At 46.3% G+C, this 65,431-nt stretch overlaps 2 protein-coding genes across 3 annotated transcripts in view; one reads left to right on the top strand and one right to left on the bottom strand.

The window, feature by feature from the left end:
- The window catches only part of snx30 (sorting nexin family member 30), a 101,157-nt gene extending 83,856 nt beyond the window's left edge, over positions 1 to 17,301 (bottom strand). The window contains exon 1 of the mRNA XM_067983606.1: positions 17,088 to 17,301. Within this exon, the coding sequence (XP_067839707.1) occupies positions 17,088 to 17,285 (198 nt within the window). The 5' untranslated portion in view covers positions 17,286 to 17,301. The remainder of the gene's footprint in view (positions 1 to 17,087) is intronic.
- Positions 17,302 to 30,251: 12,950 nt separating this feature from the next.
- On the top strand, positions 30,252 to 64,604 carry inip (ints3 and nabp interacting protein). Of its 2 annotated transcripts, none has more exons than XM_067983602.1 (5): positions 30,252 to 30,398; positions 33,837 to 33,881; positions 55,644 to 55,746; positions 58,478 to 58,568; positions 61,512 to 64,604. In XM_067983602.1, the coding sequence occupies exons 2-5, from the start codon at positions 33,857 to 33,859 to the stop codon at positions 61,605 to 61,607; spliced, it is 315 nt and encodes a 104-aa protein (XP_067839703.1). In that variant the 5' UTR covers positions 30,252 to 30,398; positions 33,837 to 33,856; the 3' UTR covers positions 61,608 to 64,604. The 2 variants fall into 2 exon arrangements, with proteins under 2 accessions (XP_067839703.1, XP_067839702.1); XM_067983601.1 differs by lacking the exon at positions 30,252 to 30,398 and adding an exon at positions 30,430 to 30,699.
- The last annotated feature ends 827 nt before the right edge of the window (positions 64,605 to 65,431 follow it).

The following is a 65,431-nucleotide window of genomic DNA, read 5'->3' as shown; positions in this document are numbered from 1 at the left end:
TAGGTTAGAGATAGGGAGGGGAGGAGGTTAGAGATAGGGAGGGGAGGAGGAGGGTTAGAGATAGGGAGGGGAGGAGGTTAGAGATCAGGGAGGGAGGAGGTTAGAGATAGGGAGGGGAGGAGGTTAGAGATAGGGAGGGGAGGAGGTTAGAGATAGGGAGGGGAGGAGGTTAGAGATAGGGAGAGGGGAAGAGGAGGTTAGAGATAGGGAGGGGAGGAGGTTAGAGATAGGGAGGGGAGGAGGTTAGAGATAGGGAGGGGAGGAGGTTAGAGATAGGGAGGGGAGGAGGTTAGAGATAGGGAGGGGAGGAGGTTAGAGATAGGGAGGGGAGGAGGTTAGAGATAGGGAGGGGAGGAGGTTAGAGATAGGGAGGGGAGGAGGTTAGAGATAGGGAGGGGAGGAGGTTAGAGATAGGGAGGGGAGGAGGTTAGAGATAGGGAGGGGGAGGAGGTTAGAGATAGGGAGGGGAGGAGGTTAGAGATAGGGAGGGGAGGAGGTTAGAGATAGGGAGGGGAGGAGGTTAGAGATAGGGAGGGGAGGAGGTTAGAGATAGGGAGGGGAGGAGGTTAGAGATAGGGAGGGGAGGAGGTTAGAGATAGGGAGGGGAGGAGGTTAGAGATAGGGAGGGGAGGAGGTTAGAGATAGGAGGGGAGGAGGTTAGAGATAGGGAGGGAGGAGGTTAGAGATAGGGAGGGGAGGAGGTTAGAGATAGGGGAGGGGAGGAGGTTAGAGATAGGGAGGGGAGGAGGTTAGAGATAGGGAGGGGAGGAGGTTAGAGATAGGGAGGGGAGGAGGTTAGAGATAGGGAGGGAGGAGGTTAGAGATAGGGAGGGGGAGGAGGTTAGAGATAGGGAGGGGAGGAGGTTAGAGATAGGGAGGGGAGGAGGTTAGAGATAGGGAGGGGAGGAGGTTAGAGATAGGGAGGGGAGGAGGTTAGAGATAGGGAGGGGAGGAGGTTAGAGATAGGGAGGGGAGGAGGTTAGAGATAGGGAGGGGAGGAGGTTAGAGATAGGGAGGGGAGGAGGTTAGAGATAGGGAGGGGAGGAGGTTAGAGATAGGGAGGGGAGGAGGTTAGAGATAGGGAGGGGAGGAGGTTAGAGATAGGGAGGGGAGGAGGTTAGAGATAGGGAGGGGAGGAGGTTAGAGATAGGGAGGGGAGGAGGTTAGAGATAGGGAGGGGAGGAGGTTAGAGATAGGGAGGGGAGGAGGTTAGAGATAGGGAGGGGAGGAGGTTAGAGATAGGGAGGGAGGAGGTTAGAGATAGGGAGGGGAGGAGGTTAGAGATAGGGAGGGGAGGAGGTTAGAGATAGGAGGGAGGAGGTTAGAGATAGGGAGGGGAGGAGGTTAGAGATAGGGAGGGGAGGAGGTTAGAGATAGGGAGGGGAGGAGGTTAGAGATAGGGAGGGGAGGAGGTTAGAGATAGGGAGGGGAGGAGGTTAGAGATAGGGAGGGGAGGAGGTTAGAGATAGGGAGGGGAGGAGGATAGAGATAGGGAGGGGAGGAGGTTAGAGATAGGGAGGGGAGGAGGTTAGAGATAGGGAGGGGAGGAGGTTAGAGATAGGGAGGGGAGGAGGTTAGAGATAGGGAGGGGAGGAGGTTAGAGATAGGGAGGGGAGGAGGTTAGAGATAGGGAGGGTGAGGAGGTTAGAGATAGGGAGGGGAGGAGGTTAGAGATAGGGAGGGGAGGAGGTTAGAGATAGGGAGGGGAGGAGGTTAGAGATAGGGAGGGGAGGAGGTTAGAGATAGGGAGGGGAGGAGGTTAGAGATAGGGAGGGGAGGAGGTTAGAGATAGGGAGGGGAGGAGGTTAGAGATAGGGAGGGGAGGAGGTTAGAGATAGGGAGGGGAGGAGGTTAGAGATAGGGAGGGAGGAGGTTAGAGATAGGGAGGGGAGGAGGTTAGAGATAGGGAGGGGAGGAGGTTAGAGATAGGGAGGGGAGGAGGTTAGAGATAGGGAGGGGAGGAGGTTAGAGATAGGGAGGGGAGGAGGTTAGAGATAGGGAGGGGAGGAGGTTAGAGATAGGGAGGGGAGGAGGTTAGAGATAGGGAGGGGAGGAGGTTAGAGATAGGGAGGGGAGGAGGTTAGAGATAGGGAGGGGAGGAGGTTAGAGATAGGGAGGGGAGGAGGTTAGAGATAGGGAGGGGAGGAGGTTAGAGATAGGGAGGGGAGGAGGTTAGAGATAGGGAGGGGAGGAGGTTAGAGATAGGGAGGGGAGGAGGTTAGAGATAGGGAGGGGAGGAGGTTAGAGATAGGGAGGGAGGAGGTTAGAGATAGGGAGGGGAGGAGGTTAGAGGTAGGGAGGGGAGGAGGTTAGAGGATAGGGAGGGGAGGAGGTTAGAGATAGGGAGGGGAGGAGGTTAGAGGTAGGGAGGGGAGGAGGTTAGAGATAGGGAGGGGAGGAGGTTAGAGATAGGGAGGGGAGGAGGTTAGAGAGTAGGGAGGGAGGAGGTTAGAGGTAGGGAGGGGAGGAGGTTAGAGGTAGGGAGGGGAGGAGGTTAGAGGTAGGGAGGGGAGGAGGTTAGAGGTAGGGAGGGAGGAGGTTAGAGATAGGGAGGGGAGGAGGTTAGAGGATAGGGAGGGGAGGAGGTTAGAGATAGGGAGGGGAGGAGGTTAGAGATAGGGAGGGAGGAGGTTAGAGGTAGGGAGGGGAGGAGGTTAGAGATAGGGAGGGGAGGAGGTTAGAGGTAGGGAGGGGAGGAGGTTAGAGGTAGGGAGGGGAGGAGGTTAGAGGTAGGGAGGGGAGGAGGTTAGAGGTAGGGAGGGGAGGAGGTTAGAGGTAGGGAGGGGAGGAGGTTAGAGGTAGGGAGGGGAGGAGGTTAGAGGTAGGGAGGGGAGGAGGTTAGAGGTAGGGAGGGGAGGAGGTTAGAGGTAGGGAGGGGAGGAGGTTAGAGGTAGGGAGGGGAGGAGGTTAGAGGTAGGGAGGGGAGGAGGTTAGAGGTAGGGAGGGGAGGAGGTTAGAGGTAGGGAGGGGAGGAGGTTAGAGGTAGGGAGGGGAGGAGGTTAGAGGTAGGGAGGGGAGGAGGTTAGAGGTAGGGAGGGGAGGAGGTTAGAGGTAGGAGGGAGGAGGTTAGAGGTAGGGAGGGGAGGAGGTTAGAGGTAGGGAGGGGAGGAGGTTAGAGGTAGGGAGGGGAGGAGGTTAGAGGTAGGGAGGGGAGGAGGTTAGAGGTAGGGAGGGGAGGAAGGTTAGAGGTAGGGAGGGGAGGAGGTTAGAGGTAGGGAGGGGAGGAGGTTAGAGGTAGGGAGGGGAGGAGGTTAGAGGTAGGGAGGGGAGGAGGTTAGAGGTAGGAGGGGAGGAGGTTAGAGGTAGGGAGGGGAGGAGGTTAAGAGGTAGGGAGGGGAGGAGGTTAGAGGTAGGGAGGGGAGGAGGTTAGAGGTAGGGAGGGGAGGAGGTTAGAGGTAGGGAGGGGAGGAGGTTAGAGGTAGGGAGGGGAGGAGGTTAGAGGTAGGAGGGAGGAGGTTAGAGGTAGGGAGGGAGGAGGTTAGAGGTAGGGAGGGGAGGAGGTTAGAGGTAGGGAGGGGAGGAGGTTAGAGGTAGGGAGGGGAGGAGGTTAGAGGTAGGGAGGGGAGGAGGTTAGAGGTAGGGAGGGAGGAGGTTAGAGGTAGGGAGGGGAGGAGGTTAGAGGTAGGGAGGGGAGGAGGTTAGAGGTAGGGAGGGGAGGAGGTTAGAGGTAGGGAGGGAGGAGGTTAGAGGTAGGGAGGGAGGAGGTTAGAGGTAGGGAGGGGAGGAGGTTAGAGGTAGGGAGGGGAGGAGGTTAGAGGTAGGGAGGGGAGGAGGTTAGAGGTAGGGAGGGGAGGAGGTTAGAGGTAGGGAGGGGAGGAGGTTAGAGGTAGGGAGGGGAGGAGGTTAGAGGTAGGGAGGGGAGGAGGTTAGAGGTAGGGAGGGGAGGAGGTTAGAGGTAGGGAGGGGAGGAGGTTAGAGGTAGGGAGGGGAGGAGGTTAGAGGTAGGGAGGGGAGGAGGTTAGAGGTAGGGAGGGGAGGAGGTTAGAGGTAGGGAGGGGAGGAGGTTAGAGGTAGGGAGGGGAGGAGGTTAGAGGTAGGGAGGGGAGGAGGTTAGAGGTAGGAGGGGAGGAGGTTAGAGGTAGGGAGGGAGAGGAGGTTAGAGGTAGGGAGGGGAGGAGGTTAGAGGTAGGGAGGGGAGGAGGTTAGAGGTAGGGAGGGGAGGAGGTTAGAGGTAGGGAGGGGAGGAGGTTAGAGGTAGGGAGGGGAGGAGGTTAGAGGTAGGGAGGGAGGAGGTTAGAGGTAGGGAGGGGAGGAGGTTAGAGGTAGGAGGGGAGGAGGTTAGAGGTAGGAGGGGAGGAGGTTAGAGGTAGGGAGGGGAGGAGGTTAGAGGTAGGGAGGGGAGGAGGTTAGAGGTAGGGAGGGAGGAGGTTAGAGGTAGGGAGGGGCGGAGGTTAGAGGTAGGGAGGGGAGGAGGTTAGAGGTAGGGAGGGGAGGAGGTTAGAGGTAGGGAGGGGAGGAGGTTAGAGGTAGGGAGGGGAGGAGGTTAGAGGTAGGGAGGGGAGGAGGTTAGAGGTAGGGAGGGGAGGAGGTTAGAGGTAGGGAGGGGAGGAGGTTAGAGGTAGGGAGGGGAGGAGGTTAGAGGTAGGGAGGGGAGGAGGTTAGAGGTAGGGAGGGGAGGAGGTTAGAGGTAGGGAGGGGAGGAGGTTAGAGGTAGGGAGGGAGGAGGTTAGAGGTAGGGAGGGGAGGAGGTTAGAGGTAGGGAGGGGAGGAGGTTAGAGGTAGGGAGGGGAGAGAGGTTAGAGGTAGGGAGGGGAGGAGGTTAGAGGCTAGGGAGGGGAGGAGGTTAGAGGTAGGGAGGGGAGGAGGTTAGAGGTAGGGAGGGGAGGAGGTTAGAGGATAGGGAGGGGAGGAGGTTAGAGGTAGGGAGGGGAGGAGGTTAGAGGTAGGGAGGGGAGGAGGTTAGAGGTAGGGAGGGGAGGAGGTTAGAGGTAGGGAGGGGAGGAGGTTAGAGGTAGGGAGGGGAGGAGGTTAGAGGTAGGGAGGGGAGGAGGTTAGAGGTAGGGAGGGAGGAGGTTAGAGGTAGGGAGGGGAGGAGGTTAGAGGTAGGGAGGGGAGGAGGTTAGAGGTAGGGAGGGGAGGAGGTTAGAGGTAGGGAGGGAGGAGGTTAGAGGTAGGGAGGGGAGGAGGTTAGAGGTAGGGAGGGGAGGAGGTTAGAGGTAGGGAGGGGAGGAGGTTAGAGGTAGGGAGGGGAGGAGGTTAGAGGTAGGGAGGGGAGGAGGTTAGAGGTAGGGAGGGGAGGAGGTTAGAGGTAGGGAGGGGAGGAGGTTAGAGGTAGGGAGGGGAGGAGGTTAGACGGTAGGGAGGGGAGGAGGTTAGAGGTAGGGAGGGGAGGAGGTTAGAGGTAGGGAGGGGAGGAGGTTAGAGGTAGGGAGGGGAGGAGGTTAGAGGTAGGGAGGGGAGGAGGTTAGAGGTAGGGAGGGGAGGAGGTTAGAGGTAGGGAGGGGAGGAGGTTAGAGGTAGGGAGGGGAGGAGGTTAGAGGTAGGGAGGGGAGGAGGTTAGAGGTAGGGAGGGGAGGAGGTTAGAGGTAGGGAGGGGAGGAGGTTAGAGGTAGGGAGGGGAGGAGGTTAGAGGTAGGGAGGGGAGGAGGTTAGAGGTAGGAGAGGAGGGAGGAGGTTAGAGTAGGGAGGGGAGGAGGTTAGAGGTAGGGAGGGGAGGAGGTTAGAGGTAGGGAGGGGAGGAGGTTAGAGGTAGGGAGGGGAGGAGGTTAGAGGTAGGGAGGGGAGGAGGTTAGAGGTAGGGAGGGAGGAGGTTAGAGGTAGGGAGGGGAGGAGGTTAGAGGTAGGGAGGGGAGGAGGTAGGAGAGGTTAGAGTAGGGAGGGAGGAGGTTAGAGGTAGGGAGGGGAGGAGGTAGAGAGGGAGGGGAGGAGGTTAGAGAGGGAGGGGAGGAGGTTAGAGGTAGGGAGGGGAGGAGGTTAGAGGTAGGGAGGGGAGGAGGTTAGAGGTAGGGAGGGGAGGAGGTTAGAGGTAGGGAGGGGAGGAGGTTAGAGGTAGGGAGGGGAGGAGGTTAGAGGTAGGGAGGGGAGGAGGTTAGAGGTAGGGAGGGGAGGAGGTTAGAGGTAGGGAGGGGAGGAGGTTAGAGGTAGGGAGGGGAGGAGGTTAGAGGTAGGGAGGGGAGGAGGTTAGAGGTAGGGAGGGGAGGAGGTTAGAGGTAGGGAGGGGAGGAGGTTAGAGGTAGGGAGGGAGGAGGTTAGAGTAGGGAGGGGAGAGGTTAGAGGTAGGGAGGGGAGGAGGTTAGAGGTAGGGAGGGGAGGAGGTTAGAGGTAGGGAGGGGAGGAGGTTAGAGGTAGGGAGGGGAGGAGGTTAGAGGTAGGGAGGGGAGGAGGTTAGAGGTAGGGAGGGGAGGAGGTTAGAGGTAGGGAGGGAGGAGGTTAGAGGTAGGGAGGGGAGGAGGTTAGAGGTAGGAGGGAGGAGGTAGAGGTAGGGAGGGGAGGAGGTTAGAGGTAGGGAGGGGAGGAGGTTAGAGGTAGGGAGGGGAGGAGGTTAGAGGTAGGGAGGGGAGGAGGTTAGAGGTAGGGAGGGGAGGAGGTTAGAGGTAGGGAGGGGAGGAGGTTAGAGGTAGGTGAGGGGAGGAAGGTTAGAGGTAGGAGGGGAGGAGGTTAGAGGTAGGGAGGGGAGGAGGTTAGAGGTAGGGAGGGGAGGAGGTTAGAGGTAGGGAGGGGAGGAGGTTAGAGGTAGGGAGGGAGGAGGTTAGAGGTAGGGAGGGAGGAGGTTAGAGGTAGGGAGGGGGAGGAGGTTAGAGGTAGGGAGGGGAGGAGGTTAGAGGTAGGGAGGGGAGGAGGTTAGAGGTAGGGAGGGGAGGAGGTTAGAGTAGGGAGGGGAGGAGGTTAGAGGTAGGGAGGGGAGGAGGTTAGAGGTAGGGAGGGAGGAGGTTAGAGGTAGGGAGGGGAGGAGGTTAGAGGTAGGGAGGGGAGGAGGTTAGAGGTAGGGAGGGGAGGAGGTTAGAGGTAGGGAGGGGAGGAGGTTAGAGGTAGGGAGGGGAGGAGGTTAGAGGTAGGGAGGGGAGGAGGTTAGAGGTAGGGAGGGGAGGAGGTTAGAGGTAGGGAGGGAGGAGGTTAGAGGTAGGGAGGGGAGGAGGTTAGAGGTAGGGAGGGGAGGAGGTTAGAGGTAGGGAGGGGAGGAGGTTAGAGGTAGGGAGGGAGGAGGTTAGAGGTAGGGAGGGAGGAGGTTAGAGGTAGGGAGGGGAGGAGGTTAGAGGTAGGGAGGGGAGGAGGTTAGAGGTAGGGAGGGGAGGAGGTTAGAGGTAGGGAGGGGAGGAGGTTAGAGGTAGGGAGGGGAGGAGGTTAGAGGTAGGGAGGGGAGGAGGTTAGAGGTAGGGAGGGGAGGAGGTTAGAGGTAGGGAGGGGAGGAGGTTAGAGGTAGGGAGGGAGGAGGTTAGAGGTAGGGAGGGGAGGAGGTTAGAGGTAGGGAGGGGAGGAGGTTAGAGGTAGGGAGGGAGGAGGTTAGAGGTAGGGAGGGGAGGAGGTTAGAGGTAGGAGGGGAGGAGGTTAGAGGTAGGGAGGGGAGGAGGTTAGAGGTAGGGAGGGGAGGAGGTTAGAGGTAGGGAGGGGAGGAGGTTAGAGGTAGGGAGGGGAGGAGGTTAGAGGTAGGGAGGGGAGGAGGTTAGAGGTAGGGAGGGGAGGAGGTTAGAGGTAGGGAGGGGAGGAGGTTAGAGGTAGGGAGGGGAGGAGGTTAGAGGTAGGGAGGGGAGGAGGTTAGAGGTAGGGAGGGAGGAGGTTAGAGGTAGGGAGGGAGGAGGTTAGAGGTAGGGAGGGGAGGAGGTTAGAGGTAGGGAGGGGAGGAGGTTAGAGGTAGGGAGGGGAGGAGGTTAGAGGTAGGGAGGGGAGGAGGTTAGAGGTAGGGAGGGGAGGAGGTTAGAGGTAGGGAGGGGAGGAGGTTAGAGGTAGGGAGGGGAGGAGGTTAGAGGTAGGGAGGGGAGGAGGTTAGAGGTAGGGAGGGGAGGAGGTTAGAGTAGGGAGGGGAGGAGGTTAGAGGTAGGGAGGGAGGAGGTTAGAGGTAGGGAGGGGAGGAGGTTAGAGGTAGGGAGGGGAGGAGGTTAGAGGTAGGGAGGGGAGGAGGTTAGAGGTAGGGAGGGGAGGAGGTTAGAGGTAGGGAGGGGAGGAGGTTAGAGGTAGGGAGGGGAGGAGGTTAGAGGTAGGGAGGGAGGAGGTTAGAGGTAGGGAGGGGAGGAGGTTAGAGGTAGGGAGGGGAGGAGGTTAGAGGTAGGGAGGGGAGAGAGGTTAGAGGTAGGGAGGGGAGGAGGTTAGAGGTAGGGAGGGAGGAGGTTAGAGGTAGGGAGGGGAGGAGGTTAGAGGTAGGGAGGGGAGGAGGTTAGAGGTAGGGAGGGGAGGAGGTTAGAGGTAGGGAGGGGAGGAGGTTAGAGGTAGGGAGGGGGAGGAGGTTAGAGGTAGGGAGGGGAGGAGGTAAGAGGTAGGGGGGAGGAGGTTAGAGGTAGGAGGGGAGGAGGTTAGAGGTAGGGAGGGGAGGAGGTTAGAGGTAGGGAGGGAGGAGGTTAGAGGTAGGGAGGGGGAGGTAAGTAGGAGGTTAGAGGTAGGGAGGGGAGGAGGTTAGAGGTAGGGAGGGGAGGAGGTTAGAGGTAGGGAGGGGAGGAGGTTAGAGGTAGGGAGGGGAGGAGGTTAGAGGTAGGGAGGGGAGGAGGTTAGAGGTAGGGAGGGGAGGAGGTTAGAGGTAGGGAGGGGAGGAGGTTAGAGGTAGGGAGGGGAGGAGGTTAGAGGTAGGGAGGGGAGGAGGTTAGAGGTAGGGAGGGGAGGAGGTTAGAGGTAGGGAGGGGAGGAGGTTAGAGGTAGGGAGGGGAGGAGGTTAGAGGTAGGGAGGGGAGGAGGTTAGAGGTAGGGAGGGGAGGAGGTTAGAGGTAGGGAGGGGAGGAGGTTAGAGGTAGGGAGGGGAGGAGGTTAGAGGTAGGGAGGGGAGGAGGTTAGAGGTAGGGAGGGGAGGAGGTTAGAGGTAGGGAGGGGAGGAGGTTAGAGGTAGGGAGGGGAGGAGGTTAGAGGTAGGGAGGGGAGGAGGTTAGAGGTAGGGAGGGGAGGAGGTTAGAGGTAGGGAGGGGAGGAGGTTAGAGGTAGGGAGGGGAGGAGGTTAGAGGTAGGGAGGGGAGGAGGTTAGAGGTAGGGAGGGGAGGAGGTTAGAGGTAGGGAGGGGAGGAGGTTAGAGGTAGGGAGGGGAGGAGGTTAGAGGTAGGGAGGGGAGGAGGTTAGAGGTAGGGAGGGGAGGAGGTTAGAGGTAGGGAGGGGAGGAGGTTAGAGGTAGGGAGGGGAGGAGGTTAGAGGTAGGGAGGGGAGGAGGTTAGAGGTAGGGAGGGGAGGAGGTTAGAGGTAGGGAGGGGAGGAGGTTAGAGGTAGGGAGGGGAGGAGGTTAGAGGTAGGGAGGGGAGGAGGTTAGAGGTAGGGAGGGGAGGAGGTTAGAGGTAGGGAGGGGAGGAGGTTAGAGGTAGGGAGGGGAGGAGGTTAGAGGTAGGGAGGGGAGGAGGTTAGAGGTAGGGAGGGGAGGAGGTTAGAGGTAGGGAGGGGAGGAGGTTAGAGGTAGGGAGGGGAGGAGGTTAGAGGTAGGGAGGGGAGGAGGTTAGAGGTAGGGAGGGGAGGAGGTTAGAGGTAGGGAGGGGAGGAGGTTAGAGGTAGGGAGGGGAGGAGGTTAGAGGTAGGGAGGGGAGGAGGTTAGAGGTAGGGAGGGGAGGAGGTTAGAGGTAGGGAGGGGAGGAGGTTAGAGGTAGGGAGGGGAGGAGGTTAGAGGTAGGGAGGGGAGGAGGTTAGAGGTAGGGAGGGGAGGAGGTTAGAGGTAGGGAGGGGAGGAGGTTAGAGGTAGGGAGGGGAGGAGGTTAGAGGTAGGGAGGGGAGGAGGTTAGAGGTAGGGAGGGGAGGAGGTTAGAGGTAGGGAGGGGAGGAGGTTAGAGGTAGGGAGGGGAGGAGGTTAGAGGTAGGGAGGGGAGGAGGTTAGAGGTAGGGAGGGGAGGAGGTTAGAGGTAGGGAGGGGAGGAGGTTAGAGATAGGGAGGGGAGGAGGTTAGAGATAGGGAGGGGAGGAGGTTAGAGATAGGGAGGGGAGGAGGTTAGAGATAGGGAGGGGAGGAGGTTAGAGATAGGGAGGGGAGGAGGTTAGAGATAGGGAGGGGAGGAGGTTAGAGATAGGGAGGGGAGGAGGTTAGAGATAGGGAGGGGAGGAGGTTAGAGATAGGGAGGGGAGGAGGTTAGAGATAGGGAGGGGAGGAGGTTAGAGATAGGGAGGGGAGGAGGTTAGAGATAGGGAGGGGAGGAGGTTAGAGATAGGGAGGGGAGGAGGTTAGAGATAGGGAGGGGAGGAGGTTAGAGATAGGGAGGGGAGGAGGTTAGAGATAGGGAGGGGAGGAGGTTAGAGATAGGGAGGGGAGGAGGTTAGAGATAGGGAGGGGAGGAGGTTAGAGATAGGGAGGGGAGGAGGTTAGAGATAGGGAGGGGAGGAGGTTAGAGATAGGGAGGGGAGGAGGTTAGAGATAGGGAGGGGAGGAGGTTAGAGATAGGGAGGGGAGGAGGTTAGAGATAGGGAGGGGAGGAGGTTAGAGATAGGGAGGGGAGGAGGTTAGAGATAGGGAGGGGAGGAGGTTAGAGATAGGGAGGGGAGGAGGTTAGAGATAGGGAGGGGAGGAGGTTAGAGATAGGGAGGGGAGGAGGTTAGAGATAGGGAGGGGAGGAGGTTAGAGATAGGGAGGGGAGGAGGTTAGAGATAGGGAGGGGAGGAGGTTAGAGATAGGGAGGGGAGGAGGTTAGAGATAGGGAGGGGAGGAGGTTAGAGATAGGGAGGGGAGGAGGTTAGAGATAGGGAGGGGAGGAGGTTAGAGATAGGGAGGGGAGGAGGTTAGAGATAGGGAGGGGAGGAGGTTAGAGATAGGGAGGGGAGGAGGTTAGAGATAGGGAGGGGAGGAGGTTAGAGATAGGGAGGGGAGGAGGTTAGAGATAGGGAGGGGAGGAGGTTAGAGATAGGGAGGGGAGGAGGTTAGAGATAGGGAGGGGAGGAGGTTAGAGATAGGGAGGGGAGGAGGTTAGAGATAGGGAGGGGAGGAGGTTAGAGATAGGGAGGGGAGGAGGTTAGAGATAGGGAGGGGAGGAGGTTAGAGATAGGGAGGGGAGGAGGTTAGAGATAGGGAGGGGAGGAGGTTAGAGATAGGGAGGGGAGGAGGTTAGAGATAGGGAGGGGAGGAGGTTAGAGATAGGGAGGGGAGGAGGTTAGAGATAGGGAGGGGAGGAGGTTAGAGATAGGGAGGGGAGGAGGTTAGAGATAGGGAGGGGAGGAGGTTAGAGATAGGGAGGGGAGGAGGTTAGAGATAGGGAGGGGAGGAGGTTAGAGATAGGGAGGGGAGGAGGTTAGAGATAGGGAGGGGAGGAGGTTAGAGATAGGGAGGGGAGGAGGTTAGAGATAGGGAGGGGAGGAGGTTAGAGATAGGGAGGGGAGGAGGTTAGAGATAGGGAGGGGAGGAGGTTAGAGATAGGGAGGGGAGGAGGTTAGAGATAGGGAGGGGAGGAGGTTAGAGATAGGGAGGGGAGGAGGTTAGAGATAGGGAGGGGAGGAGGTTAGAGATAGGGAGGGGAGGAGGTTAGAGATAGGGAGGGGAGGAGGTTAGAGATAGGGAGGGGAGGAGGTTAGAGATAGGGAGGGGAGGAGGTTAGAGATAGGGAGGGGAGGAGGTTAGAGATAGGGAGGGGAGGAGGTTAGAGATAGGGAGGGGAGGAGGTTAGAGATAGGGAGGGGAGGAGGTTAGAGATAGGGAGGGGAGGAGGTTAGAGATAGGGAGGGGAGGAGGTTAGAGATAGGGAGGGGAGGAGGTTAGAGATAGGGAGGGGAGGAGGTTAGAGATAGGGAGGGGAGGAGGTTAGAGATAGGGAGGGGAGGAGGTTAGAGATAGGGAGGGGAGGAGGTTAGAGATAGGGAGGGGAGGAGGTTAGAGATAGGGAGGGGAGGAGGTTAGAGATAGGGAGGGGAGGAGGTTAGAGATAGGGAGGGGAGGAGGTTAGAGATAGGGAGGGGAGGAGGTTAGAGATAGGGAGGGGAGGAGGTTAGAGATAGGGAGGGGAGGAGGTTAGAGATAGGGAGGGGAGGAGGTTAGAGATAGGGAGGGGAGGAGGTTAGAGATAGGGAGGGGAGGAGGTTAGAGATAGGGAGGGGAGGAGGTTAGAGATAGGGAGGGGAGGAGGTTAGAGATAGGGAGGGGAGGAGGTTAGAGATAGGGAGGGGAGGAGGTTAGAGATAGGGAGGGGAGGAGGTTAGAGATAGGGAGGGGAGGAGGTTAGAGATAGGGAGGGGAGGAGGTTAGAGATAGGGAGGGGAGGAGGTTAGAGATAGGGAGGGGAGGAGGTTAGAGATAGGGAGGGGAGGAGGTTAGAGATAGGGAGGGGAGGAGGTTAGAGATAGGGAGGGGAGGAGGTTAGAGATAGGGAGGGGAGGAGGTTAGAGATAGGGAGGGGAGGAGGTTAGAGATAGGGAGGGGAGGAGGTTAGAGATAGGGAGGGGAGGAGGTTAGAGATAGGGAGGGGAGGAGGTTAGAGATAGGGAGGGGAGGAGGTTAGAGATAGGGAGGGGAGGAGGTTAGAGATAGGGAGGGGAGGAGGTTAGAGATAGGGAGGGGAGGAGGTTAGAGATAGGGAGGGGAGGAGGTTAGAGATAGGGAGGGGAGGAGGTTAGAGATAGGGAGGGGAGGAGGTTAGAGATAGGGAGGGGAGGAGGTTAGAGATAGGGAGGGGAGGAGGTTAGAGATAGGGAGGGGAGGAGGTTAGAGATAGGGAGGGGAGGAGGTTAGAGATAGGGAGGGGAGGAGGTTAGAGATAGGGAGGGGAGGAGGTTAGAGATAGGGAGGGGAGGAGGTTAGAGATAGGGAGGGGAGGAGGTTAGAGATAGGGAGGGGAGGAGGTTAGAGATAGGGAGGGGAGGAGGTTAGAGATAGGGAGGGGAGGAGGTTAGAGATAGGGAGGGGAGGAGGTTAGAGATAGGGAGGGGAGGAGGTTAGAGATAGGGAGGGGAGGAGGTTAGAGATAGGGAGGGGAGGAGGTTAGAGATAGGGAGGGGAGGAGGTTAGAGATAGGGAGGGGAGGAGGTTAGAGATAGGGAGGGGAGGAGGTTAGAGATAGGGAGGGGAGGAGGTTAGAGATAGGGAGGGGAGGAGGTTAGAGATAGGGAGGGGAGGAGGTTAGAGATAGGGAGGGGAGGAGGTTAGAGATAGGGAGGGGAGGAGGTTAGAGATAGGGAGGGGAGGAGGTTAGAGATAGGGAGGGGAGGAGGTTAGAGATAGGGAGGGGAGGAGGTTAGAGATAGGGAGGGGAGGAGGTTAGAGATAGGGAGGGGAGGAGGTTAGAGATAGGGAGGGGAGGAGGTTAGAGATAGGGAGGGGAGGAGGTTAGAGATAGGGAGGGGAGGAGGTTAGAGATAGGGAGGGGAGGAGGTTAGAGATAGGGAGGGGAGGAGGTTAGAGATAGGGAGGGGAGGAGGTTAGAGATAGGGAGGGGAGGAGGTTAGAGATAGGGAGGGGAGGAGGTTAGAGATAGGGAGGGGAGGAGGTTAGAGATAGGGAGGGGAGGAGGTTAGAGATAGGGAGGGGAGGAGGTTAGAGATAGGGAGGGGAGGAGGTTAGAGATAGGGAGGGGAGGAGGTTAGAGATAGGGAGGGGAGGAGGTTAGAGATAGGGAGGGGAGGAGGTTAGAGATAGGGAGGGGAGGAGGTTAGAGATAGGGAGGGGAGGAGGTTAGAGATAGGGAGGGGAGGAGGTTAGAGATAGGGAGGGGAGGAGGTTAGAGATAGGGAGGGGAGGAGGTTAGAGATAGGGAGGGGAGGAGGTTAGAGATAGGGAGGGGAGGAGGTTAGAGATAGGGAGGGGAGGAGGTTAGAGATAGGGAGGGGAGGAGGTTAGAGATAGGGAGGGGAGGAGGTTAGAGATAGGGAGGGGAGGAGGTTAGAGATAGGGAGGGGAGGAGGTTAGAGATAGGGAGGGGAGGAGGTTAGAGATAGGGAGGGGAGGAGGTTAGAGATAGGGAGGGGAGGAGGTTAGAGATAGGGAGGGGAGGAGGTTAGAGATAGGGAGGGGAGGAGGTTAGAGATAGGGAGGGGAGGAGGTTAGAGATAGGGAGGGGAGGAGGTTAGAGATAGGGAGGGGAGGAGGTTAGAGATAGGGAGGGGAGGAGGTTAGAGATAGGGAGGGGAGGAGGTTAGAGATAGGGAGGGGAGGAGGTTAGAGATAGGGAGGGGAGGAGGTTAGAGATAGGGAGGGGAGGAGGTTAGAGATAGGGAGGGGAGGAGGTTAGAGATAGGGAGGGGAGGAGGTTAGAGATAGGGAGGGGAGGAGGTTAGAGATAGGGAGGGGAGGAGGTTAGAGATAGGGAGGGGAGGAGGTTAGAGATAGGGAGGGGAGGAGGTTAGAGATAGGGAGGGGAGGAGGTTAGAGATAGGGAGGGGAGGAGGTTAGAGATAGGGAGGGGAGGAGGTTAGAGATAGGGAGGGGAGGAGGTTAGAGATAGGGAGGGGAGGAGGTTAGAGATAGGGAGGGGAGGAGGTTAGAGATAGGGAGGGGAGGAGGTTAGAGATAGGGAGGGGAGGAGGTTAGAGATAGGGAGGGGAGGAGGTTAGAGATAGGGAGGGGAGGAGGTTAGAGATAGGGAGGGGAGGAGGTTAGAGATAGGGAGGGGAGGAGGTTAGAGATAGGGAGGGGAGGAGGTTAGAGATAGGGAGGGGAGGAGGTTAGAGATAGGGAGGGGAGGAGGTTAGAGATAGGGAGGGGAGGAGGTTAGAGATAGGGAGGGGAGGAGGTTAGAGATAGGGAGGGGAGGAGGTTAGAGATAGGGAGGGGAGGAGGTTAGAGATAGGGAGGGGAGGAGGTTAGAGATAGGGAGGGGAGGAGGTTAGAGATAGGGAGGGGAGGAGGTTAGAGATAGGGAGGGGAGGAGGTTAGAGATAGGGAGGGGAGGAGGTTAGAGATAGGGAGGGGAGGAGGTTAGAGATAGGGAGGGGAGGAGGTTAGAGATAGGGAGGGGAGGAGGTTAGAGATAGGGAGGGGAGGAGGTTAGAGATAGGGAGGGGAGGAGGTTAGAGATAGGGAGGGGAGGAGGTTAGAGATAGGGAGGGGAGGAGGTTAGAGATAGGGAGGGGAGGAGGTTAGAGATAGGGAGGGGAGGAGGTTAGAGATAGGGAGGGGAGGAGGTTAGAGATAGGGAGGGGAGGAGGTTAGAGATAGGGAGGGGAGGAGGTTAGAGATAGGGAGGGGAGGAGGTTAGAGATAGGGAGGGGAGGAGGTTAGAGATAGGGAGGGGAGGAGGTTAGAGATAGGGAGGGGAGGAGGTTAGAGATAGGGAGGGGAGGAGGTTAGAGATAGGGAGGGGAGGAGGTTAGAGATAGGGAGGGGAGGAGGTTAGAGATAGGGAGGGGAGGAGGTTAGAGATAGGGAGGGGAGGAGGTTAGAGATAGGGAGGGGAGGAGGTTAGAGATAGGGAGGGGAGGAGGTTAGAGATAGGGAGGGGAGGAGGTTAGAGATAGGGAGGGGAGGAGGTTAGAGATAGGGAGGGGAGGAGGTTAGAGATAGGGAGGGGAGGAGGTTAGAGATAGGGAGGGGAGGAGGTTAGAGATAGGGAGGGGAGGAGGTTAGAGATAGGGAGGGGAGGAGGTTAGAGATAGGGAGGGGAGGAGGTTAGAGATAGGGAGGGGAGGAGGCCATGCAGTAAATAGCTCAGTAGTGAATACAATTACAAAATGTGAATAGGAAGGAGGAAATAAAGTGATCAAAAGTAACCAGAACAGTTACTTTCAGAAAGGAATGGTGTACACCTTTGATACAGACAGGGTGTGTAAATTCAAACACCTGGAAAACAATATATGGGAAGTTACAAGAAAACAGACAAACAGAATTAGAAAGCAAGAAAAAACAAGTGTCACTTCTAGATTTATGAAATGCTTTGCCTTAAAAGCTGAAAGTTAACACTCCTCTTTCCAGTTCCAGGGTATTTTTCATAAAATTGCTACAAATACAAGCTAAAGAAAAACTATTTTTTTTTAAAAAAACAAACAGTAACTTAGCACCTACCTATGTAAACAGCAACTTCAACATAGCAAAACAGCCCAAGGCACTTCACGGGAGCATTATCAGACAAAATGGAATACCAAGCCACATAAGGTTAGGATAAGTGACCAAAAGCTTGGTCAAAGTTAGCTTTTAAGGAGCATCTTAAAAAAGGAGAGCAAGGCAGAGAGGTTTCCACATATTTAATTCTACATGCACACATCATAGAATTTAAAAGGCTACATGCATCACAGCACCCTGGTCTAGAATAACATTCATTTGCAGACCCATATTAACTTCACATAACAAACAGCACTCTGTGCAAACAGGCAAGAGGTGGAAGCAGCAACACATCAGCACAAGTGCAGGTAGCAGACCTCCCAACAAAAGCACTCAACACAAACCTCCCATTCGTGACAAAATAAAATTATATTCAGATAATTGGTTTTAATGGCAAATCAATCTATATTATTAACCTCTATTAATGTGAGGGGAGAGAGTAGCACAGAGGGAAGTACTGGACATTTAATGTTAGACAGCCATGGCTCAGTGGGTCACACTCACCTGAGTCAGAGGTCATGGGTTCAAGTTCCACTCCAGAGACTTGAGCACAAAAATTCAGGCTGACACTTCTCTGTCAGAGGTGCTGTCTTTTAGACAAAAAAGATCTGCGCCCTCAGGTGGATGTAAAAGATCCCATGGCACTATTCCAAAGAGTAGGGGAGTTTCCACCCCAGTCAACATTTATCCCTCAACCAACATCACCAAAACAGATTACCTGGTCATTTATCTCATTGCTGTTTGTGGGAGCTTACTGTGCACAATCTGGCTGCCGAGTTTCCGACAGCACAACACTTCAAAAAAGTACTTCATTGATTATAAAAGCACTTCGAGACGTCCAGAGGTGGTGAAAGGTGCTATATAAATGCAAGTCTCTCCTATAGGAAGATAAAGCAGTTCAACAATTCGAGAAATTTAGTCCCTTACACGACACTGAACCTATTTAACACCAAGCAGACTCGGTGCATGTCCCCAGGGTGAGTTACAGCCGCCGTCTCCCTTGGTTACCGGGCCCCCGCTCCTCACTCACCTTGTCCCCGCTGCTGGCTGCCGTGTCCGGGCCGGGCGACAGCAGCTCCTCGGTCGACAGCGGGTGCGAGATGTCGTGGATGGACTTGGGGCCCGAGGACAGCAGTGGCTTAAACAACGCCGCGCTCATCGTTACCGAGTCCCCGCCTCCCGTCACCGTCGCGTCGGCCTCTCCCCGAGTCTCGATCGCCGCTTCCATTGAAACCAACCCAACACCCCCCTCCCCCCACCCCGGGCCTGCGCTTTATGAGCGGCGCCGCCAAGCCAGCCAGCCACCGCGCATGACAGGAAGCGCCCCTGACGCCTCGGGGAGTCGCACTCCCTCCTCCCCGCTGACAGGGGGCGCTGCAGCAGGCCTTGCCTCTCCCGCGTCCGCACCGCAGTTGTTTCGGTCGCTGGGATTGTTTTCCCTCCTCCTTCCCCCTCCCCCTCCACCCGACTTTGTTTGTCTGTCTGTTCGGTCTTCCTGCACTTAGGTGGCGCTCTCTCGGCGGCACCATCGTTCTTCACGCGGTGATGTGGAGATGCCGGTGATGGACTGGGGTTGACAATTGTAAACAATTTTACAACACCAAGTTATAGTCCAACACATTTTATTTTAAAATCCACTAGCTTTCGGAGGCTTCCTCCTTCCTCAGGTGAATGTGGAACTGAAATCCTCGAACCTCTCGCATTTATAAATCACAGAACAATGCCTGGTGATTACAGAGAGTCTTTTCAACTGCCCGTTGCCAAGGCAACCGAAGTGTTCAGACAGATAGGTGTTACCTACAGGGCCACCGAATATACAAACGGCCAGAACTAAAAAAACAGATGATGTGGAGATGCCAATTAGAAAAACAGAGCGAGAGAGGTAGAAGCATAGAAACATCCGGAAGGAAAAGACAGCAATTGACCCGTTATATTAAAAACAGATAACATTTGTTCGCTGGTGGGGTAACGTGTAGCGTTCTGTCGCGTTCTTCACGCGATCTGTGAAGCTCTCGCTCTCCGCCGCCAGGGGGCGCTGTAACGAGAACCGCGCTGTCAATCAAAGCTGCTTCAGTGCAGGGAATAATGACAAAAAAATCACTAATATGTAATAGGAAAAAAGAAAACTATATGTACATCACCTTTCACAACCTCAGGACCTCCCAAAGCGCTTTACAGCCGATGAAGTACTTTTGAAGTGTGGTCAAACAAGACAGCCAATTTGTGCACAGCAAGATCCCACAAACAGCAATTTATGATAATGACCAGATCACCTGTTTTAGTGGTGTTGGTTGAGAGGTAAATATTGGCCAGGGCACCAGGGGACAATGCCCCTGCTCTTCCTCGAATATTATACGTCCGACTAAGAGGGCAGACAAGGCCTCGGTTTAGCGTCTCATCCGAAAGACGGCAGCTCCAGCAGTGCAGCACTCCATCAGCTGGAGTGTCAGCCTAGATTACGTGCTCAAGTTTCTGGAGTGGGACTTGAACCCATGACCTCTGACTCAGAGGCGAGAGTGCTCCCCTGAGCCATGACTGAAACCTGCCGTTGCACTTGTACAGCCAAATATAAATATATATAAAAATATAAGTAATACAAGTACTTTTTTTTAACCCAGTCCTGAGATGATGTGGGGCAAATAGTGAATAAGTTGCATGGCAGCTTAGGGCATATAATTTTGGTAAAGTGTTCTATGTATGTTCATCACTAACAAATGCCAGGTCAAGATGAGCATTGCATCTTGTGACTTTCCTGGTGCACTGCGTCATGAAGCAGTCATGCATCACATCAGCATAAGAAGGACAATTTAGAGGACAAGGAGGGCAATAGGATGGGGTGGGGTATGTGAGAATAGGAAAATTATTTTAATTGGAGACTTCAATCAATCTAATATATACTAGAAAAACTCAAGCGGTTTAAAGTCAGAGCTAGTAAGTGTGATGCATGATCGCTTCATAGCACCGGGCAAGAAAAAATAGACAACACACATTTTCTACGAATGGTGTTGAAATAGCTACGGATGAAGTTAAAAGAAACCTGGGAGCCTTAGCAGACTCAATGCCAAATACGTTCAATGCAGAGCAGCAATCAACAAAGCCAATAAGATGTTGAACTACAGCTGGGATTGTTCTCGCTCGAGCAGAGAAGGTTAAGGAAAGATGTGACAGAGGTGTTCAAAATTATGAGGGGTTTTGCCAGAGTAAATAGGGAGAAACTGTTTCCTGTGGCAAGTGGGACAGTAACCAGAAGTCATAGATTTAAAATAATTGGCAAAAGAACTAGAAAGGAAATGATGAGACATTTTTTTCACACAGAAGGTTGTTAAGATCTGGAACTCACGACCTGAAAGGGTGGTGGAAGCAGATTCCATAGGAACTTTCAAAAGGCAATTGGACATGAATTTGAAGAGGATTAATTTGCAGTTATGGGGGAAAAGCTGGGGTGTGGGATTAAATTGGACAGCTCTTTCGCAGAGCCAGCACAGGCATGATGGGCCGAATAGCCTCCATATAAGATTCTACGAGTCTATGATTCCATACATCGTCAAAACAGTAGAATGTAAGTCAGAGGACATAGTGATCAAATTTCATAGTTCCTAGTCAGATTGCACCTAAAGCACTGTGTCCAGATCTGAATGCAAAGAAACAAGGGAGACATTCAAGCACTGGAGGCAGTGCGGAGAAGAGCCACGAGGCTGATCCCTAGTGTCAGGGTCTAATCTATGAGGAAAGGCTGGAGACCATTGAGCTTTTCAGTCTAGTAACGAGGTGCCTGAGAGGGGGTGCTGTAGAGGTACATACAATACAACATTCCTACATTGCAACAGTGACTACACTTCAAAAGTGCTTTGGGATGTCCTGAGGTCGTGAAAGGCGCTATATAAATGCAAGTCATTCTTTCTTTCTTTAAGATAGTAAATGATATGGAAAAAGTTCATCTGGTATGCTGCTTTAAAATGAACTGTGGGAGTGGACATACAGGTTCAAACTGGTGTCAGGTAACTTTAGGACTAATATCAGGAAATTCTTCACACAAAAAGTGGTCAATGTACAAAATAGACTTCCAGATAAAGTTGTGGAGGTGGGAACCTTAGAATAACTTAAGAAACAATTGGATGCTGCAATGGGGAACGTTAAGATGCTTTTGAATGGGTGATTTAAGATGGCCTTCCTCTTCTGTAGTTATCTTGTGAACAAACTACACTGAACATAAATATACCCATAAAACAAATTTCACTGAACACACACATACTCAAATACAAATGTGCATACAGCAATTCAAGCATGCCATGCTGTAGAAGATTACAATCAAATTGCAGAGGAAATTTATGGATGACACACATTAAAACTGCTGGAGAGAACACTGTTCTTCACAAAACAAAATAATCTACACCCCCAAAACCCAGTCATGCAGGCTGTTGGTTCCATTCAGGATACAGTGCCCAGGAAGCACACAAACACAAATGAGTACCTCCAACTTAACAATCATGTTGCAAAGAGCAGCAAAATTTTGTCTGATTACACTCCTGTGAAGCGCCTTGGGATGTTTTACTACATCAAAGGTGCCATATAAATGCAAATTATTATTGTTATTGTTGAGTGAGAACAGGGTTGGGTTTGGCTGCTATGCCAACTTCGCTCCACCATTGGCGGCCTTGCCTTCAGCTGCCTAGGCCCTAAGCTCTGGAATTCCCTCCCTAAACCTCTCTGCCTTTCCAACTCTTTCTCCTCCTTTAAGACGTTCCTTAAAACCTACCTCTTTGACCAAGCTTTTGGTCACCTGTCCTAATATCTCCTTATGTGGCTCGGTATCAAATTTTGTCTGATAACGCTCCTCTGAAGCCCCTTGGGACATTTTTACTAGGTTAAAGGCGCTGTATAAATGCAAGCTGTTGATGTTGATGTCTTCCGCAGACTATTGCCCACCAACATTGGCTCACATTTGAGGAATTGTACCAGAGAGCCGCTGGCTTCAGGAAAGAAGGAGAGATAATTTGGAACCATGAAAAAAAAACTCAGCAAGGCAATTTTTAAAGAAACAAAACATTTTGGGTATTGCAGAATATGAAGGTTCTCGCCCTAGCACTGGAGATTCCCTTGGCTGAAATGGGTGGTGTTTGAACTGCCACCACTCTCGCATGGAAAAATGACCTCATCTTCCCCTGGCACGGGCAGTTGGAGTTTTTTAAACAGTGAGGCTGTGCAGAACATCGACAGTTTGCTCAGTGACTACATCAATAACAGAAGTTAACATTTTGGAAAGAAAATCTATTTACACACACTGAATTAAGAATGACTCACTTTATTGCTGCTATTCTCAGTAGGGAATGAATTATTCATTGTAATGAGGCTGCAAACCTAATGACTTCATGTTTATGTTATATCATCAGAAAAGTTATGGTAACATTTGGGCAAGAGCATGCATGGTTAATTATATAATCTTACAGTTCATGATTAATTGTTCAATAATTAACAGAATGTTGTTTCCAAAGTATTCATTGATAAAAACCTAATATTTATGATATTGCTTTTTCCCCCCAATTTTCTCCCCTCTCCTTTGTGCCTCTCCTGAAAGCATTGATTCCTTGCTATGAAAGGAAGAAAGAAAAAGAACTTGCATTTATATAGCACCTTCCATGACCTCAGGACGTCCCAAAGCGCTTTACAAGTACTCTTGAAGTGTAATCATTGTTGTAATGTCGAAACACAGCAGCCAATTTGCACTCAGCAAGGTCAATGATCAGATAATCTGTTTTTTAATGATGTTAGTTTAGGAATAAATATTGGCCAGGACACCTAGGAGAACTCCTCTGCTGTTCTTCGAAATAGTGCGATGGGATCTTTTACAACCACCTGAAAGGACAGACTCGATTTAACATCTCATCCGAAAGACGGCACCTCCAACAGTGCAGCACCGCGTCAGTGCTGCACTAGAATATCAGTCTAGATTTTGTGCTCAAGTCTCTGGAGTGGGACTTAATCCCACAGTCTTCTGACTCAGAGGTGAGACTGCTACCCACTGAAGCACAGCTGAGGACTTTGATCTGTAAATACACAGGTCATTTAAAGGTGCCAATTCAAGTAGATGAAGCCATTAAAAAAGGCAAATTGAATCCTTAATTTTGTACCTAGAGGTAGAATACAAGTCTCAGGAGCAGGACTTGAACCCACAACCTTCCAACTCAGAGGCAAGAGTGCTACCCACTGAGCATAGCTGACGCCATGGCCACTGACAGCCCTCTGTACCTCACCCCCAAGTGGCCACTCTTCATACACGAACACAGCCAGCGAGTGTTGGCGGTCTGCTTGATTTGAGGGAACATCACCGCCAAACCCAATCTTGCCAAGACACTTGTCAGCAGGGATCACTGGATACCAGAGTGCCAACCCTGCCTGATTTTTACTGCCACTAAACCCAGTTGTACTGAGGCCAATCATAGTACCTCAACTACTGATAGCCTTTTAACAACATTGAATGGAACCATTTTGTTTCTGATTTAGTATTCATGCCAGAGGTTTTTTTAAAAATGTTTGCTCTCGAGGGCGAGACTGGCAAAGCCGCATTTACTACCCATTCCCAGTAACCATGAGAGTGTATTGGTCAGCCTTCTCCTTGAACTACTGCAATCTTTGAGCTGATGGTATTCCCACAATGACATTAAGTAAGGAATTGCAAGATTTTGACACAGTAACAATGAACGACCGGTAGTGTACAGCCAAGTCAAGATAATGTGTGACTTGGAGGGGAAATTGGAGGTGATGGTATTTCCATGATCTTTCTGCTCTTGTCCTTCTTGGTAGTAGAGGTCACAGGGGAGGTCACAGGGGAGAGAGGTCATATCGAAGTAAGCTTGGCGATCTACTGCAGTGTATCCTGCAGATCGTACGTACTGCAGTCAATGTGCGCCAGTGGGGCAGGGGGTAGATATTGAGTTCAGTGGCAGGGGCTCCTCTCTCCTAGATGGTGTCAAGTTTCTTGAGTGTTGTTGTTGCTGCACCCTTCTGGGCAAGTGGTGAAAATTCCACCAAACTCCCGAATGGGACCTTGTAAGTTGCTGGAGAGACTTTGAGGGGTCAGGAGATGAACAACTCATCACAGAGGAGCCAGCCTCCAGCCCTGCTCTTGTAGCCACATTATTGATATGGCTACTGACCTCAGGATGTTGATGGTGGGGGATGCAGTGATGATGATGCCGTTGAAAGTCAGGGGGAGGTGGTTGAGCCTTTTTCTTGCTCAAGATGGTCATTACCTGCCACTTACGTGGCATGAACATTACCTGCCACCTACCAGCCTAAGCCTGGATGTTATCCAGGTCCTGCTGTAGGTCGGCTGGCCCTTCCTTATGATGGAAGGACGGTCATTGATGAAGCAGCTGAAAATGGTTGGAATGAGGACACTTCTCTGAGGAACTCCTGCAGCTGGGTCTGTCATGAGTGACCTCTGACAAACATGACCATCTCCCTTTGTGCCAGGTATGACTCCAGCCACTGGAAGGTTTTCCTCTTGACCCCAGTTTTGCTAGGACCATTGGTGCCATATTCAATCTAATACTGCCTTGATGTCAAGATAGGTTACTCTCATTTCTCTTGTGGTCAATGAGCTATTGCCTCCATGTCTGGAGCCAAGTGTTTTGTGGTGGAACCTGAACTGAGCATCAGTGAGCAGGGTTATTGGTGAGTAGGTGTTGCTTGCCGGCCCCTTCCAACACTTTGCTGATGATTGGGAGGAGACTGAAAGGGCAGTAGTTGGCCAGGTTAGATTTGTCCTGCTTTGTGTGGACAGGACATATCTGGGCAGTTTGCAACATTACTGGGTAGATATCAATGTCACAGTTGCACTGGAATAGCTTGACCAGGATGGGGACTGGTGGGTAGGGCTGCAGCACTGCAGTTATGTTGATGTTAACCCTTTTTTTTGCATCATTACTACACAGTCTTATTTTATATAATGTACATAATTGTTTTTTGAGCCTCAAATTGCCTCTTGTCCTTACAACGGCAGGAGTATTATATCACCTTTCACTAAAATATGAAGTTCTTGCTCACTGGCTCGTAACTTTGTGCGATTTTGTAGGACATTTTGCTTCAGTTGCTATACGCTGAAATCAAGTTGCACTTGTTCATAAAGGTCAAGTGGGTCATTTTCAGTTGTTAAGCATGATTTGCATGATTAAATCTGACACTTCATTGAAGGGACAAACTTATAATCAGCAGTAAATTACATGCAAAAAAAGTGACATCCCAATGGATGATTGATAACTATGGGTAATTATGGCACAGTTGTAAGTAGCCTTAATATCTACAAAGACGATAATTCTGGCCAATGCACTTCTATATTTAGATACTAAACTCTTTATAATTATAATAATTTTACTAATGGATTTTCCATGGTATCGTTCATGTTTCAGTTAGAGGATACACTGTTTTATAATGATGGGGGTAGTATATCATGTAACACATAAGTTATAATCATATGGTACATCTGATCGCCTGCACTGTTACTTGTAGAGAAATATAAACACAAGGTTGTCTCCCTCTTCCAGCAAATATCTCTCCTACTCTTTAATTCTTTGTGCTGCGCACTGAGTCTTTCTGTTTGTATTCCGCACTTGTTTTCTCTCTGTGTGGCTCTTGGATGCTTTTCTTGTTGTGAGGAAAGACCGAACAGGCTGGGGCTCTTTTCTCTAGAAAAGAGAAGGCTGAGAGGTGACCTGATAGAGATCTTTAAAATTATGAAGGAATTCGATAGGGTAGACATAGAGAAGATGTTCCCACTTGTGGGGAAGACCAAAACTAGGGGCCATAAATATAAGATAGACACTAATAAGTCCAATAAGGAATTCAGAGAGTGGTGAGAAGATGGAATTCACCACCACATGGAGTGGCTGAGGCAAATAGCATTTAAGGGGAAGCTAGAAAAGTACATGAGGTAGAAAGGAATAGAAGGATATGCTGATAGGGTTAGATGGAGTAGGGTGGGAGGAGGCTCGTGTGGAGCATAAACACCAGCACAGACCAGTTGGACCGAATGGCCTGTTCCTGTGCTGTAAAATCTATGTAATTCTATGTTATTTTTGTTTGAATTTCTTTCACTCTTCGTCTCTTTTTGTGTAGCTCTTTTCTTTGCTGTGTCTACCCTCTCTCTCTGCCAATCATTCTGTGTGGCTCTCTCACATGCCCCTTTATCTATGTAAAGAAAGAACTTGCATTTATATGTCGCTTTTGACATCCTCAGAATGTCCCAAAGAGCTTCACAGTTAAAGGATTATTTTGAAGAGCAGCCACTATTACTTCGTACATAAATGTGGCAGCTAATTTGCAACAGCAAGCGAATGAACGACCAGATAATGTTTTAGTGGCGTTTGTTACATAGAATTGCATAGAATTCACAATACAGAAACAGTCTTCTCTTTTCTAGAGAAAAGGACTCCAGCCTGTTCAGTCTTTCCTGATAGTTGTGCCGGTGTTTATGCTCTACACGAGCCTCCTCCCACTCTATTTACCTCATTTCACCCTGTCAGCATATCCTTCTATTCCTTTCTCCCTCATGTACTTGTTTAACTTCCCCTTAAATGCATCTATGGTATTCGCCTCAACCACTCCATATGGTAGCGAGTTGCACATTCTCACCACTCTCTGAGTAAAGAAGTTTCTCCTGGAAGGGCGTGAGCACATGTGGGACCATACCCCAAAAGGAGGAGAGAATAAAGTCATGATTCTTCACCAAATTATTAGCCAAGTGGAAACAGAAAATGCAGGGAACACTCTGCAGGTCAGACAGTATCTGTGGAGAGAGAAACAGAGTTAACGTTTCAGGTCAATGACCTTTCATCAGAACTGGAAGATGTTAAGAGATTTAACAGATTACGAGTAAGAACAGAGCCAGGGAAAGCGGTGGGGGGGGAGGGGCAGGAAAAGAACGAAGGGGAACGTCTGTGATAGACCCTTAGAGGGCAGGAGTGATTGAATGACAAAAGGAATGATGGTGCAAGACAAAACGGGTTAAAATGGGACAAGTGAAGAAACAAAAGATGGGTCCAGAGAAGGTGTAAATGTTTACAGCAGAATAGCAGAGAAAGAGGGAAGCCTGGAAAATGTGGCAATGAGGAGAAGGCTCCCGTGATCCGGGAATGTGGTGGAAGAAAGGTGGGTGGACCCCAGGGGTGTGTGCCAAATGGAAATATGTTACAATTTACAATCCAAACTTTGGAATTAAAATCCAAGGCAATTTACATCGAAACTACAGCACAGAAACAGGCCATTCGGCCCAATTGGTCTGTGCTGGTGTTTATGCTCCACAAGAGCCTCCTCCCTCCCTACTTCATCGAATCTTATCAGCATATCCTTCTATGCCTTTCTCCGTCATGTGCTTATCTAGCTTCCCCTTAAATGCATCTATGCTATTTGCCTCAACTACTCCATGTGGTAGCATATTCCATATTCTAACCACTCTTTGGGTAAAGACGTTTCTCCTGAATTCCCTATTGGAGTTATTAGCGACTATTTTATATTTATGACCTCTAGTTTTGGACTCCCCCACAAATGGAAACATTTTCTCTACATCTACCCTATCAAACCCTTTCATTATCTTAAAGACTTCTATCAGTTCACCCCTCAGCCTCGTCTTTTCTAGAGAAAAGAGCGCCAGCCTGTTCAGACTTTCCTGATAAGTATATGGCGATCATATAAATGACCTGATTCTACAGACTCCAGCAGGTTGGCAGGCTGTCTACATAGTGTGTTCATCAATCACTGGTAATCCTGTGTTTTTGCCAAAGCACATACATTTTTCAATGATTCAGAAAAAAAAGCTGAATCTCACGTGAATCTAACCCTTAGGAACGTTTTTCATAACACAGTTGCTTGCTGGTGAAAGTAACTGAAGGGCTGACACAGGCTGGAGAGACTGTCACATTTCACATTTTCTATGGATTGTAAAGTCTCTGTGTGAATTTAACAGGTGTTTGGCAGAAAGAATTTTTAGCACTCTCAGCAGCGTGCTTTATAATCTGTGACCAAGAAAGTCATTTGAAATTTAATTGTAGAATATTCTTGAAATGCATAAGCCTTTTTAAATATATTTTAAAACAATGAAGTTCCTTAAGAGTGATGCGTGAAATCATTTGCCATTGTATTAGCTGTTTGAGATTATTTAATCTCACTCTAAAATGTGATGGATTTTATTTGTTTACATGGATACTCCTGAGGTGTACCAATTTCAAACTGGATTTTTACAAAAATATTTTATTTTTTATTAAGTTAAAAGCTAGTGGACAGGTACAAAAAATAATTTATAAGACTAATGGAATGTTGGCTTTTATCTCAGGAGGGTTGGAATACAAAAGGACGGAAGTTAGTTACAGCTGTACAGAGCTCCGGTTAGACCCCATCTGGAGCACTGTATTCAGTTCTGGGCACCGCACCTCAGGAAGGATATACTGGCCTTGGAGGGGGTACAGCGCAGATTCATCATTATGATACAGGGACTAATAGGGTCAAATTATGAGGGCAAGTTGCATAGACTAGGCTTATATTCCCTTGAATATAGAAGATTAAGGGGTGATCTAACTGAGATGTTTAAGATGATTAAAGGAGTTGATAGGGTAGATAGAGAGAAATTATTTCCTCTGGTGGGAGAGTCCAGAACAAGAGGGCATAACCTTAAAATTAGAGCTGGGCCGTTCAGGGGTGATGTCAGGAAGTACGTCTTCACACAAAAGGGAAATCTAGAACTCTCTCCCCCAAAAAAGCTGTTGAGGCTGGGGGTCAATTGGAAAATTTCAAAACTGAGATTGATAGATTTTTGTTAGGCACGGGTATTAGGGGTTACAGAACCAATGTGGGTAGATGGAGTTAAGATACAGACCAGCCATGATCTAACTGAATGGCGGAATAGGCTTGAGGGACTGAACGGCCAACTCCTGTTATTATGTTCCTAAGTTTAGCTTTCCCTTGATACTCACAACCAGCGATGTGGTCGTGAATGGCACTATTTCAGTAGCTATGAATGATGGTATATTTAAAGCAACATCACAATGTGTGGGCAAGAAGGCACGTCAGACATTTTCCAGGGGTAATTGCTCTCACTTACTGCCCAGGCGGTGACAATGCATCCAAACTTACCATGGCAGTAAGCTAAGACACCCAATCTGCATGCACATGTAATTTTTTTTTTATTCGTTCATGGGATGTGGGCGTCATTGGCGAGGCCAGCATTTATTGCCCATCCCTAATTGCCCTTGAGAAGGTGGTGGTGAGCCGCCTTCTTGAACCGCAGCAGTTCGTGTGATGAAGGTTCTCCCACAGTGCTGTTAGGGAGCTCCAGGATTTTGACCCAGCGACGATGAAGAAACGGCGATATATTTCCAAGTCGGGATGGTGTGTGACTTGGAGGGGAACGTGCAGGTGTTGGTGTTCCCATGTGCCTGATGCTCTTGTCCTTCTAGGTGGTAGAGGTCGCGAGTTTGGGAGGTACTGTCGAAGAAGCCTTGGCGAGTTGCTGCAGTGCATCCTGTGGATGGTACACACTGCAGTCACTGTGCGCTGGTGGTGAAGGGAGTGAATGTTTAGGGTGGTGGATGGGGTGCCAATCAAGCGGGCTGCTTTGTCCTGGATGGTGTCGAGCTTCTTGAGTGTTGTTGGAGTTGCACTCATCCAGGCAAGTGGAGAGTATTCCATCACACTCCTGACTTATGCCTTGCAGATAGTGAAAAGGCTTTAGGGAGTCAGGAGGTGAGTCACTTGCCGCAGAATACCCAGCCTCTGACCTGCTCTTGTAGCCACAGTAATTATATGCCTGGTCCAGTTAAGTTTCTGGTCAATGGTGACCCCCAGGATGTTGATGGTGGGGGATTAGGCGATGGTAATGCCGTTGAATGTCATGGGGAGGTGGTTAGACTCTCTCTTGTTGGAGATGGTCATTGCCTGGCACATGTCTGGATGTTGTCCAGGTCTTGCTGCATGCGGGCTTGGACTGCTTCATTATTTGAGAGGTTGCGAATGGAACTGAACACTGCAATCATCAGCGAACATCCCCATTTCTGACCTTATGATAGAGGGAAGGTCATTGCTGAAGATGGTTGGGCCTCGGACACTGCCCTGAGGAACTCCTGCAGCAATGCCCTGGGGCTGAGATGATTGGCCTCCAACAACCACTACCATCTTCCTTTGTGCTAGGTATGACTCCAGCCACTGCAGAGTTTTCCCCAATTCCAATTGAATTCAATTTTACTAGGGCTCCTTGGTGCCACACTCGGTCAAATGCTGCCTTGATGTCAAGGGCAGTCACTCTCACCTCACCTCTGGAATTCAGCTTTTTTGTCCATGTTTGGACCAAGGCTGTAATGAGGTCTGGAGCCGAGTGGTCCTGGCGGAACCCAAACTGAGCATTGGTGAGCAGGTTATTGGTGAGTAAGTGCCGCTTGATAGCACTGTCGATGACAACTTCCATCACTTTGCTGATGATTGAGAGTAGACTGATGGGGCGGTAATTGGCCGGATTGGATTTGTCCTGCTTTTTGTGGACAGGACATACCTGGGCAATTTTCCACATTGTCATAATCATAGTTAAACAACTAAATACAGCAAGCAGGAATGAGGCTTTTGACTTGAGGAGTTGCTGTACTGCAACAACAACCTAGTAAACAACAGTCAACACAGCTTAAATCAGGGAAGATCCTGCCTGAACAAGCTCCCTTGATTTCCCCTTGAAGTCGATTAGTAATAAACCCTATGATGGTGTACACTTATAGACTTGCAAAATGCATTTGACAACGCAAAACATGAAAGAAAAGCATCAGCTGTGGCTCAGTGGGTAGCACTCTCCACCCTACATCAGAGAGTTGTGGGCTCAAGCCCCACTTCAGTGACTCGAGCACATAATCCAGGCCGACACTCCCAACGCAGTACTGAGGGAGTGCTGCACTGGCGGCAGGTGCCGTCTTTCGGATCAGAGGTCAAACCGAGGACCCGTCTGCCCTCGCAGGTGGGCGTAAAAGATCCCAAGGCAGCGGTGTCCGGGAGATTAATCTTCAATTCCTGGAGACTCCAGGGCAAATCCTGGAGGGTTGGCAACCCCACAAACATCATCTCCAAACATCTCCCTTCCCAACACCGCTTCGCGCCTGCGCGGGTGGGAAGCCCCGACGCGAATGACGTTTGTGCGCGACCAGCCGCAGGCCGCGACCGCGCATGCGTGGCGGTGTCAAGGCGGCTGCGCGACAATCGCAGCCTCTTCATTTTTTTAAAAAAAAACCTCATCTTTCGCCCGAATACAGGAGATTAAAATAATAAGAGAGCAGCGAGAGAGGTGGAGGAGGAGGAGGAGGAGAGGAGTCGCTCGGTAGGTCCATGAAAGAAAGGCGGTAGATGTAAATCGGAGCCAGGGCTTTATTGCTGCCGGTTAAATTGAGCCGTTATTGCCCCCCCTCCTCCTCCCGGGTCGGACGCAGGTCTCGTCTCGAGCGAGGAGCAAACTGCCGCCCCTCCCCCTCCCCCTCCTTTTCCCGCGCGCGCATTGTGACGTCAGCAGTCCCGGAACCGAAGAGCTCTCCCTGAGCAGCAGCTACTGTCCTGCCTCAGCTGAGTGAGAGGGCAAAAAAAATAAAGGAGGGCCAGACAGCATCGTCCCATCTCCAGAATGGGTCAGTTTTTGTTTTAAAGTTTATATTTACACAATGCATTCACTTCTGGGTGCTCTCGCTTTCTCTTCAGCGTCGCCGGTTGCAAAGGGACAATTTCTAAAGTTCGACTTGCAATTTAATTTCCTTCCGCCTTTTCATTACCTTTCTTTTCTTATTCTGCCACTCGTTGGTAGCAAAGTGGTGCAGTTTGTTTCTCTCTCTCTCTTGTTCGTTAAATTAATGAAGTAGGTGAATAGCATAGATGCATTTAAGGGGAAGCTAGATACGTAGATGAAGGAGAAAGGAAAGAAGGATAGATAATGCTGATAGGGTTAGATGAAGTAGAGTGGGAAAAGGCTAGTGTGGAGCATAAATACAGTTGGGCTGAATGGCCTGTTTCTGTGCTGTAAATTCTATGCAATTCCATGAAATTTTCTATGTACTTTTATGTGTTATGCAGGTTATGTTTGCTAGTAATCTGTATAAAAAATACCTTACATAGACACTTGGTGAGAGTATATATGACCACCTGTTGTTTCAGATCAGTCACTTCAGAAGAATGCACCTGGTTTCACAAAGTATCAGTCTGCTTGAAGCTGCCTGGTACCCTTTTAGTGCAAGAAATATAAATAAATAGATTTAAAGGAAGTACATTACATTGAATGTATCCTATTCCAAGGTCACCTCCTTTATAACTATGGAGGTAAATTCCTACCTTTTTACACCAGCTGCCTGGTCCATGTGGCCTGTCTACAAGCTCAATTTACAAACAATGGGTCTAGGAATTCAGGAACCAAAATCTTAGGATGTTATGGCTTGTATCCAGGTTCTGTAGAGATTAGGGTTGCCAACCCTCCAGGATTGGCCTGGAGTCTCCAGGAATTGAAGATTAATCTCTGCTGAGAGCAACCCTAGAAAAATCATGAGGGTATAAAAATAGTTTTGTTTTTTTTTCATTTCTTTGAACACTTCTGTTTATTAGTTGTAAAAATATTGGCGATAGGGGAAAAAAGGGTGTTTGACTGACCACCACCAAGAATCATCCGATTGGCTAATGAGATTTTTACGTTCCAATTGGCGTGGGAAGGTGGTGCGCCATGAGGATAGGTGTATTGGGCGACCAGTGGCGGGAGTCTGGGAGTTGGAGGAAGGAGGCCGTGTGATGAAATCTCCAGGAATACATTCAACCAGAGTTGGCAACCCTAGTAGATGCAAGTTTAGTTTCCCCTACAATTCAGACATTGCATCTGCTCAACTTTCTTCAAGTCCAGAGCTTCACAACTTAGATTTCCAGTGAAGCTTCAGTTTCTGGCCTTCCAGGTTGCATTCCTATGGTTCTTGGCTTTCCATATGGCACCCCACTTAACTTGGAAAATTGAGTGCTGTCTGCCTCTAGTAAAGCACCTTGCATCCTGTCAGCCATTTTCCAGTGCCCTAACTTGCATATTGAAGACATATGTCTAGGTCAAACACCCTCCTAACTTCTTGGCAATTCACATTGGCAGCGCCATCCAGATACAAGCTTGGCTTTCCTATTCGTATAATCACTGTAACGAGACCCAAGGCGTGATGCCTCCTGATTTGTGTGTTACCTCTGTTTCTGGACTTGTCCCAAAACTTAGCAACTGCAAATCTGAATTGCAAGAAATTCTGGACAAAATTGGATAGTGGTTTGACAAATGCTTAGAAGGCCATGTGGTTAAATTGGATGAGAAGGCTTTCTAACTTGCTCCTCTTAAAGGGCACTCAACTTTCTGGGTTATGGAAGAACTACCTATATACACTACTCTCTCATGTTTGTTTATAACTGGAGCCGATTGCTGTGTAGATTGAAAACTTGTGTAACTATGATACTTGGCCAGGTACTCATTTTACATTTAAATTGGAAAGAATTACCGAGCATTAACTCAGATCATTGAAAGCGAGCGCAGGACTAAAAACAGTACATTATGACATTATTGCACCCGCTGAGTCAGTCTTGTGCGTCTTTGCACTGATGTCATGATGCTGCTTTGTGCCCTGATGACAGGCCACAAATGCACTGAATCTGTTACCCTTCAGATGTAATAACCAGTCTTGGGAGCTCTGGAAGCCAGCAGGGGATTGGTAAATCCACTAAAATCTGAGTTTGCAATGTGGCTGAACTTAAATCTGGTAAGTTCATCTTTGTTGGTGCTGCTGCTGATGGTACAAATAAATGTGAAATTGGAAGGCTATTTGGTTTCTTTGGTCCCTTTGGTTTCACACATTTACCTAAAAATGTGGACGTAAAAGATCCCATGGCACTCTGTCGGAGAAGAGCAGGGGAGTTCTCTCTGGTCTCCTGGCCAATAGCTAGTCCTCAACCAACATCACTAAAACGGATTATCTGGTCATTATCACATTGCTGTTTGTGGGAGCTTGCTGTGTGCAAATTGGCTATCGCATTTCCTACATTACGACAGTGACTACACTTCAAAAGTACTGTAAAGCGCGTTGGGACGTCCTGAGGTCGTGAAAGGCGCTACATAAATGCAAGTCTTTCTTTACCTCCTTGGTTGATTATTAATTGCATTCAAGCTACAGCTGGATAAAGGCAATTGATCATTTTGAGGAAACCCCATGTGCTACCTATTGCAATTTAGTATTTTATAAAGCCTGTAACTGCTGATATTCAAGCTTGGTTTGACACATTGATTTACCAAAAATGTCCAGAGCCAGTACAACCACTGGACTGGATAAGATTGGCCTACTGAGGTATATTGTTGCCAGAGATCATCCTCTGGAGACAAGGCTAGGACGTCTGTAGCAGTGAAAGAGTTGTTAGCATGTAAGCGCTCCAGCTGCATTTCAAATTCTGCATCAGTCCAAAAAATTAATATGAAATACCAGTGCTGAAGCTTCATATAGTGTTTCTCCTACCTGACTGTTGTTGCAAGCAAAAGTTTAAATACGGAGTTTAAAAAAAAATTGCTGTCAGTGATTGGGGCAAGGCAGAATTTTGATTTACTACCATGGCTTAAATTCTCTGCATCACTTATGTTTTCAGCGTCTATTGTCGTTGATGATGTGAGGGACAGGGCTTCATTACAGTTGTTTCTAAGATCTCCCTTCTAGTTGTCACCCAATCTACAATTTCTACTCCTGATAATTACATCACACTTTGTTCTTTTCTACAGATTTTGGATGTTCAACAGAAATGACAACAAACCCTCCAGCGCCAGGTAAGATATCGTGAATAGTTTCCATAGATACATGTGTCTAGATTTTTAGAAATAGTAGTGCATTTCAACAACAACTTTTCCTACATTACAACAGTGACTACACTTCAAAAGCACTTCATTGGCTTTAAAGCACTTCGGGGCATATAGAAATGGAAGTCTTTTATATAGCATCTTTAGAAAAATAAAAAGTCCCAAGACACTTCACAGAGGCGTAATCATAGAAAATGGGATAGTGAGCCAAAGGAGGATATATTTATTTTCATTTTTCCCTACCCTATTTTGCTTCTTCAACACCGGCCACCCCCCACCCCGCCAGTATCCTACAACATTCACACTAATGTGTGCAAAGTGTTTTGAGAGGGTGCAGATGGCTCTTGGGAACTGTCTCATTGTGAGATGCTCTAGGGTTTTGCTGTCTTTATATTGCAGCTCCCTATGGAAGCCTAGCTGTTGGTGGCTCCTGGAAATTTGTTGTCCTGAGGCTCAGTCGGACGGCTGACAAATAACAGACTCTTTCCTGCGCACGCTGTGCATTTGTGTCTGTGTATGTGATAAACTTTATTAGGGGGTTACTGCTGAGGAACAGTCATGGCAGTTGTATATTGCCAATTTTCTTTTTGCTGGAATTTGATTGGGTAGAATTTTCTTTCAGTAGAATGTGATTTGTGCAATAGTGGTATATAATGAAAGTAGCAAATAACCAATTCGGGGAAATTTACAGAGACTTAAGCACTTAGCCAGTGACAAAGAAGAAAATCAGTTGGCTTGCTGTACGTGCCAAACACACGAACATTTTATCATAAAGATATAGTGTGTCACAAGTCAGTGGACATCTTGGGGCTGAGATGCTATAAATCTAGAAAGTAAAGTTCAAGGTTTATTATGTAATCTTGTGTACCAAATCTCCAGTTTTCAAACGTAGGCTGTGGCCTTTCAAAATAAGGATTTCTTACAGCTTTTTAGTATTTCTGTTAGTGCTTGGATTTGAAGCAGGCTCCCTTTGTACACTTATTAGGCTGCTAATAGTGACTACATTTCAAAAGTACTTAATTGGCTGTGAAGCTCTTTGGGACGTCCTGAGAATGTGAAAGGTGCTATATAAATACAAGTTCTCTCCTTTCTTTATTTGACTAGAAATTAGATTAGGATCTATGTTGCTGTGTACTACGGAGGGATAATAGGCTTTGGGTTTATTTTTGTGCCTGTAATCTAAGAATAGTTTATAAATAGTGTACTTTATTCTGTTATCAGAATTTCCAGTAGGTGATGGTGATCTTGTCCCGCATTTAGTGGAAAAAACCATAAAGTGTTTGTAGATTAATGCGATTCTGTTTCTGTAATAAACTGAAACAATTGAACAGATTGGGCTACAGTTTTAGCATTTTATATAAGGAAATATGTAGTCAGTTTTCTGACAGGCTATTTTTTTCCCTTGATCTGTTACAGGAATGTATTAGCCATTGTGTTTCAAATGGTGAAGAAATCATTTTGTTCAAAAGCCAATTTCATTAGTATTTTGATGTGGTGGAAAAACAAAATAAACTTTATTACAAGGGCCGTAGGCTACAGCACCATATTTGTGGTAAAATCAATAATGTGACGATTTCTAGCCCTTATAATGTATGACATTAAACATCACGTTGAAAAATAAACCAATCAAAGCAGGGACAGTTGACTGAAATGCTTCTAGACCAGATAGTATCCAAGTCTGTCCCCATCATAGCGGAGTGGATGGCTCTACCAAAGAGCCGGCACAGGCACGATGGGCCAGATGGCGGTCTCCTGTGCTGTATGATTCTATGATCATGGGGTGGCCTTAAGTGTAAGCAAAGAGGATGGGCCCAGCCTAGTTTGGGCGAGGGGAGTCTATTACCCTAATGATATTGGAATTGGATTAAAACATTTAAAACAATCCCCTCGGGAAGAGTGATACTAAATTACTTTTAAAATAAACTTTTGTAATGCTGCTTCTTGGTGAGCTGGTACTGAATGCATTTTCTTGAGACACCTAATTATTGGAACCGTGCCGTTATAACAGTAATTACTGAAGAAACGCTTGTTTGATAGTATCCTATGTAATAGACTGAGTGCGCTCTAATGCTTTTCAGTAGTACCACTTTTGAGCATTCTGATCTTTATGTGCTGTATAAATCTGTCACTTTCTTCAATGTTGCCCCTGCTAATGGTCACGCCTTGTTCTAAGCTGCCATTGTCAATCTTCACTTTATGATAACACTGCCCCTTTAATAATTATTTGAAGCTGCTATTTTCATTCTCTTTTGTAGCCTCTAATTGATACACTAAATTGATGTGACAATAATTTGGAGTTATTCATTAATAGATTGCAAAAGTGTAATGAATTTCCAAGCAAAGTCTAATTGATTTCATCAGTAACATTAACCCTCAACCCCTCTGCCACTTAAAGAAAACAAAAATAGCCATTGCACAAATCTTCAAAACAGCTACATTTAAAAAAAAAACACATTGTTTTGATTTATTATAAAAGATTTGTTTTGCTCCCCTCACTGTACCATGCACAGCTATGATGGAAGGGCATACATACTTTGCTTCTGGTTCCCCATTAATGAGGGATGGTAATGCACTAGTAGAAAGTGTTTGAAGGTGTCCTGCCTTCTGAGTTGTCTGCTGTGTGAAGTACCTGGTCTCCATTCTGATTACGGGCCTGATGAGAAACTGGTCTTGTAGGCAGTTGTGATCATGAAGCAACTTCCCACCATTCCATGACAGCATGTTGAGCATGAGTGTGCTTTGTGATGGTTGCCTCTAAAGGAGAGTCATTTCATAGGCTTGCAATGAAACCCTTAGCTTGATTTTTGAAATTTGATATTGTAGAAGTCATTTACATGGCGCTAACTGCATGCGCTGTGCATTGAGAAAGAGGCACAAAAGAATCCCTTGAGCAGCAGAAGACTGAGAGTGGGGATAGAAGCAGCACCAGACCTGCAACAAGAAACAACTACTGTGCGACGTCGCGGGTGAGGCAGGAGAGTCCGAGAGGTGAGGACAGTATAAAAGGAGAGACCGAGAGCGGGAGGAGAGTCTGAGAGGTAAACGCAGTGTAAATCTAAGGCAAGTCATGGCAGCGGAGCTCGCACCCGTGATATGCTCCTCCTGCACTATGTGGGAAGTCATGGACACTACCAGTGTCCCTGGTGACCATGTGTGCAGGAAGTGTGTCCAGCTGCAGCTACTGGCAAACCGCATTTCGGAGCTGGAGCTGCGGTGGACTCACTGTGGAGCATCCGTGATGCTGAGACTATCGTGGATAGCACGTTCAGTGAGGTGGTCACACCGCAGGTAAAGATTACGCAGGCAGAAAGGAAATGGGCAGAGTAAAAGGACCAGGCAGAGTAAAAGGACCAGGCAGGTAGAGCAGGAGTCCCCTGGGGCCATCTCCCTCTCAAACAGATATTCTGCTTTGGATACTGTTGGGGGAGATGGCTTATCAGGGGAAAGCAGCAAGAGCCAAGTTCGTGGCACCATGGGTGGCTCTGCTGCACAGGAGGGGAGGAAGAGGAGTGGCAGGGCTATAGTGATAGGGGATTCAATTGTAAGGGGAACAGATAGGCGTTTCTGCGGCCGTAAACGTGACTCCAGGATGGTATGTTGCCTCCCTGGTGCTAGGGTCAAGGATGTCACGGAACGGCTGCAGGGCATTCTGGAGGGGGAGGGCGAACAGCCAGTAGTCGTGGTCCAAATCGGTACCAACGACATAGGTTTTTTAAAAAAAGGGATGGGGTCCTGCAAGGTGAATTCAAGGAGTTAGGAGATAAATTAAAAAGCAGGACCTCAAAGGTAGTGATCTCAGGATTACTACCAGTGCCACGTGCTAGTGAGTATAGGAACAGGAGAATAGACAGGATGAATGCGTGGCTGCAGGGATGGTGTAGGAGGGAGGGATTTAGATTCCTGGGACATTGGGACCGGTTCTGGGGAAGGTGGGACCTGTACAAGCGAGACTGGTTACACCCGAGCCAATGTCCTCGCGGGGGTTTTTGCTAGTGCTGTTGGGGAAGGTTTAAACTAGAGTGGCAGGGGCTTGGGAACCATTAGCGGGGAGTCAGAAGGGAGTAAAGTTGAGAGCAGCAAGAGAGGGAAAGACCCAGGGGAAATTTACAATACAAATAGTACAAACAGTTGTTCAAGAACAAGTGAAAGGGAAAAGTGTGGAGCAGCAGAGAGAAAGTGTACTTTAGACACTACAGATAAAGTGAAAACTAGAAGGCGTAAGGCGATTATCCCAGCGTCAAAGCTGAATGTCAGGCTAGGGTGTGTGGCCCAACTAAGTTCTATATACAAATGCACGGAGAATAAGGAATAAATTAAATGAACTACAGGTTCAAATTCAAATTGGAGGGTATGACATGATAGCTATTACTGAGACATGGCTGCAGGATGGTCAGGATTGGGAACTAAATATACCGGGTTATAAGGTCCACAGGAGAGATAGGGAAAATGGAAGAGGGGGAGGAGTAGCCTTAGTGATTAGAGATTAAATCAATTCAATGATAAAGGAGGATATAACGAGAGGTAAGCAGCCAACAGAGACCTTATGGGTTGAATTGAAGAATAGGAAAGGATCTAAGACTATAGTGGGAGTTGTGTATAGGACCCCTGGCAGCAGCTCTGAAGTGCTAGATCGTATAAATGCAGAGGATTAGACACACGTGTAAGAAAGGCATAGTGGTCTTAAATGGGGGACTTTAACCTTCCCATAGATTGGGGAAAGCAGACTAGCAACTGTCAGAAAGGTAGTGAATTTCTTGAGTGTGTCCAGGATAGTTTTGCACAGCAGTATGTCCTAGAGGCAACAAGGGGGCAAGCCATACTAGATTTAGTAATGAGCAATGAACCAGATTTAGTTAACAGCTTAACTGTGCGTGAACATCTATCCAATAGCGATCATAACATGATCGAGTTCACTGTAGTGTTTGAAAGGGAAAAAAGTGGCAGCTGCTAAGATTCTAGACTTGGGTACGGCCGACTTCAATGGGATGAGACAGAGACTGTCCATAGTAAACTGGGCAAATCTGTTAATGGGTAAAACGACTGATGATCAGTGGGAAATGTTTAAAGAAACATTTAACGTGATACAGAACTGGTTTATACCCCTGAGGGGCAAGAACTCTACTTGCCATAAAAACAACCATGGGCAACTAAAGAAGTAAGGGACAGTATAAGATGTAAGGAAAGGGCATACAAAAAGGCAAAAAATGGCACAGATCCTGGCGAATGGGAAAGATACAAAGATCAACAAAGGGTCACAAAACAGATAGTAAGAGCTACAAAACGAGAGTATGAAAAGAAACTTGCAAGGGATATCAAAACCAATACGAAGCACTTTTATAGTTATATTAGGAAAAAGAGGGTGGTCAGGAGCAATGTTGGCCCCTTAAAAACTGAAAGTGGGGATATTGTCATTGACAATGGGGAAATGGCAGACATGTTGAATAATTACTTTGCGTCAGTATTTACAGTAGAAAAAGAGGCTAACATGCCGGAAATCCCAAGAAAACTAATATTGAATCGGGGACAGGGACTCGATAAAATTAATATAAGTAAAGCAACAGTAATGAAGAAAATAATAGCACTAAAGAGTGACAAATCCCCAGGACCAGATGGTTTCCATCCCAGGGTTTTAAAGGAAGTAGGTGAGCACATTGCAGATGCCCTAACTATAATCTTTCAAAGTTCTCCAGATTCAGGAACTGTCCCTCTAGATTGGAAAATTGCACATGTCACTCCGCTTTTTAAGAAAGGAGAAAGAGGGAAACCGGGGAATTATAGACCAGTTAGCCTAATATCTGTTGTGGGGAAATTGCTGGAGTCTATAATTGAGGATAGGGTGACTGAACACCTCGAGAATTTTCAGTTAATCAGAGAGAGCCAGCATGGATTTGTGAAAGGTAGGTCGTGCCTGACAAACCTGATTGAATTTTTTGAAGAGGTGACTAAAGTAGTGGACAGGGGAATGTCAATGGATGTTATTTATATGGACTTCCAGAAGGCATTTGATAAGGTCCCACATAAGAGATTGTTAGTTAAGATAGAAACCCATGGAATCGAGGGAAAATTACAGACTTGGTTAGGAAATTGGCTGAGCGAAAGGTGACAGAGTAGGGATAATGGGTAGGTATTCACATTGGCAGGATGTGACTAGTGGAGTCCCGCAGGGATCTGTCTTGGGGCCTCAATTATTCACAATATTTATTAACGACTTAGATGAAGGCATAGAAAGTCTCATATCTAAGTTTGCCGATGACACAAAGATTGGTGGCATTGTAAGATGAAAACATGAAATTACAAAGGGATATTGATAGATTAGGTGAATGGGCAAAACTGTGGCAAATGGAATTCAATGTAGACAAATGTGAGGTCATCCACTTTGGATCAAAAAAGGATAGAACTGGGTACTTTCTAAATGGTAAAAAGTTAAAAACATTGGATGTCCAAAGGGACTTAAGGGTTCAGGTACATAGATCATTGAAGTGTCATGAACAGGTGCAGAAAATAATCAAGAAGGCTAATGGAATGCTGGCCTTTATATCTAGAGGACTAGAGTACAAGGGGGCAGATGTTGTGCTGCAGCTATACAAAACCCTGGTTAGATCGCACCTGGAGTACTGTGAGCAGTTCTGGGCACCGCACCTTCGGAAGGACATATTGGCCTCGGAGGGAGTGCAACGTAGGTTTACTAGAATGATACCTGGACTTCAAGGGTTAAGTTACGAGGAGAGATTACACAATTGGGGTTGTATTCTCTCGTGTTTCGAAGGTTAAGGGGTGATCTGATTGAAGTTTATAAGATATTAAGGGGAACGGATAGGATGGATAGAGAGAAACTATTTCCGCTGGTTAGGGATTCTAGGAGTAGGGGGCACAGTCTAAAAATTAGAGCCAGACCTTCTGAGAGCGAGATTAGAAAACATTTCTGCACACAAAGGGTGGTAGAAGTTTGGAACTCTCTTCCGCGAACGGCAATTGATACTAGCTCAATTGCTAAATTTAAATGTGAGATAGATAGGTTTTTGGCAACCAAAGGTATTAAGGGATATGGGCCAAAGGCAGGTATATGGAGCTAGATCACAGATCAGCCATGACCTAATCAAATGGCGGAGCAGGCACGAGGGGCTGAATGGCCTACTCCTGTTCCTATGTTCCTATTAAGTGGTCCTTGAAGTCCAGCTCAAGGGAGAATGAGACAGGGTTGCCCTTGTGGACAAAACCGTGGTGTTTAGCAAAGCGGTCACGTAATCTGCATTTGGTCTCCCTAGTGTAGAGAAGACTGCACTATCAGCAACGAGTAGTGTACTAGATTGGAGGAAGGACATGTAAATTGCTATCTCACATGGAAGGAATGTTTGGCACCCTGAACGCTGGTGTGGGACGGGGTAAATGAACAGCTGTATGTGTGCTGCAGTTTGCACAGGAAGGACAGCTGTAAACTGTAAGAAAGGTGATCAGAGGGCATGCCCAATCTGGAAGGAGGATATTGCAGTGGTTTGCATGAACAAGAAGCTAATAGGCTGGAGGGTAAGGACAAGGGGGACCAAGATGGCCATCAAAAAGATTTTTTAAAAATATTTTAAACAATTTAAGTTATTCCCCTTTTAATTGGTAGATTTTGCTGACCATGTTTGATTTTTTGTTTTCGTAATTCATGCTTGGAAGTTTATCCACCCACATTCCTCACGTTTAACTTGTGTATTCCCCAAGTCATTAGGCAAGATTTGTTGCAGCTGATATGTTATTTCTTCATTTTAAAAAAGCAAGAAATTTGCAAATATACATGTGTGACACAGGATGTATGATGTGACAGACAAAATGCCTGGTAGATGCAACGTTGCCACGTATAGATCTATACACGCATGCCGTCTGCTGTGTGGCACAGTGATATTAAAGAGTACGAACTCAATGGATATCCTGCCACTCGAAAGCACCATCATTTATTGCAGCCATTGGTTCAAATGTATTGTGTTTACATATTTACCTTATTAGTATTCTGAAACCATTCAGTATAACAAGTGGAAAAAAATGTCCTTTCCACTTCAATTTTACTCAACCTTTTCCATAGACAACAAAGGAATTTTGTGTACAAAACTGGCATTGTGGATAAAGTACCTGTCTCCATGTTATATTTCTAATGCAATATGCTTACTGTAAAATGTAATTTTAAGCCTAACTTCTAAGTAATCTGCTCACATATTTAAAAAATGTGATTCGAATACCAGATTCCATGGTATTTTGAAAGTGCTGGTAATTTATTTTGTGTCTGCATCTGAGATGAGCAGAAAATTGCCTGGCTCTGAATGTCAGTTTCGTTGCCCAGATAAGTCCGCATCCTGTGTAAATTCAAGTAGGGCGGTCTAATGACAGCTGAGGGCAGACAAGTTGAGATGTGGAATTAACTATTCAGTGAGAAGGATAAATCAGAATAAAGCTTAGTACAGTCTGTTTGTAGTACATGTATTTCTATTTATATAATTTCTTTACAGATGTGAGGCAAAATAATTTGTAAAGTACTTAAAAAAAAAAAAATAATAATTTTGGTTTTACAGACCACTGTGTGTTGTGGGAAAATCAAGGTAACATAATATAAAGTACGGTCCCCATCACTATAAGTGGTGGGGACTGTACTTTTCATCTTGGGTGTGGTTAAATGGTAATTTATTGTACTTCAAAATTTTGTATGCAGTGCTTATGAATGCATTAAATTAGGATATGCAGGCACAATATGAAAATTTGAAGGTGACAAAAAAAGGAAGCTAGTTAACTGAAGAGGACTGTAAGTGACTTCAGGAGGACGTAAGAGAGATTAATAGATTGGGCAGATAAATGTCAAATGAAATTTAATGCAGAGAAATGGGAGGTGATACATTTTGGGCTGATGAATACGGTGATGACATATACACCAAATGATAAAACTTATTAAAAGGAGTGGAGCTCCTTCAGCGAGCTGCACGGACATAATGTTCCAAACTCTGTGCTGTAAAATTCTATGATTCTATTATAAAAAGGATTGCTTGATAGCACGCCTTTGTATAGTTATCTTCCTAGCAATGTTTAAAGATCGCCTGTAGTGGTTTTTAGGTTACTGTGGAAATGTTTGCACCTTACCATCACAATTGTAATTTTGTAAACAGTTGCAGACCTGGTCTAATAAAGGCTGTCATTAGTTCCTTGCACCTGCCAAGATAGGGGCTAAATGGCACGAAAATCCTGTTCGTTTGTTAAATTTCCATAAGCTTCTCCTTATAATGCTGGAGTCTTTCCAATATATTTGCTACTTCTCAAGTTGTTATTTAAACCAAACTATCTACATAAAAAGAAAAATTTCCCCTTTATTCACTGTTTAAAAGTAGCCTGGTAATTACTGCAAGCCTTTACACGTGGTACAATACAGTATATCTTGTATTTAAAAACAAGAAATACCTAAACATGTGTTTAGGACAATAATAGAATCTCACGGTTCAAATAACGATCACAAACAACTTAAAGTTTCGCTGTCGTAGTTTCTGATGTTATTTGAGCCCTTTGATTGGAGTCGTTTTTTGTAATTCACTTAGACTGATCCATTATCCTCCGTTACTACCAATTGTAATGGTTTTTATTCTGTCTTTGATTTAAAAGAAAGCAATGAAGACAGGTCTAATCCATCTTCTGGCATTAAATGCTCACATTTCTCTAACAGTATTTGTACTTTTTGTGGTTTAATGTTCAGTAATCACATTTATACACATGCTCTCCTTAAAATCTTGCCTTTGACCTATAACTTTTGCCTTTACTGGAAATGTCAATAGCTTAATTTCTAGGACAAATATTAATCTTAATGTTTACATTTTCTTAGGAACTTCCAATCTTCTATTTTTTCACTTGTCAATTTTGTGTTTTTGTAATGAGGGTGCCCAGAATTTTGCAGAACCTCACACTGAATTTCTGTGGCGAGCCTAACCAAATTCTACAGCAAGAGGATGTAGATTCTGCAGCGTTACAAAGTGGTCACATGTATTTATGCCTTAAGATATGTGTAATAGCAATTTTTAGATTTTTAAAAAACAGCACAGGTTTAGAGTAGAGTGTTTACACTATAAACTTACAGTCCCTAATGAGGACCGCAGGAGCTGAAGCAGAGACGACAGCAGCAGCAAAACAGGAAACACAAACCTGGAGCAGCCACCAGTCAGCGCCCCCAACCTGCGGTCAGCATCCCCAGCCACAGCCTGCGGCCATCCCATGCCACAAGTCGGGAATTTTGAGCTCAAGCTTATATCCTACCACTTCTTGCACGGCACATTGAGAAAAAGGAAATTTTCAGGTTCATTTGCAGTTAAGTTTGTACTGTCAGGATATGTGTGAAAATGCTTGTAGTTTGTCATTAGGATTTCAGTACAAGTCAATGGTTGGCATTGCCACCCCGTCAGTGAAATCATTTCTTTGTTTGGATTTTACATTGTTCTCATTTTATTCTTGCTTTGTTTATCTCATTCGCCTCTCATTACCTCTTCAGGTTGAGAGAGTGAGAAACTGGTATTTATTAATGATTGATTTGGACTTGAATACGGGGGGGCTTGATCGAGAAGTTTGCAGATGATACAAAAATTGGCCGTGTGGTTGATAGTGAGGAGGAAAGCTGCAGACTGCAGGAAGATATCAATGGACTGGTCAGGTGGGCAGAAAAGGGGCAAATGGAATTCAATCTAGAGAAGTGTGAGGTAATGCATTTGGGGAGAGCAAACAAGGCAAGGGAGTACACAATAAATGGGAGGATACTGAGAGGTGTAGAGGAACAAAGGGACCTTGAAGTGCATGTCCACAGATCCCTGAAGGTAGCAGGACAGGTAGATAAGGTGGTTTAAAAAGGCATACAGGATACTTTCCTTTATTAGCCAAGGCTTAGAATATAAGAGCAGGGAGGTTATGCTAGAACTGTATAAAACGTTGGTTAGGCCACAGCTTGAGTACTGCATACAGTTCTGGTCACCACATTACAGGAAAGATGTGATTGCACTAGAGAGGGTACAGAGGAGATTTACGAGGATGTTGTCGGGGCTAGAGAATTTTAGCTCTGAGAAAAGATTAGATAGGCTGGGGTTGTTTTCTTTGGAACAAAGGAGGCTGAGGGGAGATTTAATTGAGGTATATAAAATTATGACAGGACTAGATAGGTCCTCTATCCACTCTATTTCCCTTAGCAGAGGGGGCAGTAACCAGGGGGCATGAATTTAAGGTAATTGGTAGAAGGATTAGAGGGGAGCTGAAGAGAGATTTTTTCACCCAGAGGGTGGTGGGGGTCTGGAACTCACTGCCTGAAAGGGTGGTAGAGGCAGAAACCCTCAACTCATTTTAAAAAGTTCTTGGATGTGCATTTGACGTGCCATAACCGACAGGGCTACGGACCAAGTGCTGGAAAGTGGGATTAAGCTGGATAGCTCTTTTCCGGCCAGCACAGACACGATTGGCCGAATGGCCTCCTGTGTTGTATCTTTCTATGATTCTATGGAACTGGTTGTTCCTGATAGCTGAAGTTATGCATGCTGGCCAACAAGAGTGCTCTACAGAGTCCCTGACGTCCTAGTGGGTAAAAACACACTGCTGAGGGTAGCATTAATCCAGAAGGACCAACGGTTTCCAAGATTGATTCCAGCTCTATGCAGAGTCAACTGATCTTAACCGGGATGGTAGTGTTGGTGCTACAGTTAGAAATGTGGGAAAAATGAATTGCTCTCTAATTTGTAGTGGTTATAGAACAGTTTCAGTCTAATTAATGAGGATTGAAATCAATGGAAACAAAAACGGGGAGATGTACAATGGGCTGTTGATTCGCTATCACCCGTTTTCCACTCGAACAAAGCCAAGATCTGCCACAATCATCCTTTGTGTATTAGGCTCATAAAACATATAAAGCCTATTTTGGTTTGTGTGTGCATCATTAATGAATGATGAGTTAGTACTTATTTGATATCGTAAAGGTTTTTTTTTGTCGTGTATACATTTTTCTCTTAATATGTTTCTGCTGTCTCCCCAGTAATACCCTGGCCTGTGGCTCTGTTTGTGCTGCTAGAGAAGATGTTTAAAAGAAATTCCATGTATGCATGAAATGTACAAGACATGCATATGCACAAGTGATATTAGGGGTAAAAGCACAAGCTTACTTTCACTTTTTCAGTTGTCATTGTTGGTGCAATCCATGTTAGTGAAATCTTGGACCCATAGCAATTTCAGACACATTCTTTGCTGGCTTCATGAATGTTAAAGAGAACCGTCATACCAAATTTGAGGTTCTGTAACAGATCTGGAGTAAAAATCTAATTCACTTCAGTTAAGAGCTCATTTAAATACATCCTGATTTAATGAATAATTAATGCACCATATTTATTATGTTTAATTTTTCCAAACTGCAAGTAGAAAATAATGCACTGAAATTTATGAACTAAGTATTGAAATATTGGCCATCAAGTGTGATATCGCACAACTTCTTCTCCCCTGGCGTAGCAGAACAAATATAACATAGTGGCAGTCTTGAAGGTGTATCACAGGAAATTTGTTTTTATCGACTTTTTGTTAAAAATAGAGATACTGCAACGAGTGATGCTACACGGGTACGGTAGCATAGTGGTTATGTTACTGGGCTAGTAATCCAGAGGCCTGGACTAAAATCCAGAGTCATGAGTTCAAATCCCGCCACGGCAGCTGGCGAATTTAAAATTCAATTAATTAATTAAAATTCAATTAATTAAATAAAAATCTGGAATTAAAATACTAGTATCAGTAATGATGGCCGTGAAACTACCGGATTGTCGTAAAAACCCATCTGGTTCACTAATGTCCTTTAGGGAAGGAAACCTGCCGTCCTTACCCGGCCTGGCCTATATGTGACTCCAGACCCTCAGCAATGTGGTTGATTCTTAATTGCCCTCTGAAATGGCCTAGCAAGCCACTCAGTTGTAAAATCTCGCTACGAAAAGTCATAAGAATAAAACCGGACGGACCACCCGGCATCGGACCACTAGGCACCGGACACGACAACGGCAAAACACCAAGCCCAGTCGACCCTGCAAGGTCCTCCTTACTAACATCTGGGGACTTGTGCCAAAATTGGGAGAGCTGTCCCACAGACGAGTCAAGCAACAGCCTGACATAGCCATACTCACAGAATCATATCTTTCAGCCAACGTCCCAGACTCTTCCATCACCATCCCTGGGTTTGTCCTGTCCCACCGGCAGGACAGACCCACCAGAGGTGGCGGTACAGTGATATACAGTCAGGAGGGAGTGGCCCTGGGAGTCCTCAACATTGACTCTGGACCCCATGAGATCTCATGGCATCAGGTCAAACCTGGACAAGGAAACCTCCTGCTGATTACCACCTACCGTCCTCCCTCAGCTGATGAATCAGTCCTCCTCCATGTTGAGCACCACTTGGAGGAAGCACTGAGGGTAGCAAGGGTACAAAATGTACTCTGGGTGGGGGACTTCAATGTCCATCACCAAGAGTGGCTCGGTAGCACCACTACTGACCGAGCTGGCCGAGTCCTGAAGGACATAGCTGCTAGACTGGGCCTGCGGCAGGTGGTGAGCGAACCAACACGAGGGAAAAACTTACTTGACCTCGTCCTCACCAATCTACCTGTCGCAAATGCATCTGTCCGTGACAGTATTGGTAGGAGTGACCACCGCACAGTCCTCGTGGAGATGAAGTCCCGTCTTCGCACTGAGGACACCATGCAACGTGTTGTGTGGCACTACCACCGTGCTAAATGGGATAGATTCAGAACAGATCTAGCAGCTCAAAACTGGGCATCCATGAGGCGCCGTGGGCCATCAGCAGCAGCAGAATTGTATTCCAGCACAATCTGTAACCTCATGGCCCGGCATATTCCTCACTCTACCATTACCAACAAGCCAGGGGATCATCCCTGGTTCAATGAGGAGTGTAGAGGAGCATGCCAGGAGCAGCACCAGGCGTACCTAAAAATGAGGTGCCAACCTGGTGAAGCTACAACTCAGGACTACATGCATGCTAAACAGCGGAAGCAACATGCTATAGACAGAGCTAAGCGATTCCACAACCAACGAATCAGATCAAAGCTCTGCAGTCCTGCCACATCCAGTCGTGAATGGTGGTGGACAATTAAACAACTAACGGGAGGAGGAGGCTCTGCAAACATCCCCATTCTCAATGATGGCGGAGTCCAGCACGTGAGTGCAAAAGACAAGGCTGAAGCGTTTGCAACCATCTTCAGCCAGAAGTGCCGAGTGGATGATGCATCTCAGCCTCCTCCCGATATCCCCACCATCACGGAAGCCAGTCTTCAGCCAATTCGATTCACTCCACGTGATATCAAGAAACGGCTGAGTGCACTGGATACAGCAAAGGCTATGGGCCCCGACAACATCCCAGCTGTAGTGCTGAAGACTTGTGCTCCAGAACTAGCTGCGCCTCTAGCCAAACTGTTCCACCACAGCTACAACACTGGCATCGACCCGACAATGTGGAAAATTGCCCAGGTATGTCCTGTCCACAAAAAGCAGGACAAATCCAATCCGGCCAATTACCGCCCCATCAGTCTACTCTCAATCATCAGCAAAGTGATGGAAGGTGTCGTCGACAGTGCTGTCAAGCGGCACTTACTCACCAATAACCTGCTCACCGATGCTCAGTTTGGGTTCCGCCAGGACCACTCGGCTCCAGACCTCATTACAGCCTTGGTCCAACCATGGACAAAAGAGCTGAATTCCAGAGGTGAGGTGAGAGTGACTGCCCTTGACATCAAGGCAGCGTTTGACCGAGTGCGGCACCAAGGAGCCCTAGTAAAATTGAAGTCAATGGGAATCAGGGGGAAAACTCTTCAGTGGCTGGAGTCATACCTAGCACAAAGGAAGATGGTAATGGTTGTTGGAGGCCAATCATCTCAGCCCCAGGGCATTGCTGCAGGAGTTCCTCAAGGCAGTGTCCTAGGCCCAACCATCTTCAGCTGCTTCATCAATGACCTTCCCTCCATCATAAGGTCAGAAATGAGGATGTTCGCTGATGACTGCACAGTGTTCAGTTCCATTCGCAACCCCTCAGATAATGAAGCAGTCCGAGCCTGCATGCAGCAAGACCTGGACAACATCCAGGCTTGGTCTCATAAGTGGCAAGTAACATTCGCGCCAGATAAGTGCCAGGCAATGACCATCTCCAACAAGAGAGAGTCTAACCACCTCCCCTTTACATTCAACGGCATTACCATCGCCGAATCCCCCACCATCAACATCCTGGGGATCACCATTGACCAGAAACTTAACTGGACCAGCCATATAAATACTGTGGCTACGAGAGCAGGTCAGAGGCTGGGTATTCTGCGGTGAGTGACTCACCTCCTGACTCCCCAAAGCCTTTCCACCATCTACAAGGCACAAGTCAGGAGTGTGATGGAATACTCTCCACTTGCCTGGATGAGTGCAGCTCCAACAACACTCAAGAAGCTCGACACCATCCAAGATAAAGCAGCCCGCTTGATTGGCACCCCATCCACCACCCTAAACATTCACTCCCTTCACCACCAGCGCACTGTGGCTGCAGTGTGCACCATCCACAGGATGCACTGCAGCAACTAGCCAAGGCTTCTTCGACAGCACCTCCCAAACCTGCGACCTCTACCACCTAGAAGGACAAGGGCAGCAGGCACATGGGAACAACACCACCTGCACGTTCCCCTCCAAGTCACACACCATCCAGACTTGGAAATATATCGCCGTTCCTTCATTGTCGCTGAGTCAAAATCCTGGAACTCCCTTCCTCACAGCACTGTGGGAGAACCGTCACCACACGGACTGCAGCGGTTCAAGAAGGCGGCTCACCACCACCTTCTCGAGGGCAATTAGGGATGGGCAATAAATGCTGGCCTCGCCAGCGACGCCCACATCCCGTGAACGAATAAAAAAAAAAAGTCATGTTTGCAATTTGCCTCCACATTGCTATGAAAGCAGCCTTAGCATCTGGAGCATATTTATTAAACAATGCCCTTTTAATTGGCTTAGGAGCTATTTGTTACCTCTTGTACTCCTCACAAAAGGAGCTCATCATGTAATTTCTCTTCAGTCACACTGTGGTGATAAATGTTACACTGCAAATTGATTTTCTGTTCAGTAATTAGATTTACATTCTGTTGCAGTAGTAAGTTGACAAAGAGTAATGTCTTGATTGATATGAAAGATCACATTTTATATAATTGTAACCAGCTAGAATTAAGATTTTTAAGTCACATTTGATCATTATTGGACTTGCCACCGTTGCTTTCCTATGTTCTGTTTTTTGTTGCAAGTGGTACAGTGTGATTGCAGTAAAATGGAGATGGATTTCAGCAGTTAATTTTTTTTTTAAATCACTCCTTGGCCTGTCAGTGATGTGCAGTGTCAGGCCACACACACCATTGAGTGGTAGGAGCAGGGTTTCCCCGTGTGATCAGTGCCCAATCTTGGCCAAACAAGGGGGAGGTTGGTTGAAGATTGAAGCAAGCTATGCCTGCTCTTATTGTTAAACAATTGTTAATTTTATGAGGTACCTTGGGTCCAGATACCTGCTTGTTCTCTAAGTTGGGGAACAGCATGTGGTAAGGTTAACCCCAAGAATTTCAGAAGAAATTAAATCTCTGATTTGAAAAATAAGTTTCACGTCTATATGGAAGTGGGGAGGGTATTGATATATTCAGTTGTCTAGGCTCCACACTCTGTATTTCCCTCCCTAAACACCTCTGCCTCTTGACCGTCCCCTCTCCTAAAACCCACCTCTTTGACCAAGCTTTTAACCACTCCTGCTATATCTCTTTGAATCCATTTTTGTTTGATTACATCTCTGTGAAACTCCTTGCGACGATTTTCTAAAGGTGCCATGTAAATGGGTCCTTCGGAGAATGCTGAGTGCAGTAAAGTGGGTAACTGTGGGCTTATCCAAGGGGGCTTCAAACCTGGGACGGTGGCAGGCGATCACTTTAATATGACAAATCCAAATTGGGAAGTCTATCAGTATAATAAAATAATCTTGTTAAGGTACTTGTATGGCTTTAGATGTCACTAGCATATTGGATAGAAGCAGCACATTGTTTCTATTCCAACTTTTTCTTCGCTATGGCTCTTTGAATCCAGTAATTTACTTCTGAAAATTTGTTGAGCCTTAAGTAGACTCCCTAAGTTGCAGAATCCCAGTACTGCCAATGATGGCGCTATGTGGCTTTAGATTCATTAGAGCAAAATGATCTCAAAACAAGCACTGGTCCATATGCATATTTGAAGTTTATCCCTCACTATTGATACTTTCCACTTTGTTACCCTTGTGACAAACATTACTGGAGGAGGATGGAAAATCTTCCACAATTGTTACACAAAGTACCTACTGCTCAGTTGTTCATTATGGTCGTCCCTTTAGCATTCATGTTTGGCACTGAACTCTCCAGTACATCATTCTGATTATAATGCACATACTATTTGTCCACATGTATGACACATAGTAGTAAATGGACTGCTATTTTTCTGAAGCTCTTAATGTGAGTACTTAATATTCTGAAAGTAGATGGATTTACAAATATTTTTAGTCTACATTGTTAATGTTCCTCTTTTTACTTTATATATCCAAAATCTGAACTCTAATGTACCTTCTATTTTCATTTTGCATTCTGTACTTAATAAATTTCAGACTTGTACTTGACGGTTACATCCGTTCATTGAAAACTAAAAGCTTAACTTCCAGTTGTTGCCAAATAAAAGCAAACCAAAAATCATCAAAAGCTGCAGGGGAGTACCAACCTGTATTGTATAGTTTGGATGTCGAAAGATGATTCTAAAGTTTCAAAGTTAGGATTTTGACAACTTTTAAATTTGCAACTTACCAGCTGGAATCACTATGGTACTTGTATCAATTACTCTGACTGTGTGTGTGTGTGTGTGTGTGTGTGTGTGTGTGTGTGTACCTACCTCTATATAGCTAATCATTCTTCTGGGTGTTAATACTAAACAATTGTGCTATATTCCTTAATGAGCATTGGTCGTAGCTGAATACTACTCTAGCTGGGCAGACTTCACCTGTATATTTCTGGTGACCTGGCAGCTGACCCTCTGCCCATGGGACTGTATTTGCTCAACCGATCTAGGGGCACGTGGGCACAGCTGGATTAGAACTGTAGCGAAATATAAAATTAGTTACCTAGAATCAAAAAACTACATTGTATTAACAAGATTGATCATTTTATTTCCAAGATCAGTGTATGGTTAAGCACCCAGAAACACAAACCCAGGAAATGTTTGCAATTACTGCATATACATTATTTAAGTTGCACCATAGACAAACCTAAAACATTGATGTATCATTTTTAGAATAGTGTGTGCGTGTTTCAGTAGCTATAAGGCAACAACTTTGGACTGTAACTATGGTATTGCAATTAAATGACTGTCTCAATAGTCATTTGCTCTTGACCTCCTGCCATATGGTAACTTCTTACTGTGTTGCCCAGATCATCTGTGGAGGTGGAGTGAAGAAATATGGTTGCAGAGAGACTACCTTTCAACATTGCTTATGTGAGACTTTTGGCAGATTAACTGGTATCCATTGACTTATCCTTGGACCATCCCAATTGTGTGCTATATGAATGCAAGTTAATGGAAGTGGGGAGAAGAGAAGATAATGTTTTTAGTATTCTGCCCCCATCTCCGATTGTTTAGCTGGTTAAGACAGTGAGTAACTGAGCTATACAAATGCGAAAGGCCCTATGTTCAGTCCAGGATCTATGCTGAATTAGATGATTTATGGCAGGAAAGTAGTAAGTCACCTCTGTGCCCTAGTTTAGGGCAAGGAAAATCGCCTTGGCATTCCCACTCTTGATTGGCCTCCAACAACCCCAGTTGCAAGTGTGTATTTGTGGATTTCGGGTGATGACGGAATCTGCCTCAGCTGTGATAATCTCCATGGTCAAATAGCCTGCTGACATTCACCATATAGGCTCATGCATGAAAAAATGGGCACTTGGACAAGATACTGGAGGATAACTGGCACCTGTGGAATCACAGCCCAGCAAGGAGAGGAAGAAAACTAAATGGGGTGGGGAGAATTACCTAAATTCTGTAAGTCTGATTTAATGCAGCCTTGTCTTTTTCAATTTTGAACTAACTTATTAAATGGGTGAGTATTGTAATTCCCTACTTGGTGAGTTTTAAAAACTTCAGGAAATCTATAAGCGGAGGCCAGGCATTTCCTAGAAGTATAGATGGAAGGAAATCAGTGGCTTAATTACCTGAAGCCTCTGCTAAATAACTCGTTACAGTGTAGTATTGGCGCATACTTTGAGCAGGCTGCCTTTTGCCCAGGAATGGTAGTGGAGTCAAAGCATTTAAGGGGAAATCTTCAAGAAGGAAAATGTTGTTTTCTTTTAAGTGCATGTGGTATGTCATCAGGTTATTGCACAGTTAAATAACACAGTCGTTGTATTGGGAAGTTTTCAGGCTGGCATAATCTTTTGAGCATCTGCCCTAAAAGTATACCCTCTTGTTCGTATAAGATAACCTTGTATTCCTACATTACAACAGTGACTACACTTCAAGAGTACATCATTGGCAGTAAAGTGTTTTGGGACGTCCTGAGGGTTGCAGAAACTTTTACATTCCTAGGGGTTTTTTTGCCCCTCCAGTTTTTTTCCCCCTGTTCGCCAACAGACTATTTGCCATGGGGAGACATTGCAAAGTTACTTGACCCTGACCTCATCTGATGTCCACACATGCAAACTGTCCCACAGGGGTTATTGGATACTGATCTTGCGTGGGAATCCTGACTGATATACCCCTCCCTCACTCTTAAGGTACTGAGGCCAATTGTAGCACCTTTTTTTATTTGTTCATGGGATCTGGGCGTCGCTGGCAAGGCCAGCATTTATTGCCCATCCCTAATTGCCCTTGAGACGGTGGTGGTGAGCCGCCTTCTTGAACCGCTGCAGTCCGTGTGGTGAAGGTACTCCCACAGTGCTGTTAGGTAGGGAGTTCCAGGATTTTGACCCAGTGACAATGAAGGAACGGCGATATATTTCCAAGTTGAGATGGTGTGTGACTTGGAGGGGAACGTGCAGGTGGTGTTCCCATGTGCCTGCTGCCCTTGTGGTAGAGGTCACAGGTTTGGGAGGTGCTGTTGAAGTTGATCCTGGCTGAGCTCAACTAACTTACAATAGGCAGGGTAACAAATTTAGGACTTTCCTGGTCTGCGTGGTTCAGCTCCTTGTGAACTGGGATGTTCAGCTAGTCTGAACTTTTGCAAAGTGGTTATTGATTTGCGCTTTTAATTTCTCTCCTCTTTCTTCAGTTGTAATACCTGCTCAGACATTTGGGTTAGTTATGCATTTCTATCTTCTCCCCAAAATAGACCTTGTATAGAAATAATGGACATGTATGTTTCAAACCTTTTACTGATCCAGCAAAATGTAAGAATAAAGCCGTGAGTTTTCTTAACCTCTTAAAGCTTCCTCTGACTCCTACGCAAATTAATTAATGGAGGATAACTGCAGGAACTGAGCATTACACTTAAAGCATTATGACTTTGAAGGGTCTATTTGAACAGATATAGGACCTATGTATCCCAGGCGTACTACAGCCAGAATCATTCAGTTGCATTATTTTTCTTCAAACAATGAAATGTTTTCAACCATTGAGATGACTCCATGTATCCTCTTCCTGCTTCCGCAGCATCACGTATTCTTCGTTAAGTACAGTAGTAACATTTTGTTTTAAGAATAAAGGAAATCTGGAAAGATTTGTGCATTTAGTTTTCATCCTTAAGCAAGCAGGGTCTGTCCTGCCAGCAAGCTAACTCGTTTGAAGCTAATAATAATCATTTAACTGAAATTGCAATTAAACGTTTTGGGGAAAGAAGGAAAAATGAAATTGAATGTGCAAGAACGACACTTAAATAAATGTATTTGGTGGATGTAGACTCCATACCTGCTTTAGTATGCTTTGTTTTTCAAAATTCAAAGAGGGATGGGATGCTGAATTTGCTTCCTTTGAATTTTAAGAGTACTTTATTTGTTTCCCCTGCCCCTATTTTCTTTGTGTCTCCATTCCATACACCATTTCTTGGCTGAGCGGAAAAGCAGACGGCTTATTCCCAGGCATCTGTTAATGGTGCTTTTGAGCCTGCCACGAAAACTCAAAGTAACTTGGGGTGTCATGCGCCTTAGGATGTTTAACTGCGTTAAAGGCGCTATATAAATGCAAGTTGTTGTTTACTGTGTTTTTTCACATGGGAAAACTGCCTGATCTCTGATTTCCCTCCTCTTTCTCAACCTGGCCAAGATTAAGAAATCACAGGTGTGAGTCCACATCGTGCCAATCTAGCACACCAACGTGAAGTGCCAACAATCAATCAAGAGGGCTAGTGGGTTGTAATGTAAAATGCTGCTTAGTCAGTGCTGCAGTATGGAAGTAGAAAGTGAATCTTTTATTCCAGGCCTCACCTTTCAATCCTAATTACAGGGCCTGTAAGTACAGTACTAAAACATCCCATTTAATTCAGACCAAGGAAAACTACATACTTGGCTTTCCAGATGACAGCTTTCCCTTTGAAACTGGCTCCCAGTTAAGCTTCCCAGTGTCTTTAAAACTGCAGAGGGAATTATATGCAGCCAGGAGTTTTCCTGCTTAATCAGATATCTGTGGTGTAGGGTGAGTTCTGACCCATGTTTTGACTTGCCATTTGCATTCTCAAATTTATAATTTTGTCTTAAGACTTTCAGAACAAAAACCGTGCTGCTATCCTAGCAGAACTCAAACAGGAGAAGAGAAAGTTGATGATGCAGAATCAGTCATCTATGAACAACCCTGGAGCCAGGTATAACGCAGCAGATCTTTCTTACAAGTTCTTTTGGATGACTGTGCAAGGGAGTTGGGGAATGTGTACCATCGCTGTAGAATATTTCCAAGTGAGCTGAAGGCTGAATTTGATATGGCTGAGAAGCGACGGTTAGCTCGCCTTGCAACGCTTTCTCAGCAACCTCGAGCGTTCACGATATATCAAATGTCCACCTTTTCAGTCTCTAGTTGTATTAGTAAACACTTTGCAAGGTTTTAAAAATATAGAAATCTATTTTGATGGGGGGGTGGTGGAGAGTAAGTAGAGGCAAAGCTAGTGCTTGTACAGTCTGCCTTTCAATATTAAAATAATTTGTGTTTTTATATGTAGTGAATGACTCTTAGGTACCAGACATTTAGTGGTACAGTTCTAGCTCCTACACCACAAAACTGATGTTCCGTGAGGCTCAAGTTCGTACTCCACAAATACACATACATAATAGTAGCGACGTGTGTTTAAAAGAATTTTGACCACCATCTACCAGATGCATGTTAATAATGTAACGTCAAGGCTTAATCTCCAGTGAAATCCCTCAAACTTCCCTGCAAACTCCTTGATTGTGTAACTCCAGCAATGTTTCGTTCTTGTAATTAGTGTTTTAAGGGAATATCAGTTTGGGGATAATTCAGGGTCTACAACTGGCAGTAAAATATAATCCAAAATTACTACAGTTCAAATGGCTTAATTCAGCTGTAGGACATGTGCTGCTGGTAGGGGCCATGGATATATTGCTGAAAATAGAATAAACTAGCTTCCCAAATCTAATTTGGGATCCAAGGTGAGGTAGCCGATTGGATACAAAATTGGATTGACGACAGAAGACAGAGGGTGGTTGTAGAGGGTTGTTTTTCAAATTGGAGGCCTGTGACCAGCGGTGTGCCTCGGATTGGTGCTGGGTCCGCTGTTATTTGTTATTTATATTAATGATTTGGATGAGAATTTAGGAGGCATGGTTAGTAAGTTTGCAGATGACACCAAGATTGGTGGCATTGTGGACAGTGAAGAAGGTTATCTAGGATTGCAACGGGATCTTGATAAATTGGGCCAGTGGGCCGATGAATGGCAGATGGAGTTTAATTTAGATAAATGTGAGGTGATGCATTTTGGTAGATCGAATCGGGCCAGGACCTACTCCGTTAATGGTAGGGCGTTGGGGAGAGTTATAGAACAAAGAGATCTAGGAGTACAGATTCATAGCTCCTTGAAAGTGGAGTCACAGGTGGATAGGGTGGTGAAGAAGGCATTCAGCATGCTTGGTTTCATTGGTCAGAACATTGAATACAGGAATTGGGATGTCTTGTTGAAGTTGTACAAGACATTAGTAAGGCCACACTTGGAATACTGTGTACAGTTCTGGTCACCCTATTATAGAAAGGATATTATTAAACTAGAAAGAGTGCAGAAAAGATTTACTAGGATGCTACCGGGACTTGATGGTTTGACTTATAGGGAGAGGTTGGATAGACTGAGACTTTTTTCCCTGGAGAGTAGGAGGTTTAGGGGTGATCTTATAGAAGTCTATAAAATAATGAGGGGCATAGATAAGGTAGATAGTCAAAATCTTTTCCCAAAGGTAGGGGAGTCTATAACGAGGGGACATAGATTTAAGGTGAGAGGGGAGAGATACAAAAGGGTCCAGAGGGGCAATTTTTTCACTCAAAGGGAGTAGTAGAGGCGGGTACAATTTTGTCTTTTAAAAAGCATTTGGACAGTTACGTGGGTAAGATGGGTATAGAGGGATATAGGCCAAGTGCAGGCAATTGGGACTAGCTTAGTGGTATAAACTGGGCGACATGGACATGTTGGGCCGAAGGGCCTGTTTCCATGTTGTAAACTTCTATGATTCTATGAATTGTACATGTTACCCAGTAACAGAAATGTGAATGTGTCTCTTGTTGATGCAGTTTGAGCCCCTCAGTATTACTTGGCTCAGTATTACTTGGAACTCCCTTCCTAACAGCACTGTGGGAGAACCTTCCCCATACGGACTGCAGCGGTTCAAGAAGGCGGCTCACCACCACCTTCTCGAGGGCAATTAGGGATGGGCAATAAATGCCGGCCTCACCAGCGACGCCCACATCCCATGAACGAATTTTTAAAAAAACACCAATCAATATGTTGTCCTGTATTTATCTTTAATATTAAAAAAAAGTGCTAATTCTAGTCTTAACCTTTTTCTGAACATTTAAACAACTGATGTGTAGCATTACCATAGCATGTCAAAGATTCTATTATCACAACTAATATTAGTGATTTTTTCCAATAGTATATTCTTAAAATCTTAAAATGTGAGGAATGTTGTAATCATTGCATTTCTCTGTCAGATTTATTTTCAAGTTAATTGTACAGCATAAATGTATAAATTTTAATAAATATATACATGATCGAGCACTCATTCAGTGGACATTCACAAAATGAATTCAGATTATGGTTGATCTTTCCTTCCTCATTGATTTACCTGAGGTGTGTGTACAAATATAATGCACCAGTTAATTGGTGCATGTAGCATTTCCAAGGCTTTATTATGAGGAAGTTTGAGTTTTTGGCCATAAATGCATTTAGTGCACCAGAGCATATTTAATTTACAGTTGGTATTTTGGTGCTTCTTTAACAGGTACATCAGGCCAATTATGTGTAGACAGTATGAAGGGATACTTGGATAACTGAAAGGTTTGGATGCATAACTTTTTTTGCTGTTGCTTCCTCACAGTATTCCTTTATCAAGACCTGCTTTTGCTAAAGATTTTCGAGACCACGCTGAGCAACAGCACATAGCAGCACAACAGAAAGCAGCCTTGCAGGTAGTTTTTAACAAAGATTTTCTTACCTGTGCTCATGATTTGAGAATTATATATCTCTTTTTTTGTTTGTCAGGTCATTAGCAAAAAAAAATTTGGATGGGAATTGGCATTGTGTTTCATTGTGAACTTGCATAGAACATTCATGCCATTGCAGAATCTCCATATATTCATTTTCTCTAGCACACGCATTGTTAAGGCACATGTAAATCATGATGTATGCACTTTAAATAATTATGAACTTTGAAATTGTACAACTTTGCCCTGGAGCAAACCTAGATCAAACTAGTGTAAAATTAAACTTCAGAGATTTTTTTGTTTGAAGTTACTTAAAAACTATTCAAATAGTTATGCATGAAATATTTTTTATAGCAAGAAATTTTGAAAAAATGTTGGTTTTGGTTTGTAGTGGGTAGTTTTGCCTTAGGACATGTCATATAATTTGCTCTAACAGAAGAGGTATTCAAAGATTAGCTATGTCCAGGTTTTTATTGGTAGTTAATTTTTATGGGTTATTTAGTTAGTAAAGAAGGCAGATCCTACAGCATTCTGAAATATAGTGGTCTCAATGAAGTGAAAATAAAGATACTAATTAAAGAATGGAAAAGATATTTATTGAAGACTAAGAGGTTATTGTGACCGTCTTGCATCGAAAACAGGCTTGCAATGCTATGAATGCACTGTGCCCGCTCACCATGTAATTATTACCGAATGGTACAGCCACGTTCATAAGAGCATACATTATTATGCTAATTTATTTTTTCCTTCAAGCTGTGGTGTCCTGTGTCGAGGTGTGGCACCCTGTCAGGATATAAAGTTCACTACACCGGGGACGTGGTGTGCAAAATGTTAGAGCACCAACATGCTTACATCAGGGCAGAGGCCTGCACATTTTCTTCTGTGCCCCAATGTTACCAGTGGGTGAAACTCCACAGCGCGGAGGGACAATTGTCCTAGGTCCAGATGACTGTGATTTGGGAATAGATTGGCCTCAGCTGGTACATTATACAGAGAGCTGCGAGAAAATAGGATATAATACACTCAAAGATTACACTCAAGTGGCTGGAGTCATACCTAGCACAAAGGAAGATGGTAGTGGTTGTTGGAGGCCAATCATCTCAGCCCCAGGACATTGCTGCAGGAGTTCCTCAGGGCAGTGTCCTAGGCCCAACCATCTTCAGCTGCTTCATCAATGACCTTCCCTCCATCATAAGGTCAGAAATGGGGATGTTCGCTGATGATTGCACAGTGTTCAGTTCCATTCGCAACCCCTCAAATAATGAAGCAGTCCGAGCCCACATGCAGCAAGACCTGGACAACATCCAGGCTTGGGCTCATAAGTGGCAAGTAACATTCGCGCCAGATAAGTGCCAGGCAATGACCATCAACAAGAGAGCGCCTAACCACCTCCCCTTTACATTCAACAGCATTACCATCGCCGAATCCCCCACCATCAACATCCTGGGGGGTCACCATTGACCAGAAACTTAACTGGACCAGCCATATAAATACTGTGGCTACGAGAGCAGGTCAGAGGCTGGGTATTCTGCGGCGAGTGACTCACCTCCTGACTCCCCAAAGCCTTTCCACCATCTACAAGGCACAAGTCAGGAGTGTGATGGAATACTCTCCTCTTGCCTGGATGAGTGCAGCTCCAACAACACTCAAGAAGCTCGTCACCATCCAAGATAAAGCAGCCCGCTTGATTGGCACACCATCCACCACTCTAAACATTCACTCCCTTCACCACCGGTGCACAGTGGCTGCAGTATGTACCATCCACAGGATGCACTGCAGCAACTCGCCAAGGCTTCTTCGACAGCACCTCCCAAAACCGTGACCTCTACCACCTAGAAGGACAAGGGCAGCAGGCACATGGGAACAACACCACCTGCACGTTCCCCTCCAAGTCACACACCATCCCGACTTGGAAATATATCGCCGTTCCTTCATCGTCGCTGGGTCAAAATCCTGGAACTCCCTTCCTAACAGCACTGCGGGAGAACCGTCACCACACGGACTGCAGCGGTTCAAGAAGGTGGCTCACCACCACCTTCTCGAGGGCAATTAGGGATGGGCAATAATTACCGGCCTCGCCAGCGACGCCCACATCCCATGAACGTATATTTAAAAAAAAACCTAGATTGACCTCTTTGCTTCCTCACCCCAAGGTATCACTCTGGATCTGTTCTCATTTTAATGGACTTTGATTAGTTTTAAATATTCAGGGCTGCAGATTCCTTGTAATCTATAACTTCTGTACTGAGCAAACTTTTCTACATTATGGAATGTTGTTCCTCTTTATCCTTTTTTATTTTGATTGATGTTCTGCTCAAATACTAAAGGTGTAAAAATTAACATTTTTGAGTTGTATTCAGTTGATCTTCATATCCATTCATTACTCCTGTTATTGATGTTAATCTGTTAGTTCAGGTGAGCAATAAAGATTGAAAAAGAGCAGAGAGTTCTCCATTATCCTGGCCAGCACTTGCTCACTCAATCGACACCACTTAAAAATAGTTTGGTCATTTATCTCATTGCTGTCTCTGGGATGTTGCTGACACAGAACGGCTTTTATGTTTGCCTACATAGCAACAGTCACTACACTTAAAGTAATTCATTGTGTAAAGCACTTTGAGACATTTCATTAAGAAAGGTGCAGGTAAATGTTTTAAAATACAATGTATGTGTAAGCTTATTCAGTCATTTACCTGAATTAGGGTCTGTGTATTTCAGATTGGAATGGTCACGTTTTCTCCGATTGGAGAGATTCAAAATCTTGAGGATGCTTTGTTATTTCAATATTTTGACCTGGTAATAAATGTTTAAAAAAAATACCAAATTACTGTTGGCAACAAATTGAGCCATGTATTGACTTCATTTTACATTTCATTATTGAACATATATGTTTAAAAAAATCTGATCAGTGTTTCATTTGTTCCTCAGCATGCACACGCACATTCATCAGGATACTTCATAACTCAGGACTCCGCTTTTGGAAATCTTATTCTTCCTGTGTTGCCTCGCCTGGATCCGGAATAACCATCCAAAAAATAATTATCAAACTGATGGACAACTTTTTTAAACAGGACTTCATTTTTCACACCTGAAAACATCAGTAAAGGGAAGTGAACTTACCTCGATCAATGCCATCAGTGGACCATGACATTTCTTCTTGTAGATTTTGTGTACAGATATTTTGTATGAGGAAAAAAAATGCTGAATTTGAGTTAACCATGTCATTATGAGAGTTTTGTATTGATTTTTGTGATTGGCCCTAGTTTAGAGTTAAATTTGCCAACACCAAAAGAGAGACAAAGCATTCTGTAACAATTCAACAGTAATTGATCGCAATTTTGGATATCCAGAACTTCGACAAATGCCAAGGCCTCGGTATGTACTCTCTGAAATTAGGGTTTTGCTGTGAGAAATGCAGTACTTTGTTGCTGTTTGCTGCTTGTGATTGCATTATTACTCCCAGAAAATACGGCCTCAGCCTTTTATCTGCTACTACTACACATTGGAATTGGGCAAGCTCCAGCTTGTGCTGAATTGGGGAAGTTTAGAAATACAGTCAAGAAGAAATCTACTAAAGCTGTGTTCTAAAAAAAATCTTGGTTATATATAAATGTATTCTATTCAGTAATTTTTTTAGCTAGAATAATATATTTGGCTGTGTGGCTCGGGTGATTAACCCTTTACTTACCCTCTCCAGAAGCCTTCCGCTCAAATGGATGTGGTTTTGTGAGTAACCTGCTAAAGATGAAAGGCTTTTTTTTAAACTACTGCAAAGGAAAGTATGTTTTTTTTAGTTGCATTTTGTGAAATGTCAACATCGTATTCACCACTTCCTGCTTTGGTATAAGACTTTTATTCTCATTTTTCAATTAATAGATTGAAAATTATCTAATCTTAGCTTTATAGCCACCCATAGTTTTTAAGTGCTGCCTGCACCAGACCGCATACAGAATTAGTTACTCAAGGTGCTGTTCTTCCAATTACTTCTCATTTCACTTTGGCATGGTGGTGGAGCACTAACTTGCTGTCGAGTGGTAAAATCCATCTTCACACCAGAAATGCAAGAAGGGCCAAATCAATGGACCAGTCACGCCAGACATCTCCCTCTCATTGCTCCCAATGGCTATAGATTGGCATTCGTGGAAGCCTGGGATCAGGTTTGCCTGTCACAGATGGTGTGTGGTGCAGGGAAATCAAAGAATTCCCAAATAAAATTAAGGTTGAACTGGGAGAAAAAAAGGACAGCTCCCCTGATAACTTTATTCAGTCATAGACCTTACAAACGGGCACAATTAGGAACAGGAAGAGGCCATTCAGCCCCTCGAGCCGGTTCCGCCATTCACTTAGATCATGGCAGATCTGCGGTTCCAGGTTTCATCCCTGGTCTGCACTCCGTTAGGAGTTCTCAGCTGGGGCAGCAGTGAAGGTGTTGCAGTTGGCCTTGGCTAGGGGGGGAGGAGGAAACAGCCAAGATTTCCACTCCTGATCATTAACCAGCAACCCTTGCTGGAAGTGTTGACTTCAAGTGAGGGCAGGATTGGGCTTGGCTGTGGCTTCCTGCTATCAAACAGCCGGCTGACACTCCCTATCAAAGCTTCGTGGCTTCTTGGACTAGGTCCCAGAGGATAAATATCACCATGTAATTGTACCTCAGCAAGGAGTCGAGATCTTCAGGGGAAGAACATTTTCAGAGAAAATCAGTTAAAGTGTGAAAAAAAGCCAAATGTTCATCTCACAGCTGTTGTAAAAGTCCTTTTTTATAGATGGGTTTGTGGTGCGATAAGTGTCAACTTGTTCCCTCCCAAAGTGCTCTGTCTCAAACTTGTACCAGTAAATTCTTTCTTCTTTGTGACATTTAAAAACTGCATTTGTGCCACAGGAATCATTTTAGAGCCAGTGTTACATAGAATTACATAGAACGTACAGCACAGAAACAGGCCATTCGACCCAACTGGTCCATGCCAGCATTTATGCTCCACACGAGCTTCCTCCCACCCCTCTTCATCGAACTGTACCAGAACTCTAACCTTCTGTTCCTTTCTCATGTGTTTATCTAGCTTTCCCTTAAATGCATCTGTTACTCGCCTCAACACCTTGTGGTAGCAAGTTCCACATTCTCACCACTCTCTCTGTGTAAAGAAGTTTCTCCTGAATTCCCTATTGGATTTATTAATGTCTATCTTATATTTATGGTCCCTAGTTTTGGACTCCCCCACAAATGGACACATCTTCTCTACGTCTCCCCTATCAAACCCTTTTATAATTTTAAAGACCGCCATCAGGTTACCCCTCAGCCTTCTCTTTTCTAGAGAAAAGAGTCCCAGCCTATTTGTTAAAAATATTGAGCGTGACCCAACTTTAAACCCGAGTGCAAAAACAGTTTAAAAAAAACTCTCCATTTTAAGGAACAATAGATTTAAGTGCCTCTTGTAGTTCATGAAAATGGAATTCTGTTTTACAACATTAGAAATTATCAATGTCTTTTGAATGCTAATTGAACAAACCTTTGAAGGAAACCATAGTAAAACAGAAGAATTCCACAGGATAAGTCGGTTTCTTCAACCTAGATCCAGAGTAAATACATCTGTTCCTTTTCAAATGTTGACTTGTGTTACAAGGGAACATTTTTTTTTCCAAATGTTTCAGTAATTGTACCCATTTTATTTTGCCTAGTTTTATTTAGGTTAACTATAATTTGAATGGCCGAGTTCTCCGGGGGAAGTTGAATTCACATTTCTTTGTTGCCAATTGTATATGTTTTCTCTTGGGCATCAGGTGTTTGTAGTCTATTATGGATTTAAAAAGTATTGTGAGCCTTCAAGCAGAGCACAGCATATTAATTATCTCTCACAACCCAGCACGCATCCATACAAAAGAATGGTTATTTCAGTGGAGAGTTGAATCATTATTTCCAGGTATTGTGTCCACCCAATTTATCGGTGAGATTCATTAAAACGCTGATGCAATTACCTACCATTTATGATGTTTTAAATAGTCCAATAAAATTACTTGGTTACTGCATTGGATTTTTATTTAGTTTTCAAAAATTGTTTCATGTATCCAACCTCTGAACCCAGTGGTTTCTATCTTGTTTGTGTTACCCTGTAAAATAGAATGTCAGCAGTTACTCACATTCCTTTCAGCAATAGCGCTTCAGAAAGACATAAACAAATTACAAAATCAAAGTAGTGAAAATGAAAACACAAAAATTCTCAAGCTTTTCAGCCTGAATACTAGCTTTAGCTCAGTTTGAGAGTTTAGAAATATATGGGGAAGGATTTTGTTGACTGCTTTTAGAGAAGTTGGTCCTTGATCCACAGTCTGAGAAGACCCATGGAAGACCAAGTAGTATGGAAATAAATATGAAGTGATGGATAATTTTGTCTGTGCTAAGTGATGTTTAAGATTAATTTATGAATGTTTTTTTCTATTTGACGGTTAATCTCCTCTTGTGCCCTATCTTCTTTCAAAGAGCTTCAAGACTTCTTATTAGAGATTTGTATTGACATGGGAGAAAACATTAAAAAGCCTTGTTAGATCATTGTACATTGGGAAGCTTAGCAAAGATGTTGTGTAACAGTTAGTATTCATGCCTGTGGAGCATCAAAAGATTCCAAGTTACCCAATTGTAGACTTGCTGTTGGTCACATCAAAGCAACCTAACTTTGTAAAGGCTGTTCCCACAACCTTTGTAAATGAAAAGAAAGACTTGCATTTATACAGCACCTTTAAAGACCTCAGGACGTCCCAAATTGATTTACAACCAATGCGGTCCTTTTGAATTGTAGTCACTGTTGTTGGAAATGCGGCAGCCAATTTGCGCACGGCAAGCTCCCAAAAAAAGCAAT

This window comes from Heptranchias perlo, chromosome 4 (genome assembly GCF_035084215.1).
Source record: "Heptranchias perlo isolate sHepPer1 chromosome 4, sHepPer1.hap1, whole genome shotgun sequence".
Lineage (NCBI taxonomy): Eukaryota > Metazoa > Chordata > Chondrichthyes > Hexanchiformes > Hexanchidae > Heptranchias > Heptranchias perlo.
Note: the sequence above shows the minus strand (reverse complement) of the source record. Positions and strands in the feature narration are given on the sequence as shown.

Coding starts and splice junctions, on each gene's coding strand:
- inip (XM_067983601.1), top strand. Junction 55,747..58,477: donor ATGAACAACCCTGGAGCCAG/GTATAACGCAGC, acceptor GCTTCCTCACAG/TATTCCTTTATCAAGACCTG. Junction 58,569..61,511: donor AACAGAAAGCAGCCTTGCAG/GTAGTTTTTAAC, acceptor TTTGTTCCTCAG/CATGCACACGCACATTCATC.